The sequence below is a fragment of the Gambusia affinis genome, linkage group LG11, assembly GCF_019740435.1.
Source record: "Gambusia affinis linkage group LG11, SWU_Gaff_1.0, whole genome shotgun sequence".
NCBI lineage: Eukaryota > Metazoa > Chordata > Actinopteri > Cyprinodontiformes > Poeciliidae > Gambusia > Gambusia affinis.
This window is the reverse complement of record NC_057878.1, coordinates 23,297,393-23,369,481: the sequence shown is the minus strand read 5'-3', so window position 1 is coordinate 23,369,481 and position 72,089 is coordinate 23,297,393. Positions and strand designations below refer to the sequence as shown.

The 72,089-nt window shown below is 36.9% G+C and overlaps 3 protein-coding genes across 4 annotated transcripts; all 3 read left to right on the top strand.

Annotated features, from left to right (window-relative positions):
* The first annotated feature begins 14,235 nt into the window (after positions 1-14,235).
* fn1a (fibronectin 1a) lies at positions 14,236-47,136 on the top strand. The gene is made up of 49 exons (XM_044132593.1): positions 14,236-14,525; positions 15,267-15,392; positions 16,127-16,261; positions 16,544-16,672; positions 16,886-17,023; positions 17,960-18,118; positions 19,119-19,316; positions 19,467-19,649; positions 19,814-19,990; positions 23,846-24,001; positions 24,108-24,236; positions 24,550-24,693; positions 28,816-28,937; positions 29,057-29,225; positions 29,352-29,537; positions 29,632-29,760; positions 29,847-29,936; positions 30,883-31,077; positions 32,163-32,444; positions 32,560-32,823; positions 32,943-33,037; positions 33,593-33,761; positions 33,859-33,945; positions 34,051-34,242; positions 34,986-35,258; positions 35,943-36,057; positions 36,164-36,240; positions 36,329-36,418; positions 36,530-36,796; positions 36,875-36,991; positions 37,439-37,597; positions 37,698-37,853; positions 38,053-38,166; positions 38,252-38,521; positions 38,652-38,863; positions 39,155-39,242; positions 39,337-39,522; positions 39,618-39,707; positions 40,660-40,851; positions 40,958-41,047; positions 41,864-41,978; positions 42,094-42,313; positions 42,744-42,914; positions 42,997-43,135; positions 43,231-43,398; positions 44,049-44,174; positions 44,285-44,391; positions 45,511-45,630; positions 45,911-47,136. Exons 1-49 carry the CDS (start codon positions 14,402-14,404, stop codon positions 45,977-45,979), a joined length of 7,509 nt encoding a protein of 2,502 aa, XP_043988528.1. The 5' UTR covers positions 14,236-14,401; the 3' UTR covers positions 45,980-47,136.
* Positions 47,137-49,179: 2,043 nt separating this feature from the next.
* Positions 49,180-55,978, top strand: umps (uridine monophosphate synthetase). Of its 2 annotated transcripts, none has more exons than XM_044132591.1 (10): positions 49,180-49,408; positions 51,011-51,164; positions 51,318-51,442; positions 51,536-51,723; positions 52,363-52,460; positions 52,530-52,690; positions 52,766-52,883; positions 52,981-53,156; positions 53,240-53,354; positions 53,695-55,978. In XM_044132591.1, the coding sequence occupies exons 1-10, from the start codon at positions 49,259-49,261 to the stop codon at positions 53,889-53,891; spliced, it is 1,482 nt and encodes a 493-aa protein (XP_043988526.1). In that variant the 5' UTR covers positions 49,180-49,258; the 3' UTR covers positions 53,892-55,978. The 2 variants fall into 2 exon arrangements, with proteins under 2 accessions (XP_043988526.1, XP_043988527.1); XM_044132592.1 differs by having other exon boundaries at positions 49,182-49,408; positions 53,713-55,976.
* A 10,430-nt stretch (positions 55,979-66,408) lies between these two features.
* On the top strand, positions 66,409-69,383 carry cryba2b (crystallin, beta A2b). Its single transcript, XM_044132590.1, has 5 exons — positions 66,409-66,453; positions 67,127-67,316; positions 68,077-68,218; positions 68,541-68,683; positions 69,008-69,383. The coding sequence occupies exons 2-5, from the start codon at positions 67,159-67,161 to the stop codon at positions 69,153-69,155; spliced, it is 591 nt and encodes a 196-aa protein (XP_043988525.1). The 5' UTR covers positions 66,409-66,453; positions 67,127-67,158; the 3' UTR covers positions 69,156-69,383.
* Positions 69,384-72,089: the final 2,706 nt, after the last annotated feature.

Below are 72,089 nucleotides of genomic sequence, written 5' to 3'. Positions count from 1 at the left end.
ATTTCTTTGAGAAAATAACACTGAGAGTTATTTAAGTAGTTACAGCCAGTGGTTGCTCTTGTGAGCTGCACCTCTTTTGTTTTCTCAAAGGTTTCTGTGGCACTTGACTCTCAGACTATGAGGTTGTCTGAAACGCTTGTATGTAAAAGAAAATCCCCCAAGTAAAATCCGTAACAGCCTTATGTTATTTGCTTTCAGTTTCTTTATTACATTTATTCCAGTACTGTTTTGAAAAGCTTTTGCTGTATATTTTTTGCTGCATTTTCACACCCAAGCTGATACCAATATAACTTCTTATCTCTGGAGAAGCTTCAAAGACCCACGGCTCAGGAGGGAGAGTCAGCCATAAGGAAAACAAGTTGTCAATCACTCCACATATCTGGTCTCTAAGAATGTTTAGTAAGAACAAAGCAAATGTATAAGCACTGCACATAACCCCGAATTCACCATCACCAACAGCAGGGAGAGGGAAGCTGGTTAGAGGCAAAGATAGATTTAAGTAGTTGGAACTCTAAAGGGAAGACTAAGAATAAAGTATATTCAAGAATGTTAACCGTTAAGCCCTGTGATCTGTAGCAAGGTAAATTTGCTCTTTACATCTAATTTGATGAGGCTTGAACTGTTTTGCAATCAAGAATAAGTAACTGTTTCAGTCTCTGGATGTGCAAACATTTTAAAGGATTTGCTGCTGTAGAAGACACAAAAGGGTCTCATCAAAACCGCAAATCATGTAGTCTTATCCTTGCACTTTACAATTCAAATCCAAGCAAAATATACAAAATTTTGTTGTTGCAGTGCGACAAAATGCAAGTTCAAGTCATGGCACTGTTGTTCCTCAACTTTTCCTTTCTCACTTGAGATTATGTGACTGCACATAAAAAAGTTTTCAAATATTTAACATTTACCAGATCCAAGCCTAATGACCATTGTTGTTGGTTTTGTTTTCAATTGGTGAAATCACTTGCAAAGCCATACCTAAAAGACAAAATTAAAGAATTTTCACGTCATTTTGGACGTGTTGTTTTACAAAACAAAATGTTATGGCTGAAATGTCCGAGGCATGCACACTCTCAGCAGCAGCAGCGGCAGCAAGCCATGTCCTTCTATGGTGGGAAAAAGGTCCTGCAGTCGAGAGAATGTGAAGCAAAGTGGTGAATCACAGTTTTTTTGTTCTCCTCAGGGATAAAATAAACAACAATTTTCTTGTTCTTCTACCCAATTTGGTAGTTACCCATCTGATCCAGTTTCCCAAAAAACACTCCGGAGGCTAATAAGTTCTTTCATCTAGAATAAAGCATCAAAAATGAACTCATATGTTGTAACCAAAAGAAAACATGGAGTTACTCCAGTATTTATTCAACACAGATAATGCATTTCTTCCATTAGGAGCAGTGAGTGGGGTACATTTGTTTTTCATTAGCATATTTGTAACACATTTATCTTGTTTCATTTCTGATGTTGGGTAACCCTGACACAAAAAAGTTACAAAATGGTATTTTATTCTTCTTCCTTGCTCATATTTTGCACATACATAGCAACTTATAAAGAAAGTAAGACTAAGTGGATGTAACACAAAATGAATCATCTATTGTTGCTTAAGATGAGACTTTTCTGAGGTTCGAAAAGTACGAAACAATAATGGGAAGAGTTCTGAGACAATATAATCTTTACATCTGAACTTAGTGCAGAAACACAAATAATGATTTTTGTACCCACCAGAGTTCAAAAACATAAATGTTGATTGATATCCAAAAATGAGGTCAGTATTGGGTCAGGCTTCAATGTCAGATTGTATTGGTCCCATGCCTGCTTTTACATGGATAGTAAACACAGAAGGGGAGACTTTCAGTTTAGAGAATGTAAATGGGACTGCAATATAATACCAATATAAACCAAAGACTGTAAACTGGTGGAAAAATATTACCATCTTACCCAGCAAAATGTTGGTGAAAAGATGTGTACCAGCTAAATAATGTTGAAATGTGAGCACCACATGACTCAGTGAAGAAGGCCCACCATATGCAGAGACATGTTGCATAAAGGCCACCAGTCCCACAAAAACCTATTTTAAAGAGTCAAAATGTTTTTGAAAAGTAAAAAAAAAAAAGAAAAAAAGATGCCTACATGAAGATGTAATTTGACATCCAAATATGGTTGGTCAAATGGGATAAGCAAGCCTGGCTTTCAGCATCTTTGTTACTATACCACCCAGGTTAGGACCCATTACAGGCATTGTAATTGATTAAGCAATGGAAACCTTGATGTCCTTACATATTTTAGAGATGTTTCATAGAAATGTTTATTCTTTGGTGCAACTGAAGAAACCTTAGATGATGAAAACTTTGGCTTAAGACATCTTGTGGGAATTTTTTTTCTGTCAGATTGATGACTTGTATTTTTATAATCTACAATAAGATCTTTCTCACTTGTCATTTTGTCTGTCTTTTGGCAATAATGCATTGTTGAGGGATTAATAAAAGCCGGCAGGGGATTGGCCTACATGCCATAAGTAAAACAGTCGCTCTTCTGTTCAGAACAGATATTTTGGGGCAGTTCAATGCACAACATCAAAGGCCCTGACCTGATTTATCTGCTGCGCTTCAGTGGACAGGTTGGTCTCTTCTAATAACGCAGCTCAACTAATGACGTGAAAGAACCCTAAGTCTTTTCTTGATTTTTTTTCTTGAGCGTTTCTTCATATGTGAAGTGTTAATCCTTTTAGCTAAGTTCCAACCATACTTTGTTGAAATGAAATTTAAAAAGAACCAGAACATTATCCAGATATTACATAACTTGGATTTTCCCTTCCTTCTCTATTTGCTTCTTCCAATGTCATCTTTTCATTATTGTCTGGTCAGTGTTTTCCTTCTTACCATGGAAAGATTCTGTGACTATTAAAGTGCAAACCCAAATGTTGCTTTGGTAACCGAATAACAATGTCACTGTCATTTGTAAGTGCAAACAAAAGAGTGAAAAAGATCTTCACAAAAAAAAAAAATCTTCACAAAACAGGTATGTATTTACTCTCATTTGTGCTAAGCTAACTCTTATTGTTACACCTCCATGATCACATCATGATCTCTTTCTTCCTTGTACTCTGGTCAGTGGAACAGATGTTTTTCAAGGCTGCTGAGCTCCTGGTGCAGGTCCATATGCATTTCCCAGTCTGTTTCCAGTGTCTGGTTTCCTCTCAGACCCAGTGGAGTCACTTAGGTTATGATGTAAGAAATCACAGAGAAAAAGAACTATATTTTCATTTTGTACAATTTCACACAAAACCCCAATGTAAAAGGTGAGTATTAGAAAAATTGACATTATTATAGAAAAGTTGTACAATACTCCTGCGGTTTCACTAAATGTAGAGGTATTTTCCATGCAGTCTCGAGCTTCTGTCTCCACTCCAATAAAAATAAACAGAGGTGAGTAACAATTATTTCTGGCACTGAATTTTTCCAAATATATATTCTACTAATGCCTAAAGTAGGTTTTGACAGAAAGCACCAATCCTAGAAAAGAAAAGATTATTTATTTCTTTTTAATGATCAGCACTGATTATAATACTGATACAAACAAAAGTACTGTCAAACCCTTGCTACATCTGAGCAACCAAAAAATTAATTAAATGGAAAGTGGAAATAATCTTTGGTTTGACCCCTGATCTAAATGTTTTTATGACTCTAAAACATGTCCCTAATTTGTTTGGTTCCCTTTTCCAGGCATCTTGTGAAATAAAAAAGCAGAAATGTGATGCAAAAAAGTCAAGTTGTTCCTCTACAGTTTATCAAACAGTTCCAACCATGATGCGGGTGGCATTCCCTGCACTTAATGGTGCCCACAGAGAACAACAAATACACGGCATCCATGACACACAAGCACGCATGCTCTTCTTCCAAAACATCTGCATCTGCTGTTGTACCTCTATTTAAAACAAGTATGATTCAGATGCTTGAGGGAAGGCATCATTTCCTTAGCGCTCCTCACTTTCCATGCACTCTGTCTTGTTTTTTCTTGGCACTTTAGTGACTCAGGCAAAACATATTCAAGCAACAGTACATTGTAGTTTGTCTTCTTTTATTGTCAAGTCTTTTTGTGTTCCCATTTTTATTGCCTTTTAGCCATCTTGCTCCTTTCATTACTCAAACCCACAAAGTCAGACTCTTGCTGACGTCTGCAAACACTGCATTTCTTTTGTACAAATACATATAAAATCTATTGAGGCATGTATATACCAGCTGTGCGCAACTAAACATATCAAAATCTCAGTCAGATTGGACACAGAGGGTCTGTCAACATCTGTATTTAGATCTACACCCATGTCATCTGACCAGCTTATCTGCTCCTGGTGAGGAAAAGGATTTCCTCAGGATGATGCTGACACCACCATGCATCATAGTGAGATATTGTGTCAAAGAGGATATACAGATTTAGCTCTTTTCCCACATTTCATTTTGAATGTTGGACAAAACAATTCACTTTTGTTCCCTCTGACCAGATCACCTTTTCCACAGATTTGCTGTCACTGCTACAAAACCTGTTGCAAATTACAAAAATAATATTTTTTCTTTCAACAATAGCTCTCTTCTTTTTTTATTTAACAGGTTTAATTCATTGCATAACTAATATCTGTCTAGCCAACATCTGTCCTAGATGAGGTGTGGTCTCTGCAGAACCACCTTTACTCCTTACCACAATAGATGTGCCAGACTCTTTCCATTTTTGGATAATGGATTTACATGACAGACTGAACCATGCTGTGTGAGATGTTTAAAGCTTGGGTTGTTATTATTTCAAAACCTATTTTTAAGCTACTCTACAATCTTATCTATGCTGTGTTCCTTGGTCTTCATGGTGAAGTTTGTTCATTTATGCTGTCTTTTAAGCCTCCATAGTTTTCACAGATCAGCAGTATTTATATGAGATTACTTTTCAGACTCTATATGTTAACTAAATGCCTTTGGGAAGAGCTTCAATTATTTAGAGGTGTTAGAGAAAATGAGCCATAAGTATTTATGTAACTTTCTCTTCAGGTTTTAATTGTTAAAAAAAAACAATGTTGACAGGAGTTTCTCATTTTCCCTCCTTTTCACAAATATGCACTTCTTTGTGTTGGTCTGTCATATAAAATTCCAATAAAATACATTGCATTCTGTGCTTGCAGGATGACAAAAAAATGGAAAGGTTCAGTTTTGCAAGGCACTCCATATAGATATGCACAAAACCTGCTCTTGCATTTCTCTTTTCTGGAGTTCTGACGCTGAAATTCCTCCCCAATGTTATGAGGAAACCATGGAAACCACACTTAGATGTCTCCGTGTTCACACAGTTTCTGAAGGTTTTATTTATCAACTAAAAGTTTTTATATTGTTTTCAATTGCAAAAATACAATTCAAAAAACTTTTTTATTTTTTACATTATATTACTTCCTGTAAAATACTGACTTTTTGTTTTTCAGAAACCAGCAGGTCCGCAAATGGAAATAAGAATCTTATTTGCAGGTCAGAGAGAGGGCATTGGCCACCGAAGGTCATTTTCTGGGTAGTTCATCTTTTTTTTGTGAGTGAAAAGTGAGTCTTGTCTTTTCATTTTGTGACACCCTGCAATATTTCGTAACCTGACCAGGTCAATGTTCTGAAAATAATAAAAAATATATAAAAATAGACATCCTGTATGGAAGCTACCCAAGAAATGACTTGATTACCTGACAACATGGCTGGCCTTAAAATAACAAGGCCTTTAGATTTTTAAAGCGATGTCCTGACAACGAAATCCCCTTAACTCCATCCAAGAACATAGTTTCCCAGAGTGTTTCCCTTGTTGATAATTTTCTGAAGTTTTCAAAAGATCCTAAATGATAAAGGTGCTTGCTGCAAATAATTTTTAGGCCAAGCAGCTTGAAAGATATACTCTTGGTTCAATGGTTACAGGAGGTAATGTAACATTTTGCATTTTAAATTTCCTGGAATATGGTTCATACATTTGAGTTAGTTTTAAGGTTGTTCAGAAAGACGACTCCCACACTGACATTTTTGTTTTTACATGGATTTCCAGACCGCTGTTCCTGCGTAAGACATGTATTGATAAGATAAAAAGTGAAGTGTTTCCAGTCAGAGTAACTTCCTCACAGAAAAGTAAACCGATGTAGAAACAGAAAGTATGGAACCTATTTTGCTTTTCTTTTAAATGCTCACTGTATTACACACACTTCCTCACACATTTTCTCTTTAAATAATCACCCAATCCAAATATGACAGCAGATTCACATAAACCATGATGGTGTTTTTTGAAATTGAAGAAGAAATTTGGTTTTGTCTTACTTACTCCTGAACTGTTAGTGTAGATACCATGAGATTAATCTGCTGTACATAACATATAAACTGCTTGGAATGTTTATAACAGAACCTCGCTTTAAAACTCTCAAACGACCCTTTTAAATGGCAAGATCCATTGAACATGTTGACCTAAATATGTTGTAATTTTGCAATTAACTACATAATTGCTGTTTTTGATATGTCAGAACTCATAATACTTCAAAGAATTTATGTCTTCTGTAATATTTTTCACCTGCATTGCATGCTGGGTTGATGAAGGGATTGGCTCCATTCTGTAGAGGAGTCTACAAAATGAACACAGGAAGGCTAATTTTACCTGAGTTGTTTATCATATTGTGTTTGACTGGTGTAAAGGTAAACAATGCCACACTGTGCTGCTGTTGGTTATAATTTATTTTTAAAAATAAAGCGAGGTAAGTCTGGATTATTTCCCACAAAAAAAAAGAGTGCAATTGGAACGAGCTGAACACAACTTCCAAAGGAGCTTCATTTGTGTACTCAACATTTCTCTCCAGAAGACTACGAGTGATTTGAAAGCACAAAACTGATGAAGACTCTAACAGGTGGAGGGCTTATTTTTTGTCATATCTTTTTGTGTGAATGGCTTGTTGCTTGACCTCTGGATCACCAAATGACATGCAAATGAGAGAATCCAGCAATTTGATTCAGATTTGTTTGAGAAGGTATGTAACAAAAAGATTCAGGATAGAAGCTCTTGAGCTCACCAATAATACATATCCATCCATTCCCCTTATGTACACTGTCCAAGGTTAAGTGCAATCACAAATGTTAATCATATCACTCCACAACTCAACACATCATATGATTTAAATGTCTTCATTGTGGCTCCAGCAAAATCCAAGATGGTCATGCCAAAACGTTAAATTTCAGCCCTTACAATAGCACTTCTGAAAAACATCACAAGCTGATACTCTGGTTTGTTGCAGTAATTTTGTTCACGCTACATGGCATTTTTTTAAAAAAAGTATCAAACATGCTTGAAAACATCCCAAATTTACTGCAAATATGCATTACTTCTGAGTTAAATTTAATGCACATGAAAAATAGAAGAAGTACTGTGTTTAGTTTCTGCCAAAGGTTCTGCCTTCAGGCTAATCGCTTTCAGTCAGTTGGTCAGATTCACATTTGTCTGTGAGATGTTCAGACTGAAACAGACCTCCACCCACACACAGACCCCTGAGAGACTCTCCTAACTTCCTCCCATCCCTGTGGGGGGCCAACAGCTCGTTACATTTTGGTCTGTCACTATGAGATAAACCAAATGCTGCAGCCATGGCATCATCTGTCTGTTTGCTTGTTGGTGGGGGGATGTGGGTGTCCCCAGGGAAATAGGAAGAAAGGATAAAGACAGAGGGAGAGGCCAGAATCTGTGTGTTGAGAAACAGAATAAATGAGAAACTGCTGAAGAAAGAAAAATGATTGAAACAGGATGCATGGAAAACTTTTACCTCCCCAGTTTGCTTAAGCAATGGACTCGCTGAATAATCAAACACTTGCTGTTTGGACTTTACTGCCTGTTTGCTTTCAGAGCGCTGCGGCTTAATCTGCAAGTTTTTCAATTAAGTTCTGCCTAGATTTGTGTATTATTCCTTAAAGTGAACAAAAATGTCAGCGCTCGCTCTGGTCACATATGTAAAGGTCCGAAGAGAAATAGTTTAAGGAAAATACAACCTGCCAAAAGCAGGTGGTAAACAGACATATTTGTAATTTAATAACATTTATTGTAGTAATAAAGAATAAAAAATTTTACATTTTTCATCGAATTTCACTTTCCATTTATTAACATGATATATTGGAAGCGATCTTGATAAATTAAACACAAATCATGTGAATTTATTTACTAATGTACAATGCATCCTGCATCCTATCACAAGAGGTTGTTCTAGGAGCAAATCTAAAAACATTGCTACATAGAAAAAATACTGTTACGTTTTGCCTTCGTCTTTCATTTTTATCTTTTAATTGTAGAGCTTATAATAAAATGTGCTCAGTCACATATTTCCAACTTATTTTGTGGTAAATGAACATGACAAGAAAATGCTATGTTAAGTCGTATAATCAAAATGTGTTTTTGTTACTGAATGTTAGCCATGTTTGTTTAGCTCAGTCCAAAACAGATTACAGTTCATATAATGTGACATCCAAGCAATATGTTTGCTATATGAGAACTTATGAACAAAAACAGGGAAACATTTGACTTTATAAAAATTTTGGCTTAGAATTGTAAACTGTACTTCAAAAGTTACCCTCCAAGCAGAAAGATCTTACATGTAATTTTTTTCCAGCGGTGGAATAGTACACCAGATTTTATGACTTTAATGAAGAACATCCGAATCAAACTTTCCATGAGTAAAAAAAGGAAACACATTTCTTACTCCGATGAAAATAACTTTGGAAACAGTTGGTGACGTGTGCATGACACATCTGCAGGTTTCCTGCTTCACATTTACCACCGACCTACGTGCTAACTTGAGTTTTACAGATGTGATTCATGCTTAGTGAGTTGGCTGAAATCATGTCGCTTCCAAAGTCTCCCGGGTTTTCAGGTTTTTTCTCACAGTAAATGGCGGTGAAAGGCGACCCGGAGGTGAAAAAGTAGCATAAAAACAACTTTAATTTTATGAGGTTTTAAATTTTCTTCTGCACTCAAAGTGGAGAAAATGTACAATGACATGTGGTATAATTTAACATTTAATCAAAATCAAGAACAATAAAAAACTGGTTATAATGAAACTTGTCTCAGAAAATGAGGAAAACACAATATAGCCTACAGGCAGGGTTTAGTTTCTAACAACATGCAAGAAAAAACAGCTCTGTGCTCCTGGATAGCCAACATTTTAAGGCATAAATAAATTGCCTGGAGCAACTGATTCAACAAACACAAGGCAGTTATTTAACTTACTCAACTTTAGAGAAACATTTTAGGTCATGAGATTTGGAGATTGTAGAACTACTCAGAATACAAAAAAGTGTTGAGGCTGCTCTTCTTATCACTTCATCTTTCTTCAGACTGTGACCTTATCTCCCTGGAAGACATAAAGCGGTGACGATAGAGGTAAAAGACCCAAAGGAAAAGCCGGGAGTGAAAACAGGAGACCTTAAGAGACATTTTTTCCTTTTTGTATGAATTCTTTTTTTAAATAAGATAAGTAGGTTGTATTGTGCTTCTAGAATAAATGGTCTGGACTAGTGTAGAAACAAGATCTGTAGTTATTCAATAGGTCTGGCAAATACAGACTCAACAACATTTGAGCTTTGACAATTTCAGTCAACTTTACAAGCAAAAATATTTTATAGGTTTATGGACGACTCATCTTATTCATCTTCCTCTTTGCTCTCTGGTCTAAAAATCAGCATTCAAGGAAGAAAACAATAAATTATAGTGCTATTTTTGAAGTATCTGTTCTCAATTATTGAGGTAGTAAGATAAATAAAAAATCCCCTTAGACATGGAAGTGGCACTAAACATGGAGATCATGCCCATACAATCTTCACACAAGATTAGCAGAAAATAAAGCAAAACAACAAAAATAGTGTAGAGCTTTTTGAAGCCAATCACAATCTGCCATTGATGTTTCCCTATCTGATGCATTTGAGGTTATAGGTCAGGGTAGCGACTTTCCCTAAGACGTCAATATTTTTACAAAAAAATGCATTTTGCATACATGAGGTAAAATTTCCAAAGACCTACCTCAACTATGTGTCACCTTGTCACCTAAAATAATGGTCTAAGTCACTTTCAGGCAAAAGTGATGGTTTTTTCTAAAACATTTTTTGTAAAGAAAGAAGTGTTTTTCTTTTGTTGTTTTTTTTGCTTTTTTATGTTTTTTCTCCAACTCAAAAAATAACTCCGGGCATTATTTTAGAAATTTGACAATATTTATTTCTAAGACCAGTTTAATTGTACAAAGTAATTTACAGAAACAAGAAAAATGTGGGTATAAACTCATCACTGATCCTCAACGCTGACAATGTTTTTTGTTTGATAAAAATATTCAGCTCACAACTCGCAAGAGCACTTTAAACAACAAAATTTGAGAGAAATGCGTCAGGAATGACGCAGAACATCATGTCATGCCCAATTCCTTACATCAACTCTAACACTAGATTATCTTGAGCAATTAATGTACAAATGTACAGCATGATTTTGATAAATCAGCACTGAACTTTATTTGCTCTCCCTAAATTTCTCAATTCTCTAACTTTCCACTCCTTTCCCAAATACTTTAGCATTATTCATCTCAACCAAACAAGTTCCTCTTTTCTTCTTCTATTGCAAACAATACTTTTTCAGCTTTCTGAGAAGTTTATCAACACGTTTAAAACAGTTTCAAAATGTATAACTTATCTAGCAAAAAACTGTCTGTACCTTCTCTAAGCTTGTTGTTCTAATGTTTCCATTTTGATCATCTCTGATTCATTTTAAATGGGAAATTTCCACTTTAATTTATTCCAGTCAACAATAAGAATGCTTGTATATATATATACAAGAAGCCACATCAGGCACTTAGGTTGCACAATAACGTCTTTAAACAGGGATTAGCAGCTTCATCATCGTTGGTCACTGCTCTGCAGTAGTTGGTATGGTTAACAGAGGGAAACCACAAAAATGATTGTAGTCTGTACCACTTAAATAAGGGATAAATGATATAGTGGGGGGGATTGCCATGTTTTGTTTCCATTTTCAATGCTTTGAATGAATTAAGAAAGATAATATTTCAATATTAAAGCGTAAAGAGAACTGCAAGCAGCTACACCACAGTAAAACTTCTATTTGGATTACTAATAGCTTCCAAAAGCTGACCTCACTACAGAAAAATCACATTGCAATACAAACTATCTCATTGCAGTGTATTAACATGACATATGACTACTATTTTTTTTTTTAAATGTGCATATTGTTTTGTATTGATAAAATGTATTTTTAAATATTTGAATTCAAAGTTTTAAGTAATGGATGCTGCCATTTATTGATCAATAGTCAAGTCTTTGAGCAATGCAAAGTGAAAGAATTGTCACAAGATTTTAACAAGATAAAGAAAGAGAAATAAAAAGAGAAACTAATAGCAATCATCTGTTGTGGCACACTGAATGCAACTTCTGTAGAAAAATCTGTTGTGTGAACAGTTGAAACCATGAATGGTGGTATTGTGATGTGATGCGCTTCACTAACAGACTTCTTTCATAATTTATTTTTGTTGTAATCCCCACTTCCTTCAGCCTTTGTTTATGTCTGGATTTATTGCATCTTGCTTCTTCTGAAGCGGAATTGTGACACACCTCACATCAATGAAGTAAAAGTTGGGGAAAGAAAAAAGAAATATGACTGTTCTGAGTGCAGACACTTCAAAAACTATCAAGAGTGCAGTCCCAATGAAATTACACTCCCAGATGGGGAGAAACACACACATCTCCAAACTGCGCATCCTGGCATTTTAGATAAAAATCCGTCTAGACGTTAGAGCAGCAGTGGTCAACTTTAGCACTCAAAATCCAGTATCCTGCATGTTTCCATGGTGTCACCTACTCCAGCCTAATTAACACCTGGATTGTCTCCTCTCTATGTAATTATGTACTGCAGATGACTTCATTTGATTCAGGTGTGTTGAAACAGGGGAACATACAAGACAGAAGAACACAGCCTTGCTTTAGAGCTTCACAAGGACCAAAGTGTAAACTGTAAAAGCCACAGATTTGAGAGTTTATACTGACGTAATAAATAAAAAATGTGGTCATTATTCTGTGTTTGCTTACACAGACAAGCTGAACATTGATTAAACTGTTCTGTTTCACTGGGTTTTATGATATGCAGTGTTGCAGATTCAGAGGATTGACAAAAGCAACTGTCTAAAGCACATATTTGGACCTTCCAGCCAACTGTGATATCATCCACATCTGTCTTAAAGACACATCAGCTTTAGAAGGTAATTTCTTTATAAATTATGAACAGAAACAGCCAAACTTGAACATGTAGTATAGAAAAACAGGCAACATTTTCCTTGAATGAACAAATTTACAATAGACAGTCTGTATTCTCAGATATATAGATTTCTCTATAATCAAGTACACAAATACTGTTGTGAGGCAAGTGGTAAATAGAATGAAGTGTTAAGACAAATGTCACAAATGATTGCAGAATAAAACCTCAATAATGTTTCCACGCACTCTACGGATTTGTGTTTCCGTACTCCATAACACATAACACAGTGGTTAGAGAGTATTTTCTCACATTGTCCCTACTGATTGATTGGCTTCATGTAGCAGCTGACAGCAGATTAATCCATTTCACTGCTGTAATAGTTGAGCTCACGACATGGTAGAGGAAATGAGGAGTTTTTCATTTCTATCAAGGTTATCTCACACTATAAATGGGTTTTAAACATAAATTATATGTCAAGTGTCAATGTATGTCTTACTTCATTAGAAACAAAATAAAAAATCAATTAAACCTCAATTAATATCACTTCACATAGAATGGGTTTATTTAGGATTCTAATGGTCACAAAACATTAAATAACATTTAAGTCAAACACAATTATGTTTAACATTGATGGACTTTCATGAGTGATTGGGTTTTACTGCTATAACTGCATCATATATATCTGCAGATCACAAATATAAATAATGATTGAGTAGGAAGAGATACACACAGGATTACGAACATTTTAGGTAATTTGGTTTATCCCAGATATTTAACAGAGAAGATTTATAGTCATTTAATACATCAAATTGTAAAAGCTTAAATTACTGAAAAATCATTACAATAAAACACCTGGTCATGCATAAACTTTCCAGGCATTGAAACGTTAGACGACTGGAGAGTTTCCAGGCAGTGACGCCATGTGACCTAATTTCTGCAGACCACTGCTCCTGAGTGTGTAAAACTGACGGCCAATATGTGTGGAGAACTGCATCGATGTCTTACAGTGCAGCACAGACACCTAAATACAGTGCCTTGTAAAAGTATTCATACCACACCTTTTCCCAATGTGTAACATTGGAACCATCAACTGCAGTGTATTTTATTTGGATTTTCTGTACAACTGTATCCAGGAAGTGGACGGAAATTACACATATTTCAGATTTCTTACAAATAAAAGTACTCTCTTTATTGCTATTAATCTAAATGCATTTTGAAAAATATGTTTCTTAAATTTTTTAACATTTAGTGACTGGCCCATTCTTCTTTCCAAAGTAACTTAAGCTTGTTACTTTGTTAGTAAGCTTGTTACTACCAGTGCATTAAATGCATTGGTAGTGTATGAAAATATCAGTATTCCATTTTGATTGGACCCTTCTAATAGAAAAAAAAGGTTTCCATTTAAGTTGTGATTCTATGTTTAAGTTGTTTTTATAGCCTTGCTCGAAGGGGACCAAGTCACTATTGTTCTTTAACAAACAAGCTTTTACTAAATTGTTTATTTCGAGCCATCGAGATAAGGGAGACTGAACACAATTTGCACCACTTTAGGAAAAACGAAAAGTGTTCTTTCGCCTTCACAGTTATGCGCTATTTTGTGTTAGTCTGTTACATAAACAAGGCAAAACACAGAAAGGTTCAAGCTGTGTGTTTTATATATTAATTACACTGAGAATAAAGTTATTATTTTGAGGATTGGGGATGATTTCCATATTTTATAAACCTCTAAAACTTACCATTTTCCGGATTACATTTGTAGCGTGGACATGGTATAATACTTAGTTTTGCGTGCCAGATACAAAAGGAGCACCCAGAATTCATAAAGGAATTGAGAAAGGGGTTTGTTTGAGAAGATTTTCTGCTTCTGTTACACGCTGCGTGGGTCGTCTCTCACATTGTCGGACCTCCCTCCTCGGTCTGAACCTAAGCCATGCCCAGATAAATCACTCCCAGCACAGAGGGAACCTCCACTCAGGGGTCGCAGACAGACTGGGGAGGTTGGAGAGCTGCAGAAAGTGGAGAGGTGCTGGAAACCCCAAAGAGGTGGAGAAGTAATCACAGACTGAAAATTTCACTGGGAGCACCTGTGGCCGCGTCCTGCAGCACCCGAGTGGGTTTGATTTCAAACAAAATGTCCGGTCACAGCACCATAGCCGGGGTGCTGGTCGCTCTGTGCATCGGGAGCGCGGTGCACTCCATGCCCCAGGGGACGCTCAATAACCCGCAGTTGTATCGCGCTTCCTCGGTCTCTCCAGGTAAAACTGTTTCATCTTCTACTTTGTTTTCTAAATTGATATCCCTTTATTACTTTTGGGTACTTTTTTTCTTTTTACAGTTATCAAAATATTTTTCTTTGAATCTATTTTTCTTTGAATCTATAAAATCGCTGATTTGTTAACTCGTATGTGTTGATGCGGTTGCATTTAATGTAATCTGCCTAATGATGACATCAAACACTAATTGCCTTCATCAGGCTCTTCTTTCTAGGTCACAGGATTCACCTTTAGCTCAAGACCTACATCATCTTCGTTCATATGAAACCTGAAACTATCCAAGTTCACACAAAGTTAATAGAAGACTTTGTAAAGTGGATTAAAGGGGAAAAAGATAATTGGTTTGGATATAGGGAGCTCTGTACAAAGAATGTTCCTGGTGGGGGAGAAAAAGAGGATGACTATTCTTCTCCTCCCTGTGCAAATGATTTATGACAGTTTAGAAGTCCCTTTGAAGCCTTGTTACCACTGCTGGATTATGTTCAAAAACATAAAGGGCAGAGTTTCATTCTGGTATCTGAATGTTTAATCTGTACATCAGTTATTCTGATACAAAAAAGATTTTGGTTGGTTGTGTAATCAGAGAAAGTGATCTGTGTGTGAAACTGTGGGTAAAAAGAAAACACTGTCCAGGAATGGTATTTCTCTCAGTTCTGCTCCCTAAGACTTTACCAGTGTTTTGTACTATTTTCTTTGTCTTACCTGTTTCTCTCCTCTGCTCAGATGGCTGCATAGAGAACGGTAGGTCATATAATGTAAACGACCAGTGGGAGCGTCCTTATTTGAGTGGCACCCTGATCTGTACCTGCCAAGGAGTTGCTGGGATTAAGTGCAGAAGCAAACCAGAAGGTTAGCTTGTATGCTATTACAATACCCATATGTATGTTTTTTTTAAATTTTGTTTTATGTACAAAAGTTGGATTAGTGTGACATGCATTTGTGTTCTGCTCCCTCTCTTCTGATAGCCCTAAAGAAAATGCACTGCAACCAATTTAATTCTAAACTTTTATCTGTGTAACGTTTTATCTGTGTATAACTTAATTATAGTTCGTTCAGAACTCCATTCTCAGGGCCACTTACAAATCTAGGGGAGTAAAATTAGTGTTTTGTGCCATTCTTTGTGCTTCCATGTGGACAAAAACATTTCTGAAAATGCCCCCATGTGGGCGGGCCCTGAAAATGGGAACATAAAACTAACAAGGCATGACTGCCCACCTATGTTGACAATTGTTGGTTTTGCACTCCACAAATGTGGCTCAAAAAGAAAGTGGCTAGAAGAAAGCCTCTGATGAAAGAAACAAGATCTATTTGTAGCTTGCAAACACTATAAGAAAGAAGATGCTTTCACCAAAAGGGAACTTTTTGGCCTACATGTGAAGTCAACACATTTGGTGGAAAGGTACATTACCCTTAGCACACCATCCCAGTGGTGAAACATGGTAGTGACAGCATCATGCTGTGGGGACCAGAAAAGCTGATCAGTGCAAAATCACTGGAAGTTTGCCATTGTCTGAAATGCATATGTTTGCATCATTTTTCCAACTAACTTCAAAACTATTTTGCTTATTTTTTACCTATGGCAGAGGAAAAGTGCTACGACAAACTCGGCCAGAAGTTCTACAGCGTGGGAGAAACCTTCGAGAGCCCAAAGGATGGCATGATCTGGGACTGCACGTGCATTGGATCTGGGAAGGGCAGAATCAGTTGCACCATTGCAAGTATGTGTTGTTATTTGTGGTTCTACACACAACCTCTCCACTTGGTGGGTAGTCTTTTTTTTCCTGCCACCGTGTGCCAGACTGACTGCAGTAAACTTCTAAAACTCTGTATTCCTTATAGCTGATTAAAAAGGGCTTCCATGCAGCTGCTTGCAGTTAGCTGAAGGGTTAGATAATGGTGCAAATGTTTGAGTTATTTAATTTCCTGTGCCTCTTCTTTACCACATTTACACAGACAGGCAGACAATCTTTAAATCTACTCTTTTCTCTCTGTCTAACCAGATCGCTGTCATGATGGCGGCGCCTCCTATAAGATCGGAGACACCTGGAGGAGACCTCATGAAGGAGGCTACATGCTGGAGTGTGTCTGCCTGGGCAACGGGAAGGGAGAATGGACCTGTAAACCTGTTGGTGAGTCATTCAGATAGCTAACTGATTATTTAGTCTACAAAACTAAACTTTGAATTAGTTTGCTAGAATTCTCTGACTTTGGATTATTTATTTCTGCCAAAAAGTTGAATATTATTCACATTATTAACGCTATTTTAGGGTTATTCTGAATGTTGATACTGGGACACGAACAAGGTGAGGAAAAAAATCTAAAGATGATTTTTCATTTTGCAGCTGAGCGTTGTGTTGATCAGGCGGTTGGAACATCATACGTTGTTGGGGAGACGTGGGAGAAGCAGTACCAGGGATGGATGATAATCGACTGCACCTGCCTGGGAGAGGGAAATGGACTGATCACATGCACATCCAGAAGTAATTATTTATCTTACTTCCTCTGTGTTTTCTTTTCCGATAGCTAGCCTTAATTGTTGTAAATTAAGGTTAAAACCAGAAATGTAAAAGATAAATTTTGGTCGGAACAGTAAATGTACCATGCGGAAATGCAACTGGGTCATAATGGAAATTACACTCAGCGTGGATGCTTGTATTTAGTGAAAAAGACTTTGTTAGGTATTTCTGGTGAGCTGTTTATGAAATAGATATGTACGATAGAAATGTTTAAAAAAAGCAATCGGAATTAGCTTTTACAGGTCAGAGGATTCACAAAATCTGTGATTGGAAATCGACCTCATAATTTCTGATTGGTGCATTCTTAGTTAAAACCTTGAAATTCAAATAGGTCTCTTGAGCAAATTTCAATGAAATTAATTTGAGTTCAGTTATAATTTATTGGTGCCTTTAGTGTTTGACAGACACTAAAGACACCAGTAAATTTGGTGTCTTCTGAAGTCCAACTGTATTGAATCAAGGATGACGTTTATCTAGTCTCTCTGGCTGGGGAAAGTCGAGCTTGTAATTATTGGATGTTCTCAACAGGCTTTGGAGGAAATGTTCTACAGCTGTCTCATCATTTTAAACAGTCACATTCATCCCTAATTATGCTGTCTGATTCAACAGTTGATGATAGATTTTACAGATTATTAGCTTGTTATTACATGCAGGAATTTTGGGTGGCCATAAAGACTTTTTTATTGACTGGAGGTCATTAGTTCCTTCTTTTTGTGCACAAATGACCAGCAAAGCTTTAACATAATAACATGAAAACAACTGTTATCTATAAAGAGTAGTACTTACTAATTACAAATATTTTTACTTAGGGTTTCACAGCATTTCTTACTTCCAGACTTGCACCATATTTAGTTTTGTAGGTTTTATCACTTTCATACTAATTAAAGTTCTTTCTTCTAGATCGCTGTAATGATCAGGAAACTCGGGCCTCATACCGTGTTGGAGATAGATGGACCAAGATAGATTCTCACGGCCACCAGCTCCAGTGTGTCTGCAACGGGAATGGCCGTGGGGAGATGAAGTGTGAACGACATGCCTCACTTCACACCACCAGCCTGGGTGAGAACTGATCATGTCCATGTTTACTTTTTGTCCCTGTGCTCCCTAAACTCCATGTGGGGAAGAATTTCTACCAAAGTCAGATGTTGTAAGGAGTGAGAGATATGAGGTGCCAGCTGTCCAAGTGACGAAGTGAGAATAACGTATCTTTGAACTTAAGATCATTACCTCATGAGATGAGAAGATTGTGTGTGGGAAGAGGCGGATGTTGTGAGAAAAATACACATGGGAACGATGGGAAGAGGGATAGCTTCTCATTGAAACGATTATGGAGAGTGATGTAGCAAAATGTGGTTGTTGTGATACAATGTCGGTAAAAACCAAAAGAATGAGCAGCTATTTATCACTTTTATGTGAGATAATTGTTCATTTTTTTCTGTGAATTCTTTTAGTGTGCGTATTCTTGCCTTTCAAGTGTGGCCAAAAGACATCAAACAAGTTTTGAGCATTTTTTGCATCTTGGGGGTTAAGTAAAGAGTCCTCACCTTAATCTTCATTAGTGATTACAAAGTACGGTTAATAATTTTCTTTTTTAATTCTATCCAGACGTATCAAATTGTTCTTGCTGTGGTTTGCTCACTTTTAGATGTTAGCCAGTAAATTTAGTGTTACTATTTGCATATTTTTTACTTCACTGTTAAATTCTGAGTAGAATATATGTGAATTACTCGCCAAAGTCCAATCAGTTTGTAAAGTTTACTGATCAAAATGTAAGAAGTTCTAAATAATTTTAGAATTTCACTCCAACTGGCTAGTTTCTGTGAAATGTTGCTCTGCCTTACAAAATATTTGCCTACAAAAATTTTTGGAGAAAAATATCTAATGCAAAATTAAGGTTTATAATTCTGAACTGAAATTAGCAATGACATTTTTGTAAACTTTTGTGTAAAACAGAAACATGCCACTTATTCCATTATGCCACATCATGCAATAGTTTCTGTTGGAGCAAAGCTGATATTCTTTACACAACATCTAATTTGAGTCGCACATTGTGTTACAGGCACTGGATCTCATGTGGTAACCAACATCCAGCCTGCGGTCTACCACCCTGTCGTTGTACCGGAGGTTCTCATGGAGGGGCCCTGCAAGACTGACTCAGGACTTGCATATTTCAATGGACAGCGCTGGATCAAGAACCAGGGAAATAAAAAGATGATCTGTACCTGCATGGGAAATGGAATTAGCTGCGATCAGTGGGGTAAGAGACGATCTATTCCAGACTTTTCTTGGTAAATTTTCTTTTCGTGCCACCCAAGAGAGGCATTTTGTGAACTGAAACACATCAAAAATAATGTTCAAAAGACAAAAGTAAAGTTTGAGTAACTTTACTTTTCTTGTCGGCATCCAGATGGACCATCTCCAGTGTATGGTGGAAACTCTGGAGGTCTTCCCTGTGTGTTCCCGTTTGTCCACAAAGGGAAGATGTACCATTCCTGCACCTCTGAGGGCCGCAGTGATGGACAGCTGTGGTGTTCTACTTCTTCTGACTTTGACAAAGACCAGAAATATTCTTTCTGTACAGAGAAGAATGGTGAGGAATTTTTATTAAAGGTGGAAATTATCAGTAGGAAGGAATTCTTGTCAGATTGTTTGCATTCTGCATTCATACTCAAACTTTACAAGAATCGCATTTTTATTCAAGTGTAGGGAATAAATTCCAGGAGTTCAAATGTCTGATTTCCTTTTCTTTATCAGTGGTCTTGATGACACGAGGTGGTAATTCCAACGGGGCTCTGTGTCAGTTTCCATTCCTCTACAATGGCCGAAACTACACTGACTGTACCTCAGATGGTCGGAGGGATGGAATGAAGTGGTGTGGCACAACAACAAACTACGATGCAGACCATCGCTTTGGGTTCTGTCCAATGACTGGTAAGTAGTTTAAGCCGGATTTGTATTTTATTGGTTGGTTTTTTGAGTTTTATTATCACTAGAGAGTGCAAACCATTTCACCCATTCATCTTTTTATACTTTTGTGGTTGTGGCTATTTTGTACCTGACTTTTTGGAGTGAAAAAGAAGCTGTCTGCCAAAATGCCCACACAGCCATTTTCATCTGCCTCATGAATAGTTGTTGGGTTGATCTGGGCTCAAAATCTTGCATTAATGCCAAATGAAAGTAACAGAGTACAATTCCTTCCAGAAGGTAGCATACGTGATTAACATTGGTAATTGTCCTGTCCCTTCCATCCCCATGTGAATTTTATCATCAACCCAAGCTGAGTCGTCTTATCAGGGTGACGTTAGAGTGGAATCCTGGCTGGTATATAGTCGTTTATATTATTCTAACAACACAGCAGAATTTACATTGTTGTCACCTGTGCCTAGCTATGTGTTTACACGTCTCCAGTGATCAGATAAACCGAGTCTTGGAGTGAAACGTTTTGGGTACACTCCTCGCCTGTTCAGCTTAACATAACTTCTAATAAGGAATGCATTTGTGTTACATGAGCCCATGGTTCATCGGAGGTGGATGTCAGTTTTTCAAGTGAAGTGAAAACTCAAAGGTGAAAAGTTAATTGATTTGACGACTTGCTAAAATCATAGCGCCGTATAGTGGACTCGCATGACAGTTACAGCAGATTCAAGGTGTCTTGGTGGAACTTTTCCCCAATTAACATCCAAAAATATAGGCAATTTCCAGACAACCGTAGGTCAGTGACCTACGGTAAATCCGTATAGCAAAGATGAAATAGTTAAAATGATCCTTCTGTGCTGAAGAAATTATTTAAGCAGACCCCAAATAGGTTTAGTGGATATGTCTGGATTTTAAATCTCCACTATCCAGATGTGAAGTTCCTTTAGAAATTCTCACTAGTGGGACCACCTCTTGGCTGACACCAAGTTGTTAAAACTATCCTGTCAAGTTTTAACAACAGCTGGTGAGGGGTGTCTGTTTAAACACCTTGGCTATTGTCTGAGCTGTTTGTGTGAGGTAAATCCATTCCTCTGCTGAAAGAAGCAGGCTGTCTTCAAGTTAGAATTACCCACTTTTGAACCATTGTCAAAACAAACAGGAATTTTGAGATGCTAATGGATTGTTTGGACTTACCAGGAGTTCACGCTTTCTCCTCAAGCTTCTTTAAAGGTGGTTTGATAATCCTCTGTAATCTAGCCAGAAAGCAGTCTCCAGGTGTGTTTTTAGCATCCAGGACTCCATCCCATAATGTAAATTCAGTCATTTACATTGTATGACTCTCTGTCCCATTCTAACCACTCAGAAGAAGAACGTTATTTGATTAAATCCTCCAGCTCGTCTTATCTGCTTCTCAGGTTTCGCACTGAAATAGCAGTGTTGAATAGAAGGGGCTTTATCTTCCAGAGCCAGGAACTATGTCACCATCAGCATTAGGAGCCAGTATCAGATAACAGTTAACTAAGTCATTTAAATTAACCTAAATAGTTGCTCATGCCTTAAAATGCATATGAGCTCAACATTGTCTTCTGATTCTTCAAACAGGTTTTTGATTAAAAATGTTTTCATTGGGATGACAGTTATTTACAATGAAAAACTTTTGTGTATGGAGAACCATAAAATTTCAGACTGAAAAAAGATTATTATGTTCTTTTGTCTGAAGTAGATATGACGTAGAGTGTGGTACTATTTCCTCTAGGATATAATGAGAATGATCTCATCATAACCAGGCTCTTAAGTGGTAATGATCAGATTCTCTTAATTTCTCTTAAATTGCTATAATTTTAATCTCTAAATTATTTAATTTCAAAACATATTACACCATCGTTATTTATTAAATACAAATAAATACAAAATGAGAATTTTGTCTAAGGACAAATTAAATCTCGGGTTTAATATGTTAGGGAACTATCTTTAGCAGTGATTGTAGATGTTTTCTGTGTGACATCATCAGGTTTTCTCCTCATTGAGAAGGACTTTTGGCTCTCTTTTCTTTGTACATTATGTCATTGCTTACATAACCCAACTTCAGCCAAGCTTTAACTGTTGCACAGATGGCCTCACATTTGACTTTGCATTTTGGTTTACAGTGGAGATCATGGTTGAAATACCATGTTTGGTTTTCACTACACATTTCTACCTTTGTCCCATCTGTCTACAGGACATTGTTCCAAATATTTTTGGTTCATTCAATGCTTTTCAAACTTTGAACCTAAAACATTCTACCCTATTTGTTTTAGAAATGATAGCTCTTGTTGCTCTTTCCTTAGAACTAAACGTTTTTTGGCAATATTTTTTTTCCCTGAAATTTAACTGGCTAACTGAGACCTGCAGAGTCTGAGAAGGAGCCTTTTTTTCTTCTCTCTCTCTCTCTTTTTTTTTTTTTTTTTGCAATTTTTCTGAGTATTGCACAGTCTGCTAGGACAGACACAGTTAGGTTTAGAGTTAAATATTTTTTTAATCTTTGAAAGAACAGAACTTTTCTTCTTGTGGTTCTGGTTCTAATACATAAAACCCAACATTTGAAAGAGAGCTGTTTATACTTTTACAATGATAATGTATAAAAAACAAACCAATTAATGCTTTTGACCATCCCTCAGTCTTATGAAATGGGGTCCTTTAGACCCCACAAGGTTTTCACTCTTTGCACAGTCTGGTGAGGTTGCACTGACCTTGTGTGCGCTTTTACAATTTTTTATTTTTTATTTTTGTATGTTTTTTGTCTGACCTCCTGAGTGTCTTTCTAGTACCGTTGGAGGTTTAATAGACAAATAGCATTGAGTTTGGGTTATTATTCACGTCAGGGACAAGTGCTGCGAATTAGCTTTTGCTATTGCACTGTGACATAAACATGGAACTGCTGTTTTCTTTCAGTTTGTCTATGTCGCTTTATGTCTGTCCCTATCAAATAAACTAATAAAAAAAATATAGTGAAAAGTTATGTCATCATTCATAACACACAGAACATTAAAATACCTTTCGTGTACAAAAATATGTTTGATATATTACCAGAAACATTTTTTGTCCATATTCTATACATTTCCAAGTTAATTTATATGCTAGTGAAAAATTACTGAGGTATACCTATGTAAATAGCCAGAAGAAGTTGAAATGCTCTGAATTCTACAAACTAATTTTCTGTCAAGCACTTTTTCTGTCTTCGGAGTTTGTTTTCTTTATTATTTTTATTTACCCATCAGGGACTTCATTACTGTATGATGAGTCATCATATAGTAATGTTGACGACATTACTATAAAACACCTCTCTGCAAATTGGTCTGGGCAGGGCAAGCTCATTAATATCCTCATGTAATTTCTGTCTGCTCTTTCCCCTGCTGCAAAGAAATTAAACATGTGATCAAATATTAAGTTTCAACAATGAAAGCTTTGTTCTCCTTCAGTAATTCTTGTACATTATGCTTATGTTTTCCTTCTTTTATCTAGGACCCACAATATAACTGAAATAAAGTCAGTGTGCCTCCAACTTCATTTAATAACACATCTTTGGACTCACACACCTAAAGGCAGGTCGCTGCTTGTTGAAGCCACGCTTGAAAACGTTCTTTCTGACACTCACTCTTTTAACTAACTGAACCCATGTGGTGAACACACACAGTCATTCACATGTGATAAGACAAGACAGCTGTTTCTAACTTTTCATCAAATTTTCCTTTCTGTGCCCAAGCATTTTTATGACTGTTGTATTTACATCACTCTTTGTGATAATTATGGGGTGATATTTCCTGCGATATTTCCTGAAGATCTTTGAAGATATGGACTGATTTTATGTTTTGTTCTATTTGTGTGTTTTAGCAAATGAAGAAGTGTGCACAACAAGCGAGGGGCTGATGTACCGTGTAGGTGACCAGTGGGACAAGAGACATGATGTCCTAGGTCACATGATGCGTTGTACCTGTGTCGGCAATGGAAGAGGTGAATGGAGCTGTATCGCTTACTCCCAGCTTAAAGGTATGGGTCACTTTACCCTTCTGAATGGACATAGTTAAAAAAAAAACACATTGAAAAGTGTTTTTTTATTTGGTTCACATCGATTTTCTGCTTACCTTTGCTGCAGAGCATTGTCTTGTGGATGGTGTAACCTATGAGGTTAACCAGACTTTCACCAAAGAACATGAAGAAGGATACATGATGAACTGCACCTGCTTTGGACAGGGCCGCGGTCGCTGGAAGTGTGACGCAATTGGTGGGTTTAGTATTTTAATGATTCCAATTATCCAGTGGATGCCAATAACATTTTTAGGAAAACTTTTTATAATTTTTTTTTAGTCTGCTGCCATTTGTTAATTTATACAGATTAAATCAGAAAATGAGTAAATCAGAGTTGAGTGGAACAAAAATAAATAAATAAATCAGTGAATAAACTGAGGTAATGCAACCACAACAAAAACTGAGAAAGTACCAAGTCCATTTCAAAAGACTAGAATACAGTTTTTCTTTGTAGAACTAAAGGATATCATCAATACTTTGGTTGCTGATTGTTATTATTTTGCTCTCAGACCATTGCCAGGACCCAGAGACAAGAACTATCTACCAGGTTGGAGAGTCTTGGGACAAAGTTATCCAAGGCGTCATGTATAAATGCATTTGTTATGGCAACGGTGTTGCGGAGCATGGATGCGAGCCCCAGCTGTCATATCCCAGTAAGCTATTTCTCTCAAAGCCTTATAATTATGCTTTACACGCTTTTTCACACACACACTGTAGTTCTGTAATGTATTTCAGATGCTGTGTGGGGATGACGTGAGTGAAGACAAATGTGTGTCATGTTTGCATGGATTTTCTACTTGGTTAAACGTTAGTAGTAAGACGGTCAGATGGGAGTTACCTGTGTCGCGTAATGCTTTCATGTTTACATGCTGAGATGCTTTCGTTTGGTCTTGATGTAATGTATTCAAACAACGGGGGGTGCATGGTAATTCAAAATCAACCTGCTGCTGTTGCTCTGTGTTTCTAAGGGATGTAGTTGCTAAGCTGAGTTGACAAATAGGTGTGAAGTGGGTTAGTTTGCCACATGTCAGACTACATCATGGGGCAGCTGTCACTCTCTTGTCAGCTACATTTGTGTAGACATACACATTTGTGTATGTCTACACTGTTGTAGTTCTTTGCTCTCTCACATTTTCACCTTTTAGTTTTGTAATTGCAGTAGCACATCTGCAGGAAAGCATGCTCTGATATGAAGTACATGAAAATGTAGAAAAACATCAAATTGTTCATGCATATGCATGAAGACATGTCATTATAACAAGTGTTGCTGGAAGATAAATTTTCTTAGAAATTATTGTGACAATGTATCATATTGGTCTCAGACTATTTTCAACTAGTATATTAATAATGGCATAATAATGCAAGTTCCCCCTCTCAAAGACCTATAAACCAAAAATAGTTTTACACAGAAACTATCTTCCAGTTCCACACTGTGTTTTCCGCAATGGAACTGGAAGATATTTCAGTTTCTTCCAATAATAACCCAAATCAAATTGTTATACTGGAAGTATCCCAAATAAAACAACCAAAAACAATAAAATAGAAATAAAAACCACATGCCACTGAAACCATAAAAAAAAATGGACCATGATGTTTCTGCACATAAAATTGGCCTTCAAAAATGGTAGTCATCTTAACGGAAATGATCAAGCTCATTTAAATTTTTATGCAATTAATTTATTAATTACTTATTTCTTCTTGTCTAGATGTCATTCATGAACTGGTTTAGACAATTTTACCCAAGTCACCTTTACCATAATTCTTTTCCAGATTCGCAAACTGAACTCTAACACAGAAAAAATGTTTGTCTCGTCCACCTTGAATATGAACCCCTTGACTTTGATGTGAAGCAGACAGTTATAGGAGGGGGGTGTCATTTCCTCTTTTACAAGTACACTCCCCTACTTTGAGCTTTTGTTCCTGCCAGCATGTGGTTCAATGCTAGTGTTGTTGCCACAGCTGTACTAAAACGCCCCAGTCCATGATTCTGGATATAACCACACCACACATGGTACCCTCAAATCTTCAATATCTACACATTTGTTCAGGGATCACATAACATTGAATCTCAAGTATCACACTTCAGTATGGAGTGTCTTTTTCATGGTTTGATTTCTTACATTTCTAACATTTTTCTCAGTGTTTGGGTAGTTTTGTTCATGTTATCATACATATTTCCTCACAGTAAAAAATAATATGCATGGATTGTTTGGTTGTATAGATTGATACTTTTAGATATACAAAATTGTTTCAAAATTGTGAGTAAAATGGAAATACTACACAAAGTTGTAGAAGTCGAAGAAGAAAAATTCAAATTTAAATTATTGGGTCTTAAGTGAAAAAATATTACATGCACTTGTTTGCTGAAATAGGTTGAAGGCAAATGCAAAATGTAGGCCACTTCTCTGTCATAAGTCGCCATAATAGCAACCATCTGTAAGTTTGTGCTGTGTGTTGTTTTATTGTGTGTATTTGTGCATGTGTGTGTGGGCATATTCTTGTATGTGTGCATGTGTGTGTGTGCTACAAGGGAAAATACAGCATGGGTAGATTGAAAGGCAGCAAGATTTCCAGATTGTAAGTTGATTGCTTTAGAAAGCAAAACACTATAAAAGGTAAAAAAGAAGCCAAAGTTGTAGATTTTTTTCACTATGCAAGTTTTCACAAGCCTCTAATTGAGCAGCTTGATACAATCTTCTTTAAAATGTTCTGCTGATTGTTATCTGATCCTCTCTTCCTGCCTCTGGTGGTTTTAATCTTCAAACCATTTTTTTATTATCAGGATGACTTCCGTTAATGCGTCCTTTTACTGCCTCTTTATCATCGCACACTGTGTGTCCGCCTGAATATCAAGGGTGAATGTTTTGTCTACAAGAGGATAGGGAGGATGCAAGAGCATATCTTTGTGCACTACAAAGGTGTGCACAAACAACTCTGGGAAACTGTGCCTGAAATTTAGTATCTCAGCTGCAAGCAAGCATCTGTTTTAATGGCCGTCCTCCATGCGATTCTGCGTAACCCTTATCCTGGCCAGTGGCTTTGTGGGTCTGTAATAGGCAGTAATTGGTCCCAGATTGTTTTTGAGGTTTGTGTATTTGCTAGCAGCATCTGGTTAACCGAGCCACTTGCTCAAAAACTTTTATTACAGGTCTGCTGTTTGGAAAAATGGTTAGAAAACCCCAGTTCTTTATAGAAGCTACCAGATTGTATCTGCACAGCTTATGTCAGGAGTCTGTTGAACACATGACTTCTGCTTGCATTAAAAATAAGTTGATACCCTTTTAGTTATTCATAATGGCTGCAGTTTTGAAATTGCTTCTCATATCATGTTTAATTTCTTATATCCAAAGAGGAAACATGATATCATGGGATGTTAAGTTGACAGAGCTAAGTCAACTTAGCTGAGTCTGCCATTTGTTTTGGAAAGCAGACCACAAATCCTTCCAGAGTGCTATCAGGTGGAATAATGACCAACAATTAAAAGGTTTTCCCACAGGTTCTCGTTGGAAAAGCTGTTAAATGTTGTTTAGATCTGTTTGGCTTGAACTTGGAGACTAAATTAGGCAATAAAGACACACCAATCAGTGCTGTGGCTCAGTTCTTATCTCCAGTTCTGCAGATTTATTTTCAAAACCTGAGATTAACAGGATTGAAAACTATGTGGCAATAAATTTGAAGTAGAGTTGATATGACATTGTGAGAGAGTGGACTTTTACTAAGTTTTTGTATCTGAAAACAGATTCAGAATCACACAGTTGACATTGTAGACTGTCTTTAGGATATTGTGCAACGCTTTAGTGTGGTTAACATTAGCAATTGTTATCATCAGTCTGTGTTTTTCCTAGAGGATGTTGATCCTTATCTTAAGCCTGAAACTTAAGCTAGAAAGGACAATATACAGCACAATACAGCACATTTTACAGTTGTACATTAGGCCTTCCTGTTATCTGATAAAGTCTCTATTGTAGAAGTAGCATCCTGAATTAATTTAATAAATAGCTTTTTACATTTTTTTTGCTTCAGATGAGATTGTCCAGATCATCCTTAGATTATCAGGATTCTAAATCTCAATGATTTAAATAAAGGAATTGTACTTATACACCTTCATTTTTGAACAGCCCACAAATATTGACATGTCTTTCTGGGATAGATTTTCATCAATTCTTTGGAGAGTTAACATGCCAGTTGGACATAGATAAACTGGAAACTTCCTTCCCCAAGAACTTCTGAAATATTTATGTGTTTTAGTTCTATAAGTAATCACAGAAGTAGCTGAATAATGCTTTATTGATGAGCTTCAGAGGGTATGAGTTAAATAGTCTGATGTAAAGATATTTTGTCAAAACGAATTAAGAACAAGCTTTAAAAATACTCCTTTTTTAAAGTTTAATTTGTTAGATATAATTCTTCTCATTTGATCTGTGTTTCCAAATAGATAAAGTAGAACAAGAGGGACAGAAGTTTCTTCTCCTCCAGGAATGAAAATCTTTGCAGGAATCTCACGGGAGCCTGCTACTTTTTTTTGTTCAGGAAAACACAGCTGCACACTGGTTGACTCTGTGTTGACTGCAGTCTAGTAAAATTATTGGTGTTTGACATTAACTGATACCACTATACAGCAGATTATCTAATTTTTAATCTCTTAATATGATTTAGCTGCATTACATAAAGGTACTGTTTTTTTACCTACAGTGTGTTGCTGGTAATTCCTCTTGATTTGTATTTTAACAAGAGCAGTTCTGCTTACACCTCTCTGTACACTCCTCCTACCCCAGGTGGTCATCGTCCTGTTCAGGTAATCATTGCAGAGTCTGGAGGCCAACAAAATTCCCATCCTGTCCAGTGGAACACCCCATCATCAGCACATGTTACCCAGTACATCCTGAAATGGAGAGTGGTGAGTTTCTTCCTTCTGAGCAAAGGGAATCACAAGAAATAAACGTTCTTAATCTCATGGGCTTAATTACGTATAAATATATTTAACTTGGGGTTGTGATTAAAATATCTCTAATACAGAAAGACACAATTAACCCCTGGATGGAGGTCGCAATTCCTGGTCATCTTAACTCCTACACCATCTCTGGCCTCAAACCCGGGATTACATACGAGGGCCAGCTGATCAGTGTGCTTCGGTTTGGACACAGAGAGATTACGCGCTTTGACTTCACCACTACCTACGGATCATGTGAGTTAAAAGAGACAGATCTCAGTGATAACTGAATGTGTAAAACCCCACTGCAGTTTTTTTTCTTTAGTTGCTATTTATCGTCTGCCACAATAATGTTTAAACAAGACTTTTCTTCTGTTTTAGTGATTCCATCATATGGAGAAACCACCCCTCCTCCCCCCATAGTTGAGATCTCTGAATCAGTGACAGAAATTACCTCCAACAGCTTTGTTGTCTCCTGGGTTTCTGCCTCCGACACCGTGTCTGGTTTCAGGGTGGAGTATGAGCTGATTGAACAGGGTCAAGAAACTGGACAACCTTTTGTCCTAGGTAAGGGGAATGACAACATTTGTTTGTATTAAAACCCTTTCAAGGTAGAGTTATCCGGTTTAATTCACTGCCATATGATTTTCCCTCCCCTCAGATTTGCCCCGTTCAGCCACCTCAGTAAACATTAATGAGCTTCTGCCAGGGAGGAAATATAATGTTAATGTCTACGAGGTCACAAACGGAGAAGAGACCAACCTCATTCTTACTACTTCACAAACAACTGGTGGGTAGATTCAGGCAACATGCAAGACATCTTTTTCAGATCTTATATATATCAGGTTATCAAGGATTTGTTTTCATTACTCTCAGCACCTGATGCACCAAAGGAGCATGAAGTAGAGGAGGTGGGAGATACGTCCATTGTGGTCAGTTGGAATAGACCCCTGGCTCCCATCACTGGTATGTTATAAGACATGAGTTTCTATGAGATTCTGATAGAATTGCATGTTAAGAACATTTATATTACAATATTGACTTTCAATACAGCCATAATAATATTTAAACTGTTTTTCTGCACTTTTTTATTTTCATTCAAACATAAGCAAATGGCACATATAGGCATTTTCACAATTTAAGATCAGCCTCAGATATTCTGTACATTTGTACACACATTTCTAAATTCCCAGACATGCATCAAGAATGAGGACAGATTTTGAAATTTGACTTAATAATTTGGAGGTCTTTCAGTTCAGCTCACTGTGTGGCTGATTGTTTAACATAAACAATAAAAGATATATTTTAGCAGACCTTTATATAGTAAGTATGTCTCTAAACTAGAGGCACTCATAGCTCTGTTCAAGCTCTATTTGTGTTCATGTTCCCTTAGCGATGAAACATAAAACAGAGAAAAAATGTTATTATTGGCGTCTGCTGATCCCAGCAGTTGGCACCGAAACAATAGAGCTGGTTTTTATACTATAATGTGCTCATCTTAGGTCTGGTTTCATTTAGAGATTCAAGCTGCAGCTTTCTAGATGAATTCAGTGCATCTTAATTAAAAAAAAAGGCATTAGTCTGTGAATATCTTGAAGATCTTGATTTAATCACAAACAGTACCAAATATTTATAGAAAGCAAAACAGAAAACTGTGATCAAGAAGATAATTTAAACAAAATCTTGTATTTAAAAGACATATATATATACAGTACAGACCAAAAGTTTGGACACACAGTGGTTTCCAAACTTACGTGTATATACGTACATATACGTAAGTGTGGAAGAATGATAAATTTGCAATAGTGATGGTTTTAAACTAAATATGATTTAAGACTGCCTCGTTGAGTCTAGTACTTTTCTGTGGGTCGTTTTTCTTACCATAAATCAACTATATTATTCTTATTTGCAGGATACCGTGTTGTGTATATGCCATCAGAGGAGGGTGAAAGCACAGAGCTGACCCTTCCTGATACTGCCACGTCTGTAACTCTGAGTGACCTCCTGCCAGGAATCTCCTACAACATCAGCATCTATGCTGTGGAAGACAGTTTGGAGAGTGAACCTCTCTTTGTTCAAGTCAACACTACTGGAGAACCACTGCCAGGTTAAGAAAACACAATGTATTACCAATTTTAAACTTATTGTTTAAAAGACAGCTGGAAATCACCCTATATGTGAAAAATTAGACTGTTGTGTAATTGTGAATAAAATGGGTCAAAGACCCTCCAAATAAGCATCAATCAATTCAATTCCATTTCTGACGGTGTTAGGGATCCACCATTATAAAGATTTTGGCCAATATTAATATCATAATAATGTCTAAAGGTTGATAACTGCAACAAGATGGAAATACTAGTAATATAAGGCCAGTTTTAGTTGTGGGACTGACACTGAAGTGTTTAAAACTAACTGGCATTGGCCAATACCGATGTTAGTGCTAATTTCTCTACAAATGGTCACTGAAAGTCCTTACCACAATATTCAGTAGTTTAAATGAATTTACTATGGTAAAAATTGTTAAATTTTCTTTTTCAACACAGTAAGTAAGTGTGAAGTTTCCAAAAATGCTTAACTGTGAAGGAATGTTGTCTTTCCTGTGTATACACAGAGGGGAGTCTAAAAAACTGTAAGTGTGATTTATTGCTCTTGGATCAATCTGCAGTCCATTCTGTGGTCTGTTTAGTGTTGTTTTTTTTAAATTTATTTATTTTGTAAAGTATCCAGGTTAGGACAGAGTTTTAAAATGCAAAGGGAAGGCACTGAGTTCACAGCTGTTCCATGGTTGTTCAGCTTCAACGGATTTGTGTAAAACTTTCCAGTCTGCCAAGTTGAATATGCATTTGGACCAGATGTTGAAGAAGTTTGAAAACGCTTGTATGTGTGATGCACTGAGAATCCTTGACCTAGTTGAGAGAGTGTGATATCATGTCTGAAACAAGAATTTAAACCATTTAGCTTGTGCAAATTCACCAGTGTTGCAGCTTATTTTAGAGAAACCATTGGTGGAATTTTCTGTCCATCTATGACAAATAGTACATCTAAAGCTAAGGGTTTAGACTCACTGTGTCACTGCAGAAGTGTTTGTTGATTTGGAAAACTGCAAAGGGTTTATTTAAAGAAATAAACCAGCAGGGTTTTATGTGATTGGGCAAAGCAAAAACATTTTTTGTTTGTTTTTCTAATTCACAGTTGAAGTGGATTCCCCATCTGACTTGCAGTTCTTTGAGGTGTCTGACAAGAAAATCACTCTGACCTGGACGAGCCCAGCAACCGGAAGCGTGTCGGGTTACCGGGTTGCTGTGTCGCCTGTTGATGATTCAGGCTCTCCACAGAGTGAGATGACTTTGCCTGTGAACCAGAACACCTACATTGAAGTGACACACCTAAATCCAGGCACACTTTACCGCTTCAGTGTCTACACCATTTACAATGGAAAGGAGAGCATACCTCTAATTGGGGAACATGCCACCAGTGAGTTTGATAAATAATACTCAAAAAAGCTTTTGAAAGACATTTCAATCAGTGCTTCTAAAGCCATCCTGCCTCCAACAATGTTTACAGACGTCTCCTATTTTTCTCTTGTAAGATCCCGATGCACCCACAGACATTCACTTCAACGATATTACTGAGAAGAGAGCAGTAGTGCTGTGGTATGCACCGCGCGCCAAAATTACTGGATATCGTCTCTTCTTGACCGTCGAAGGTTCAAATCCCACACAGATCCGCCTTCCTGCCCACCGGACAGAGTACACCCTCCTTAATCTGCAACCGGACACAGAGTACAAAGTCACGCTGCATTCAGAGCAAGACAATACACTGAGTGTTGGAGAGACTGCTGTTTTCACCACTAGTAAGTACTGGAAATTTTGTATTTGTTTCATTAATGATAAGATTCTAGACATGTAAACCATTGTTGTTTCATAATATCTGAATAAAGGTTTAACAAACTTGCCTTCTGATTGTTTCTAGACTCAGCAATGGATAATGGCCCTCAGTTTAACACAGATGTCACAGATACCTCCATAGTAATCTCCTGGTCTCCAGTTCCCCGCATCGGATACAAGGTATTTGCCACGTTAATAGAAAATTCTCAGTTTACGTCTTAGTAAAATCAACTAAATGGGTGCAAGATTTAGTGGAATGACTGGAAATAGAAAGGCAGCTGTACATTATTTTCCAACATTTAGCTGAAATGTTTCCACCTCTTCTTAATTAAATAAATATTAGGGTGTCCCGATTATCCATTTTTGGATACATCCACCTTATATATGATGGACAGCACTTCATGTTTAATTAAAAGTTTTAGAAGTCTTTTGTTCCATTTATTTAGAAACAACCACAGGTTTTGGGGTTTACTTTATATCCAAAGACTTTACATTACATTTGGAAAGTGCAGTCCAGTTATCACTAGACAGCAAGCATCTTTACATCAAACAGCTTAGGATTTTTGGAGCTCAGAAATGTTGCTGATTGGTCAGAACGTGTTACGACAGAAATGAGAATGTTTATTTGGCTTCAGTTTGCTTGGGAAAACGCTGATCTCTGACCTTTACCTCTCGCATCCCCAACCTTTGGTTCTTTAACCTCTGTGTTCCTGACTCCTGTTGCATTTTTTTCAGCTGTCAGTCCGACCAAGTTTGGGAGGGGAAGCTCCCAGAGATGTCATCTCTGAATCAGGAAGTATTTATATTTCTGGTCTGACTCCTGGAGTGGAATACATCTACAGTGTCCAGACAGTTTTTGATGGTCAAGAGCAAGGCACCCCTATCACTCGACATGTTGTCACGCGTATGTATCCGTAAATTTTTACTCTTCCAATTTTTTCTTGTGTTTCTCTTCTACCACATTTTATTTTACTTAAACATATTTTTCCCTTTAAATCTAGCTCTGTCTCCTCCTACTAATCTGAACTTGGAATCCAACCCAACCAACAGTGACATTACCGTCCAGTGGAATGGACCAAACACACCAGGTACGTACACACTGAAAACCATGAAATTAAACCAACAATTGGTCAGACGAGAAACATGCTTTAAGAGCTGTTTCCAAATATGAACTTAACTTTCTTCCCGTTTAGACATCACAGGCTTCAGAGTGAAATGCACACCCACCAGTGGGCAACAAGGAAACAGCCTGGAGGAATTTGTGGAGGCTGGGCAGAATTCCTGCACCCTGGAAAACCTGAGTCCTGGGGTGGAGTATAATGTCAGTGTTGTCACAGTGAAGGATGACATGGAAAGCACTCCTGTCTCAACTGTCATTACTCCAGGTCCGTTTCTAAAAATTCCTTATGTCCTTAAAAGGTTTCTGAGAATTTAATATCTTTTCTTTTAGGTTTTTTTTTTTTTTTCATTTTCAAGATTTATTAACATACCACTTCCTTTACAGTCTAACATTTAACAAACTATAAAAGCTGCTTACTACAATCTAATGAAGTTGTTTCATTGCGTAGCATTAAAGATAAATGATGTATTCCATTTAACCTCTGAAGTTGGAATTTCTAGGAAGTGAAATGTCTATAAAGTAAAAAAAATTGGCTCGGAGACTTTGAGTTTAATTACAGTCCCCAAACTCAAGATCCAACATGGCAGCCATGCACAGAACTCTGAGAATTGCATTGCTAATGGCTTGCCTTTCTAACTGGAGTTAGCCATGAACAAAATAAATGACAACTTCTGCTGGCTTTCGGACGTATAACTGAAATATATTTTGATTGAGAGGAATTTTTTTCCTCATGATTTGAATTTGGGCTTCCGAGGGAATTGCATTGCATCATTAGTACATACGAGGAGAAGCTGACTTGCATTAGCTCTTCCATCCATTTGATTTGTTTGCTGAATCAAAATGCTGGAAGCAGAGAATATCTGATACTCACATTAACCTCCGCTTCTTGCGCTCTCTTCTTTCTCTTTTCTCAAATCTTTCCCGTTTTGTCTATGTTTGCCTGTCGTATTGTCTTGTTTTTTTGTGGCTCTCTTTTCCCTCTCCGAATTCATCTTCCCACCCACCCAGAAGTCCCAAAACTGACAGACCTCACCTTCGAAGGAGTGACTGACACAACCATCAGTCTCCGTTGGTCGCCGCTCGACACCACTGTCGTTACGGGCTACAAGATCACAGTCGTTGCAGCTGGTGAGAGCATTCCTATTTTTGAAGACATGGTCACCCCGACCACTGGCCAGTACACGGTGTATGGACTGGAGCCTGGAATCGACTACGATATTAGTGTTACCACAGTAACGGAGCACGGCGAGAGTGAACCCACCACCTTCACTCAACAAACCTGTAAGATTTCCTACTTATGTATTGATTTCTCAGATGTTTCTGCCTATTTGACAGATTTTCTCTCTAAATCCAGTGTTTGTTCTATTAACTATCTTTTTTACCAAATCTAGTCTAAATTATGCAAGACCCGTTTTGTAATATTAAATACTTGAGCTTTCATTCAAAAGCTTAGTGAACATATAATCTCTATGTTCAGAAAATAATTGACTGCACTATATTTAAACATATATATATATATTTTAAAAAGTAATATATATTCAGATTGAGATATGTTGTAGGCAGTTTAAATTTTCTGGAACTTCAAACAAAAAACCTTTTAAGTTGCTGGGGAAATTGCTTTATATGCTTTTTTTGCTGTGTTGTCAGTTTAATAAGCTTTTGTGTCTCTGTGTACGTGTGAACCATCTGGCTCCAATTAAAACGTTTTTATTACCTCGGTCTTTAAATTTAAACAGGCTGTTAAATGTCAGACTCACACATAAACCCTGTTGTTCATATGACAAAATATGACAATGTCATAGTTTCACTCTTGTGCTTGCATTTTCTTTTTGTTATTTTTTTGTTGTCACTTTTTAAAAACACAACTTTCTGACCAGTGGTAACAACAGATTCTGTGTTCACTTTGTTTTCTTTTTTTTTTTTTTTTGCTATACTCTGAATTAAGCTGACCTTTCTCTCTAATAGCTGTACCAGCCCCCATTAATTTGAATTTTGGTGAAATCGGATCAGACAGTCTTGAGGTCACATGGGTTTCTCCTCAAGTTCCAAACACCTCCGACATTAACAGTTTCATCATTAGGTATGAGAATAAACAAAACGTTGAGTATTTTTAAACAGTATTTTACCATATCTCAGGTCTTTTCTTTTGTTTTTGTTCCCTCACCACTGTACTGTTCTTTATTTAGATACCACCCCATTGATAATGAAGATGAAATTACAGAAACCAGTGTTGGAGGCGATACAAATAGAGTGGTGCTAAGAAGTAAGTTGCTTTGAGCGCAGATGATGCAAGAACATGCAAATACAGAAGTGGATGCATTTTCTAATTTTGATCTTTTTGCTATTTTTAGATTTGCTGCCTAACACAGAGTATCTGGTGAGAGTGGTGTGTGTTTACGAGCAGAGAGAGAGCTCACCTGCTGTTGGTATCAAGAAAACAGGTGACTTGAGATTCTAAAAAATAAACTCTGTGTGCTTTGTATCCTGTTTTATGCATAAGCATATTGGACATGTTTTTTTTATCATCTCTATCTGTCCTTTGTTGTATCCAGCTCTGGATTCACCATTTGGCCTGCGTTTCTCTGAAATCATGACAAACTCCTTCACCATCCACTGGCAACCTCCCCAAAGCAAAATCACTGGATACCGAGTTCGCTATCAGATGGTTAGTGGTGGAAGAACCAAGGATGAGAGGTTACCACCTTCAAGAAACCACTTTACGATGACTGGTCTCACTCCGGATACTGACTACTTGGTCAGCATCTATGCTGTGAGCGAACTAAAAGAGAGCCTCCCACTCAGCGGGACACAGAAAACAAGTATGGATTCAGGATGTATTTTATTATATTTTTAGTGGTCAACTAGATGTTAAGAGTGGTATTTTACTGTTTGTCCAGTTTCTGATGCTCCAACTGACCTGGAAGTGCTTGACTCCTCCCCGACAAGTATCACCGTTCGTTGGGCCGCACCACCAGTCACAGTGCGCTACTACAGGATTACTCACGGAGAGTCAGGTGACCATTAATTGATTAAAAAAAGATTGCATATTTTAACTAATTAAGTAGCAGAGATGCTGACTGGGATCTCACACTTGAAATAAAGTTACAAAAGCTAAGAGTTCAGACCTAACGTGGAATAAGGCTCTAAAGAGTTGTCTTTTCTCATGAACTGATGAAAGCAGGCCAGTATTTAGGCAGCAAATATGTAACCTACTTATTTTGTTGTAAAAATTGAGTTTCATTTATTACTGAGAGAAGTCTTTTAAAATAAAAGCACTTACTGGTGTTGCACATTTCTACATAATTCAAAATGTTTAAACAAATGAGAGAACATGCCTAAATTAATCAGGAAAAATTAACATCTCTGATTAGTCTTTCTTTTTTATATGCCTGACGAAAAGGCCTGAAGATAAAATTGCATATTTTTAAAAAATTGTCTGACACTTTCGCTGTTTTCCTCAGGTGGTCACACTAAGGAGTTTACTGTGCCTGGCACCAAGTCAACTGCTACAATCAGCAATTTAAGGCCTGGTACTGATTACACTATCACAGTCTATGCTGTGACAGGCAGAGGAGACAGTCCTGCTTCTAGCATTCCCATCTACCTTACACACAGGACTGGTATGCACACACATCAGACACACTAATATGAGTGGCAATTAAGCTTTTTGTGGTTGAGGCCCAATCTTTCTTTCTTTAACTCTTTCTTTTCCTTTATTAGGCGTGGACTCTCCCTCTAAAATGGAGGTGACAAATGTGAACGACAACAGCATCACAGTGAGATGGAGTCCGGCTCAGGGTCCAATCAAAGGTTACAGGGTGACCGGGGCCCCTAGAAATGGACAAGGGGTGTCATTCACTGAAGTGGTGGCTCCAGGTATTTTGTTTGAAATCACTTTTCCAGTACCTACCAAATATATTTGCAACAAGACTCTGTGTTCGCTTATTGCTTAAAAACATAACAAAATACACAAACCTGACAAATTACGGAAAACTTCCAGAAACACCTTTGCATGGTATGTGCTATTTTAGCACGAGTTGAGATTTAATTGCTACATTTTGGCTTTTTTCTTCAGATCAAACCGAGTTCACTTTCTCAGGCCTGATGCCGACTGCAGAATACATTTTTAGTGTGAATGCCCTCGGTCAAAATGGCGAGAGCTCTCCTTTAGTGGTGAACGCTATGACGAGTAAGTCTATTGGTCTAGAAGGAGGTGATAACTGAAACTCACTATGCACAAAACAGGAATAAAACCCAAAATCTGACCTTTTTAGACGTGGACCATCCCAAGGACCTTACCTTCGCAGACGTTGATTCCACTTCCTTGCGGATCACCTGGGATAGTCCAGAGGGATTTGTCACATCTTACCGTGTCTTGTACTCAAGTTCAGAGGAAGGCGAGAGAGAGTTGTATCCATCTCCAAGAGGAGATGCTGAGTCGGCCATTATCCGTGAACTACAGCCGGGAACCGAATATACAGTGAAGGTTATTGCCATGCATGATGGTGCAACCAGTACTCCTCTGATTGGTACACAAGCTACAGGTAGGACATTTTTACAACTACTTTATTCGGCATTGCAGTTCTTGTTTTATCTTTTTCTTGTAAAACTTATGGCTCATGAAACAGAGATCATTATTTCTTTCCGACTTTATTTCTTTTTAATTCCTTCTAGCCATCTCTCCTCCCACCGACCTCCAGTTCTCTGATGTTGGTTCAACGTCTTTTACCATGCGCTGGACTGCGCCCAGACAGGGAAATCTGATTACTGGTCTTCCAGGCCTCACTGGGTACCGTGTTGTAGTAAACCCGAAGAAGAAGAGTGGACCCACCAAAGAGATCAACCTGGCTCCAGATACCACTCAGGCCCACATCCCTGGACTCATGGTGAGTGTGACTGAAATCCACTAGAAGTCACTTGAAATGTATTTAGGTTCTGCCATGGATACAATGCTTAACTATAGTGAGCTAGCTGATAAAAATTTTCAATCACTTTGTTTGTACAAGACCAATGCACAACAAATATCATCTCAAAGTACTTTACAAAATAAATGTTTCTAATGTGAAGTGTTTCATCCTGTTCAACTTGCATTAGTTGTTATTGTGACAAAACAGGTCGATAAACAAAACTGTCTCTGTCTCTACTGTAATTTATTTTGTTTATTTATCTCTTATTAGATTGCAACAACCTATGAAGTCTATGTTTATGCTTTGAAGAACTCTCTCACCAGCAGACCAGTTCAAGGAGAGGTCACCACTCTGGAAAGTTAGTCTCTAATTTTGACATTTTAAAACACTGACAGTTTTTGGTATAACATTATACAAAGTAATGCTTTATTCTTTTACTCGCTCTCGTGAAGATATCAGCCCACCTCGACGTGTGCGTATATCTGAAGTTAAAGATTCCTCCATCACCCTCACTTGGAGGACAAAAGTCGACACTAACTCTGGATTCTTGATCGAAGCCACGCCCACCACCACTTCTTCAAGCAACATTCCCATTCAGAGGACGATCGGGCCTGACTCACGCACATACGTTCTCACAGGTAGACAAGTTTCTCAAATCACAAGAATGAAAAAAGCTTCCAGTTCTGGTTTTAGACTTACATAGATACACTAACTTGTTTATGTCCACTTGTAGGATTGGAGCCTGGCACCACCTACAAGGTCAATCTCTATACACTGAAGGGCAATGGACGAAGCACACCTTTTACACTTACTGCTACCACAGGTAATCAATCGCCTGTGTTCAGAAACAGATGTATTACACTAAGAAAATATTCAAAATTAGATTTTTTTATTATGACTCCACAGTGAAATTTTATTATTGCTGTAAAAAATCTGTCATTATTAAACAAATAAATGAGGAAATACCTCTCTCCCACTATCAGTTTTGTTCATTTGTTTTGGTAGAGTTGTTGAGAAACTTGGAAATCTGAAGGGAGAGAGGGAAGCATGATAGAAATCTCTAGTTTGTTTCTATGTTTACATAGAGGCTGTCAGGTTTGTTGTTTAGCGTTGGCTGCCCTGAAGACATTATTTATTTATGTACGGCTTTAAAAATAACTCTGTGTGACTTTACCTGGTAAATAAAGACAAAAACACACAACTTAACATTTGAAAATGGTGGTTTACAGGTCATTGTTTACAGGAACATTTAGGATTACGCCAAAAGCTTTTCAATTATTCTACTTGTGTTCTTACCACTCTGTCAGCAGTCTCTTTTCAACAGTACACCATGAAAGCTAAGTTAAGATAGGTGTTGAAGTTTGAATTATGCAGTTGAGGATGTCTGCAATGCAAACAGTTTGTACTCTGTAACGTTTCCAGGACTGAACTAACCAGCATTTCAGTCCTTTCATCTTCAGTCTTACTGATCTGTCAGTTGTCTATTTTGGATTATTATTCTTAGTGTCTGTATTTGTGAAACTGTGTTATTACATCTTCAGTTAGTTTTTTTTTTCACTTCCTACAAATCCTGACCTTTCAATCTAAATAATTTTTGTTTGTGACCTTAAAAGATTGTGGGTTTATAGCATAGAGAGTGTAGATATCTTAGGTGTAGTTTATGTTGTTGCAGTTGCAGGAAGATGACATGATGTCAGCTGTTTTTCAAGAAATGCTGTTCAAATTGATGAGAAAACAAGATTTCCTGAGTAATATTTTGTTTGCTTGATTTATAGCTCAACCAACAGTCATTCCTCCCACCAACATTCGCTTTACCTCACTGAATCCTACCAGCATCTCCTTCATGTGGGAGCCATCACACAGTCCGAGGATCACCGGCTATTATGTCACTTATGAGGAGGCTGGGGGTTTGCCTCGCGAGCTGACTCCTAGACCTCACGCAGGCATGAGCTTCGCCACCATCGATGGTGAGTGGGCTAATGAAAAAGGCTAAATACAAATTCTGTAAATATTTCACTAAATTTGGCAAATGTTGAAAAAAACTTTTAATTATGTGCTTTGATTTGTTCTTAGGTCTTAAACCAGGAACGGAGTATGTCATTAAGATTGTGGCACTGCAAAACTCTTTGAGAAGCACACCGCTTGTGGGCAAGGCCAGAACCCGTAAGTGCATAGCTCTACATATATATATACATATATATATATATATATATATATATATACATATATATATATATATATATATATATATACATCTATATATATATATATATATATATATATACATATATACATATATATATATATATACATATATACATATATATATATTTTTTTTTTTTTGTTTGTTTGTTTGTTTTTAGAGTTTTTTTAGATTTTGATTCTGTTGTGCGTGTAACATAATTGTTATTAGTAAATATAGATTGAAAATCATTAGAAAAAACATTATAATAGACATAACTTAATGGTGTCTTGTCATATTTATAGTTTAACCTAGTGTGTTTTTTATCTAGTTGATGTTGCCCTCTAGCGGTTTAGAATAACTGTTTAATAACTACGTTGAGTATGTTAATCTTTTTGGTGATTTCTGCCACGTAATCACACAAACAAGTGGTGTTTAAACAAATAAAATGGAATATTTTTTCCATCTTACATTTTGTATTTAAAATGTATTTAAGCAGCTAGTCAGTTCAAAAGTCAGTGAAATTCCAGATTCTCATGACCAAAATGACAACACAATACACAAGTGACTTTAGCAAAAAAAAAGAAAAAAGAAAGCTGTACTAGAATCATATGGATTGCTCAGATTGTTCTACGAAAAAGACAGAGTAACTACATCTTACATGTTTGTATTTTTTAAATGCTTAGTTCCGCTATTTTAACTGGAGCAGTTCAGGCCAGAGTTAGTTTTTAATGTTGTTCAGTTAAGTTAGTTAAAGTATTTCCTTCTTACATTTATGTGTCTCTTTGTAAAATCAGAGCCAGCTGCAGACTATTCCACTGTTCATCAGATATTGGTACCTGAACTGCCGCAACTTCCCCATCGGCCCAGCACCGACATCTTGGATGTTCCAGAGTCCTTCAACGAAAAGACGTGAGGCATATAAAAGAACCTTATGAAAATAATTTTATCATATAGCTGGGATAATTTTAAAACATCTTTCAGTACACTTTTTGTTCTCATTTGCATGTTTTTCCCCTTTTTTCAGTTTTGACTCTAACTATGTCCATCTGGCTGGCACAAGTGGTCAGAACCAACCGGGCCAGCAGGGACAGCACATTTATACAGAGTATCAGAACTTGGGCCCAAATGTTGGACTTCCTAGCCCCTATGGTGGACCCAAGGAAGGCCAGAGACCCACACTCAGAGAGCCCCTGATTTATATTCCTGTAGCTGGTCCTGATGGAAACAGAGTCCCCCTGGTCAAGGTGTGTAATATTTGTATTACTAATTTGATCCCATTATATATATTTAGTCAACCAAGCCTAAGAATCAACCTAAAAAAAAAAAAAAGTTTTAAAACACATTTTTAGATGAAACACTTAGACCTGCTGTTTTAGAAAATTCTAATGTTGTGTTACTATTTTAAATAGCCAAGTTTACATTTTAAATAGCCTTAAGCATTTTCTAACGGCAATTGGTTATCTAATCAGAACTCCCTATTCACCGGCTATTATGGTGCAAAATATTTAAGGTCAAATATGTAAAGTATAAGATTTGCTCAAGATAATGACTATTATTGTCATGTACAATCATACGTATTTTCTTTTAATATTTCAAAATGAAATGTGACTAGAACTGTTTGTCTGTTCATTAATGAGTTAACTTTGCCTTTGTGCCCTATTTTGGAACCTGTAGGTAAGCGACACCCCACTGCCTGGTCTTGCTTTCGGCTTCCCTGACAATGAAACAGAGCTACCCCAAGAAGCAAAGACAATCACAACCATTTCCTGGCAACCTGTCCCTGAAACCACTGAGTATGAGGTGTCCTGCAGCCCAATTACAGACCTGGAGGAAGGAGGCATTCTGGTATTCATACTTTCTTTATATTAATACACATGAAATTTAAAGTAGTGATCACAGCTAAGCCTCCTTCTTGTTTGACACTCAGATGCGCCTGCCAGGCACCTCCAACAGCGCCACCCTGATCGGACTGACTTCTGGATCATCCTATAATGTTGTCGTAGAGGCTGTGAAGGATGGAGACAAACAGACAGTTCTGGAGGAAGTTGTTACTGTTGGCAATGCAGGTAGAGATTTTTTTGTTTTTAATTCCATGTTAACTTCCCATCTAAATTTTTAGCAAGACTGCATGAATTCACTTTATTTTGTATTCCTCTTGAAGTTCCAGATGACATTCCTGTTACCACCAATGGAGACGTGTGCTACGACACATTCACGCACACGTACCACCAAATGGGCTCTGAGTGGGAGCGCATGTCCGAGACTGGCTTCAAACTGTGGTGCCGGTGCCTGGGGCTCGGCAGTGGTCATTTTAGGTGTGATTCATCCAGTGAGTGGCTTACTAACCCATCTCTGCAGTGCTTTGCAAACACTTAATAACTCATTGCAGCATTTTTACACAAAAGGAATTTATTAATGTAGTATTGCTCAGCCAACTGAGATTAAATGCTGGCAATAGACATGAAATACTATCCTCAGTATAAATTCCTTAGCTGTGAATAAAATGTCATAGAAGCTGACGGAGGAAAGCTCTATGTGCTGCATATATTCATGCGTGGGCACCTCGGTTTGTGTTTTGAACAGATTTTAAATGTTTGAGTGCATCTGAAGGCTGCCCATGCCAAACCCTCTGCTCTGTCTAAGCATCTGTATACATAATATAACTGTTATGTGTTGTCCATAACAGTTAACAGCTAACATGACAATACCAGGAACTGGGATCACCTGCCAATTTAAGGATCAGAATCACTGGATTATATTTGGTACTTTACTCTGGGGAAAAAAAGTTTATTCTACACATAATGAGACAACTTCACTGAGAGTTTTATATTTGTTTAATATAAATAAATGCACTCTTTAAAGAGCGTCTTCTCATGTGTATTGGACTTTTTTTTATCTGCCTCTTCACTCCAACTCTATCCTCTCCTTCTCTCTTTTCTAAATCTCTCTGCCTTTGTTTGCCATCACTCCCTTCCACAGAGTGGTGCCATGACAACGGCAATAATTACCGCATTGGACAAAAGTGGGATCGTCGTGCTGAGAACGGTCATATGATGAGCTGCACCTGTCTGGGCAATGGCAAAGGAGAGTTCAAATGCGAACCACGTAAGTACTCAGAGTTTTAACTCTGTAAATCTCAAATTATTATATACTCCCGCTTTATTATTATGAAAATTGTTTTTTGTTGATCTTTATTACTCTGCTTTATTTTCCAGATGAGTCCACTTGCTATGATGATGGAAAAATGTACCAAGTTGGGAACCAGTGGCAGAAGGAATATATGGGTGCCATCTGTACTTGTACCTGCTATGGAGGACAACAGGTGAGATGAGGCTGTAATGCCTTAGTCCTGGTGGTAATGCAAGTTTTTAGCCTTGTAATTATGCAACAGATTTATTCCAGCTCAATATTTATATTCCCCGATCATTTTGATAAAAACATGCAAGTAATGTATGGCTTTTTAGAGTTTAACAAAAAAAGACAAAAATTTTTTCAATCAGGTACTGATTGAAATATAGATTTTTTTTATCTAAAAAAAGAGTTTGGGTCAAAGATCTGCTCTCCAGAAAAGGGTGAATCATTAAAGCAACCAGTGACTCAGCATTTTCAAAGTGTCTGTCTCTTTAATTTTTTCATCATGGCTACGTTTTACACTCCCCCCTCTCATATTATTTTAATAACAGTGTAATGTCTTTGTAAAGTTTGGAAGAAATAACATAGAGATGCTATGAATGATTCTGTATTTCTTGTAAGAGAACAAAAATGTAAAAGAAAAAGTTTAGAAAACTTAATGTTTAGATAGATTCGATCAGTCATTATTTCTGCAAGGTTGAAGTTACTTTGCACAGAGTTTTTCAACAATGCTCAAAAATGTCAAATGTTCAAAAGAATGGAGAAGCTTGGCTTCCTGTTATCTGCTGAAGTGTCATTTCTTACAGGAAATAATAAATAAGAAGTGTACCTCAGAAAGTACACATTTTCAAACAAATTCTTAATGGATTTGTGCTTGCTCAAACATTGTTTTTAAAAGCCTTGCTAAGGCTGGAAATGCCTAACTAATAGATTTCTTCTCTCTGTAACAGTGTCCACACCAAAAAAGAGTATTGTTGTTAGCATCCTCTTAGCAATTACAGTGTATATTTTAATTGGAAAATTGAATTTTCAAATTTTTCACAGCACTCTGTAATCTTGCATTTCCATGTGCATAATTTAGCATTCTCTAAAAAACTCTTAAAAGAAACTGTATGAACTTTTCTTTGATTGTTTGTGTCTGCTGGACTTTGTTTGGTCTGGATGTACAAAAAGCCACCAGCTGGTCACTAATCAGGCTGGACAACCTGAAATTTGATTTCAGTTTCCATCATAACATTTATATATTTGATGGTCAGAAAGCTTTTATTTTTGTGTTGACTGTGTTGTTTAACTTTAACTCCTTGTAAAGGGCTGGCGATGTGAGAACTGCAGAAGGCCTGGAGGACAAACCAATGTGGAGGCTGAGATCTTGCAGCCTGGTGGCTTAGATGCCTTCCAGCGCTACCGGGAAAATGCTCTACGTAAACTGGTCAGTGAATGTTTTTGCTCTTAGAAAGGATATTGAGTTTATCTATAAAACTTCTGTTTTATTGTACTGAATTGAGCATCAGGAACTCCTTTTCTAATGGTTGATTAACGTTTTACATGTATGGTTTGGGAATTTCTGGTTTACCATAAATACCAAATATATATAAGCTAAAAAAGGCTAGCTAAAAAATGGTTTGCATTGTGTACCTTTTAAAAATGTATTTGTGATTCTATTCATCCCAGATAGCATTACAACCCATTTTCTTGTTGTTTTCTTTCAGAACATCCAGTGTCCAATTGAATGTTTAAATCCAGAGCTGCTAGCAGATGCTCAAAGCCCCTTAGAATAGAAAAGGAGTGGGAAGAAAGGAGGAATTGTGAAGTGAAACCCTGTAAAATGTCATCACTTCAAGAAGGAAGTTTCCTCCTGGTGCATCAAGAAACATTTCCATCACATTTGTGCCTTAAGGATTTTCACCGCAACTACATTTTGTGCCTTAAAGAACTCTGTGTCTTTTCAAAGATCTGGAGAGATTTGATTCTCTTATCTTTTTCAGCAGAAATAGAGAATGTTTAACACTTTTTTTTTTTTTTTTTACATTTTTTACACAAATCTTTCACAGCACAAATACTCCTGCAACGTCACCTTAAACACAACAAAACATACTGCGCTGCACACAGAAACAAGGGGTTTTAGAGTAAAAAAAGTTTTATTTCTCCTGCTTAAACAAAAATATATCTGAAGATAGGCAAAAATATACAAAAAACATTTTAATTTTTTTTTAGCAATTTACATATTTACATCTACATCTATTTTTGTGCCACTGGACAAATTAATTCAATATTCAAAAAACATTTTAGAAAAACTTGCATTTTTCAAATGCCGAAATGTTTCCAAATCAGAAATAGTTTTATGAAAAGAATTGCAAAGCCATACAGTATTTTATTGTTTCTTAAAATTACTTTCAGGTGTTCTGTCTTTCTGTGGTCAGTGTGCTGCTTTCTGTTGGGCAGTTTAGGAATTCATTTGCCTACTCTGCTTTTTTAATGAAAAAAAAAAAAAAAAAATCTAAACAAACCTTCCTTTTAAAAAATAAGCACTGTTACTTTTGGTGTGGTATTATGTATATTTACCAGCCGTTTTTACTGTGTACATTTTTTTTTTATTATTCATCAGATGTGGACATTATCTGTAGCGGACAATAAATATTTTCTTAAAATAAGGAAAAGATAACCTTTTTTTAAAAAAAATAAACTCAAAGCTCACTGACCAAAACTGTTGATAAATTTGCAAACAAAATCTGTTTAAATTACATGTTTGTATTTTTAAAGTCTTTACTTCTATTTATCCCTTTCTACTTAGGCATTTTGCTCAGTGCTATTTTTGGGGTGTAAACTTAATTTTTATTTACTGTATTTGGTTTTTCTTTTGTTTTGTTAATTATGTTGTTGCCAGACTCTGAACTACTGTGGACCGAACCTTTTTAATAAATCCAAAAGAAAATAATGTGGTTGTCATTTTCTCTTTAGAAAATTAGTACATGCTGCAGACTACAGATAGATACAGTGTATGTGGTGTGATTCTGCTATGTAAATGTAGTCTTAATCAGTTTTTTTAAACTATCGCATTTTTTCCAAATTTGTTATCTGAAGGATGCATTCTTTACGTGTGTTAGACTCATTACATATAAAGAAGCAAGATTTTGCATATATATTAAAATTAAGATAATTTTTTCAACCAAAATAATTACGTGATTGTATTTAGTACAATATCTAATTCCTAATTATCTAAAAAGAAATAGAAACTGATTCCGCTAATTCTACTCTATAGTTATAAGGGAAAGTAGAAAGTCTATTGAATTATAAATTGAGCAATAAAAGTAGCTATACTAGTAGCTAGCTTTTAACTCTAATAGGCTTCCATGTACTCGGAGAACTTTAAATCAAGGGTTTTAGTACATAATTCGGAGTTCTAATGTCTTTCGCTCCATTCTTGCCCTGAGCAAGATGGCGTCATTACATATAGAAGCATAGAGTTTTCATATATAAACAAGAATTAAGATAATTTTTCAACCAAAATACTTGATTACATTGTATTTTTGATTTTCATAGTATCATAATCCTGAATGTTAATAAAAAGAACCATTCCATTGTTAGTATTTATCGTATAAAATGAAAATAAAAAATCAAATCAAATTTTATTTGTATAGCTGCTATACAAATCAAATTTGATTTGATTTACTTATCCAGGACTGCACGGTGGGAAACGTCTCCCTGTGTAGCTGTGGGTTCACTCCGGGTGCTCCGGCTCATGTTCATCCATTGGAAGAGTTTTATTTCTAATTCTAAACAGAAAATAAGAAAACCACATTTTATAATTAATGGGAGATTTGGAAAAAGAAAAAGTAAAAAACAGGGAACAAAAAGAGACTTTTAGAAGTTTACACTTATACAAATTTGAAAAAATTGACAACTATTCATCTTTCTGGGCAAGATATAAATATATATATCTAAATTCATATTCATATATATATATATATATATATATATATATATATATATATATATATATATATATATATATATATATATATGAATTTATTCAATTCATATAAATATGAATTTATATGAATATTTATAAGTCAATAAATACACATCTTCATAAATATATATATATATATATATATATATATATATATATATATATATATATATATATATATATATAAAATCTATATATATATATATATATATATATATATATATATATATACATCTTTATAAATATAGATATAGATATTTATATATATATATATATATATATATATATATATATATATATATATATATATATATATATATATATAATATAGATATTTAGATTTTTTTGTCTAGATATCTGTATTATTACTGGATTAAGATAAGATTATTATCTCATCTTAATCCAGTCCAAAGCAGGCAGTGGATCCAGCAGTCCCAGGTTTTGGGTTGAAACCTGGAGGTCCAATCCAGGCCTGCGGTGTTCTGCAGCTGGACAACGTTCCAAGTTGAATGTGGTTCTAAAGAAACCAACCTGCAAATATAAATAACTTAATTAACTATTAAAGTCCAAAAGTAGGCCTATGCAGGAGTAATAAATCAAAAAATAATATTCAACTAATAGCAAGCTTGCAAAAAAATATATAGCTGTATGCAAACCATTCGAAGTTTATACATAACAAAAATGCAATACAGTGAAAATCATTCTAATATTCCAATGTTACACATTTCTCTGATTGGTTTTATTGCATTTTATTTTCTTGTCGGAACATACAAGCAGTAATGCCTGTGAGTCCGTTAGATGCTGAATGCTGCTTCTCCTCGTTTGGTTTTGGTTCTGGGGATGCAGAGCAGACCAGGACGACACAACCGAAGGTTTTGTAAAAATAGGACGAAAAATACTTTCAAAAAAATTACTTTAGTCACGCAACATAATTTCTTTTGTAATGTATCCACTTACTGCTCAGTGTCGAATATTCTTGTCACTTATTCTGAAAGGATGACACGGAAGTTGTTTTTTAGCCGTTTCCTAGGGGAGGACCCGTGTTTCACCTTAAGTTTTGAGAGAAGAATTTCCTTAGCACCCAACAATGGCGGATGTTTCTATTGACAGTTTAATCCTGAAGCTGCACGATGTGAACGCAGTAAAGTTCGGAGAATACAAGCTAAAAAGCGGCCTGCTGACACCGATTTATATCGACCTGAGGGTTCTGGTTTCCCATCCTGCTCTGATGAACCAGGTAAGCACGTGTAGAGTCCTTCCCGCTAAACAGCGCATGCTTGATTTGAAACTATTTAAATATGGCATAAACTCCAGAAAACTTCGCCTGGCTTTTGTTTCCAGGGTAAAAACTTACAAAATAATCTAAATTAATCTTTGCTGGTATTGGTTTGTCTACACGAGTGCGACAAAGTCCTCTTAAAGGATTGGTTTCCGGTAAATCACTGGCTTTATCGAAATTTTTGCAGACTTTAAGGATTTGTGAAACTGCTCATCAGTGGTGCCGTGACCCTGTTTGTATTGATCTAGTTCAGAAACAGAGAGCAATGTTATCTATGCAAATGCATGAAATATACTCAAGAGTTCAGCTTAAACTTTTACTGAATTTTTTAAAAAAGGAATATTTTTTGAAAGCTGTTCTTTGTAAACTACATTGCATCAACGTTTTAATTGATCTGATAGGCTCAACATGATACATTTTCTCTGTAAGGGCAATAAACATGGAGAAATGTTAAAAGGTAGGTGGAACTATGTTTAAAATATACATTTTGAATTAGTGATGCATTTGAACTGCTTGAATAAAATATTGAATTACAGAAGAAGCTGCAGTAATTGTACTAAAGATCCTCTATGGAATGGTATTTGTTTGAAATAAAGTATGTAAATAAAGAAAAAGCTGCAGTAATTGGCAGATGCAATACTTTCCTGCTCTGCATAGTTTTTCCCAGTCAGACATAACATTATGACCACCTGCCCAACACCCCATTTGCTACCAGTGTACATGTGACCCATCAGGCACCGATTCTAGTAGACTCTTGAAAGTGTGCTGTGGTTTCTGGCACAAAGATGTTAGCAGCTGTTTAAAGGATCTTCTGCTCCAGAAGATGCAATATGATGCAACCACCAGGATATGTACAGTTTCAGATCTAAGTCCAGATCCTTTTGTGGAACAAGATTCCCGTCATGGAGCAGCTAAAAAAAATCTGCAGCAACCACAAAATTAGCTTCTGATACCTTATTGGATCTATATTTAGAAGACTGAAAGCAAGTGGGGATCTAACCAGTACTGGTATTGTGTACCGATTAAGTTGTCTGAGTTTATGCTTTATAGTTAATCTAGTCCTGATTCCTTAATTTTGTCATGGCAACTGTTTTGCAGGGATAACAAAACCTATTCGGCGCTGGAAAGAGGTGCAGTTAATTAAACTCCCAGGTGATCCATAGTACCAAGGTTCAAAGGCCATGAGCACTACCGTTTAGTCTCAAAAAAGATTGTAAACTCGCTATCCTTGTAAACAAAGGGCAGATCAAAGAGGGGACAAGGTTATAATTAGAAGAAAAACAGACTCTAAACATTTATATCTGCAGTTAAAACGTTCCAGTTTCCCTGGTTTTTGCAGGGACTTGTGTAAATGACCTGAAGGCGTGAGAGGGGACTGGTGTTACACCTATGACTTCACCTTTTCCACATAGCTTGTCTTGTATTTGTGGAGGAAGGAACTTAAAGCTACATTTCAGCAATTGTTATAATGATGTGGGACCTTTCTATGCAGATCAGAGAACTGAGGATGCAGCTTTAGTGAAGGCCACCAAACACCTTTCGTTTTGCTTTTCTTCACAGGTTTCGAGCGCCATCTACCAACGAGCGCAGGAAGAGAACCTTCAGTTTAACTCGGTGTGTGGGGTTCCGTACACGGCCCTGCCTCTGGCCACAATTATCTGCTCAAGAAATGAACTGCCCATGCTCATCAGGCGGAAAGAGGCCAAGGACTATGGTGAGCCTATCTCAATTTATCAAGCTCTCAAAACACAGAGTCAGGCTAGTATCTAATCAGAAATACACTATTTTGGTTAGTTTTCTTAAATAGCAAATCCCAGCCGGTGGTCAGTTTGTCCCCTACTTTTTTTCTTATGTAATCTACCTGTAGGAACTAAGAAGATGGTGGAGGGGTCATTTTGTAAGGGAGATACGTGTTTAATCATTGAGGACACAGTGACCAGTGGCAGCAGCATCCTGGAGACGGCAGACGTTCTCCATAAAGAGGGGCTGAAGGTGAACAATCACTGACGTTTAGACACTGCAACACAAAGGTTTTTCAAATAAATTCTTCTAAACGGTGTTATGTTTATATTCTACATGTTCAAGGTGACAGATGCCATTGTGTTGATGGACAGAGAGCAAGGCGGGGTGGAGATGTTAGCATCTCGGGGAATTCGGCTCCTGCCCATCATCTCCATGTTTAAGCTGCTTGATGTGCTGCTTGCAGCTGAACGCATCGACGCCCCAACAGCCCAGAGTGTCCGCAAGTTCATCCTGGACAACAACACTTTCAGGTACTGAAAAAGAGGTTATTTTTTTGGTTTTCTGCTAGGTGGCTGGCAGAACTGAGAAAGTCATACCTCAGCATCAAGTATCTTCTGTGATTTGTTGTTCTGACTTTATTTTGGGTTTGTCGCTCTTATGCACTGTTTTTAGTAGTTCTATGGTTGCATTGTAGTGCTGTGTTTGGTGGGAAAATAGTTCAAAATGGATTAAAAAGCTGACAAAGGTTGGTAAAAAAATATGCCTTTTGCTTTTGCCTTAAAGGTACAAAAAGCTGCTGAGATGGACCTATTTCGTCTTTCATCAGTTAAACTCAAAATATCCTCTTTATACAATTTACTACTAGTTTTTTTGCTATAGGAAAGCATAGTAAATATATATATATATATATTATTCTTGAGACAAGCATATAGTCTTGTCTCAATTAGAATTTTTAATAGATGACATAAAACAATATATTTCTTTTGCAAAAACTTTTGAAAATATTGCAATTTTTTTTCTTTCACTTTGCTCTACTTTGTGTTGGTCTATTGCATAAAATCCCCCCAAAATACAATGAAGCTAGTGGTTGCCTTATTGCAAGATATAAAAATCTAAATACTTCTGCAAGTCACACTGAGTTAGCTTCATGTTTATTGTGTGTCTTTCAGGCCTAAGAAGACAAACGGCAGTGATTCTCCAGCTCCCAAGAAGCCATGTGTGGAACCAAAGCGAACTTTGAGCTATGCAGACAGAGCAGAGCTGCCAAGTATGTAATATCTAACTATTAAATCAAATTGCGTGCTCATTTGGGATGCTAACATCAGTTGGTTTGCAGAAATGCACCCCTTGGCATCTAAACTGCTCAAGATCATGGAGGAGAAGGAGTCCAATCTTTGCGTCTCCGCAGACATGACGAGCAACAAGGAGCTGCTCCAGCTGGCCGAGTCTCTCGGTTCAAAGATCTGCATGTTGAAGACTCACTGTGACATCCTGAAGGTAGAAGAGAAGCACTTTTTTGCTTAAAGAACATGGTTGAATCACTTAAACTCATGTTTTTTTGTGTTCCATCAGGATTTCTCAGAAGAGTTCAGCCAGAAACTCCAAGCTGTGGCTGAACGACACAACTTTCTCATCTTTGAAGACCGCAAGTTTGCTGACATTGGAAATACAGTCAAGCATCAGTATGAAGGTGAGATCATGTTAGACTGTTCTTCCTTTTGCGAAAGAGCAACCAGATGTATAAAATATCTTCACAGTTGAGCTGGATTAGTGTTTGTTCTCTCCAGGCGGTGTGTTCCGGATCTCGTCTTGGTCCCACATCGTCAACGCCCACGCTGTGCCGGGGCCCGGGGTCGTGAAGGGCTTGCGCGCTGTGGGGAAGCCTTTGGGCCGAGGCTGTTTGCTCATTGCACAGATGAGCTCCCAAGGCTCTCTGGCTACTGGTGAATACACACAAGCTGTGGTAAGCACCTTTCTGCTGAGGTCTTCTTATCACAATACATGATGCTTCAGGGTTTACTGCAGCTTTGTTTCTTCTCTCTCCAGGTGAAGATGGCAGAGGAAAACCCAGACTTTGTAATTGGGTTCATTTGTGGCTCCAAGATGACTGAAAAACCAGAATTTCTCCACATGACTCCTGGTGTGCAGATAAAGGCTGGAGGTAAACTTCACTTCTTGTCTGTCTGTTGTTTCTTTGTCGTGGGAAACTGCCAGTATCTGAATTTCTTTGTTCAACAGGTACCATGATTTAGGTATAGAGATGTATGACGGGTAGCATTGTTTTACACACTTTTAATAGTTTATGTAATTATATAATCATAAAACCTTAATTGCTGGTAATTTAAAATGTTTTTTTAGTCTTTTATTTTTAAATTGCAAAGATTTAATGATAGATTTAATGATACTTTCTCCAACACAAGGTGGTGCTGTTGCTTTAGAAATTATTTGTTGACCCTCTCATTCGTCTCTCTTTCTTATTCACAACTTTCCTGATCTCCCAGTGTTTTCTTGTCACCCAGGGGATTTGATGGGCCAACAGTACACAACCCCAGAGGACGTGATCTACAACAAAGGCTCAGACGTCATCATTGTGGGACGAGGCATTTTGGAGGCATCTGATAGGCTCGAGGCTGCCGAGTCGTATAGAAAGTCGGGCTGGGATGCCTACAAGAGGAGATTGGGTCAGAGTGACCAGTAAGATCTCAGGAGCTTCATCATTGTGTTGAACTACAACTGTCTGTATAGGTGGGCAGCAGGGGACATTTCAACCAACACGTACTGCTAACACATGGTTACATCTCATATTTTGTATGAAACATGCTTATCTAAAGAAAGTGTTGATTTTTTTTAATCAAAGTGATTTCATATAAGTGGTGTGAAGTATCACCCTTCAATTTTCAGTTTTGTGAAAAATCCTGAAGGCTTTGCTTCTAAAGCAAGAATGCAAAAGTGTAGAGATCACAGATCAGGCTTTTCCTGGCCAATATCGATTTTCATTTTTAATGTGCTGTAACCTTACAGGGTTATTATTGTCCTATGGGCTTTTCTTGATAAAATGTTATTTTTACAGTACTAGTGTTAGATATTTGTATTTCATTGAAACAAGATTTGATACATACAGGAAATGTATGCAATTTGCTTTATGTGCTTTCCAAAACTAGGAAACTATTGAAAACAAACTGTATTACAAAATAAATAAATGTTGATTTCCACAAATAACCACAGTAGCTTTTGACAGTCTGTTCTTTTTTTAAATTATCTTAAAACCTAGAAAGACAAATTTCTGTCTCTCTAGCTTTTTGTACTTTAAACTAGCCTGTACTTCAAACTACATTTTTTTTAAGGCCATGATTACAAGAATATGTAGCCACAATTGGTATGTGTAGTCTGTAGTTTGTTGTCCTATTCAAAAGTTTTAAGTAGTAATTTAATTGTAATTAGATGCATTTCCTGATTTTAGTTATGTACATTGATTATTTAGGTTAGAAGGTTTAAACCCTGTGAAAAATGTTTTTTATGTCGTTTTAAATGTAATGTGCGAAAAAGGTTGTCGATGTTAAAATATTGTGATTTCTGCGTGCTTTAGTTTGCTTTAGATCAGCAAAATCTAAATTGAGTTGGAAGACAAATATATGAAAAGTTAAAAAACTTTCTAAACTGTAGATTTTATTTGTACATTTTAAATGACTGATTTGCTGCAGATTATAAGTAGATTCAGTCTTTCATAGCATCTTAACATCTTTTCTTTTGCATTTCACATTTGTATATAATAAGCCTTGTGGAAATACTTATGCATTTTAGAGTACTAAATCATGTTCAGATATTGATGTTTATCTACTTTTTCATGTCTGCAATCAAAAATGGATTAATTGCAGTTAACTACTACCCTTTTTTTTTACTCTTCTGCTAATCTAATGTGCTCTTTTAGAAGAGAGATGGGAAATTGAAAGATTGTTAGGAATTACTGAATGGAAAAGGGGTATGATTATATAAGTTAAATTTCATCATACTCCTTTTCAGACTCAGTCACCAAACAAATGGTGTATTTACATGTATATTTGGTAGCAAGGCATTGTATTTACACTTAGAAATATAAAAGTCTTTGTTAATATGTTTTGTTGGTGAAATGTCTGAATTAAAAAATTATCATCATCAACATAAGAATATATGCATATATGTATTTATTCTCATGATGTTGTCCTCATATAGTTTTTTCCCCCCAATATCTGTTCCTGTAATTTAAACTGCAAATTACCCATTAGTAGAAAATCTAATTTTAAAAATACCCTGGGGGTATGTTTGCTCTAATTCAATGCATTTTTCTTACTATGTACAACCCATTAACCCGTACTTTAGAGGAGTGACCTGCCAATTTGCAGCAGACATGCAGATCTCTTATTGACTAGCAGTCTGGTATGTGTGCTGTGTGATCTGTTGTGGAAGAATTATCTGTAGCCAATCGTACATTTTGACATCAGTGATATGGCCCCCTGCTCTGGGTCCCCTTCTGTCTTGGGGTGTAAAAAAGAGAAGATTTTTAAGTTGCATCTTGACTGAGTAGACTGGTAAAAACCATCACCTTGTTCAGTGCTTTCTCTCACAGAGTCTGGACCCTTGTCTATTGAGAGCGATTGCTTGCTGGAGATGTAGATTCTATTGAAGTTTTAAGCTGATTTTACCCAAATGCTGTTGTAGGCCGTGATGGATGTAATGCGCCAGCTTGATGAAACTGTGACTATAAACATGCCCTTGTGGATAAGGCCAACAAGATCTTTGCATGCAATAAAATGTTTTCTACATTCCTCTTTTTCCAACTTTAATTGATCAATATTTGGAATTGTGACCAACACAGATTGAATGGTTTAATTTACTTCCTCTGCTGCCATTGCCAAAACTGTAACCATAGACAAACTACAATTCTAAAACACTGCAAAAACTCAGAATGTCAATTGTTCAGAACTTATTTTTCTATTCAATGATTGACACATTTGAATTTCAACTGGAGAAATCAAGCTCAATGGGAGACATCCCAGACACAGCGCTGAGAACAACTGCTTAGGAAGGCAATGGCCATGACTGAGTTTTTTGTTGTTTATTTGCTTGTCCAGTCCAGTAAGCCAGGGACTGAACACCACCATCCTTTAAGATCATTAAATGGTTTTATATTTGGTCTTTCTACTTTCTATGATCAGAAGGTTCAGACCTTGGAACTGTAAGTCTTGCCAAGTCTCTTTCTTACTGAAGAATTCTGAACTCTTAACAGCGCAAAGTGTAGCCCCATGTGGTTAAGACATTCTGGCTCTATTTATGATCTCGTGGATAAGTTGTTGAACTCTTGGATAATTTCTTGTAGGCCAGCCACTTTGGTGAATGTTCATATTTTCTTCATTTATGGATAATGGCTATCAGTGTGAGTTGCCAGCCAAAGATCCTAAAACTTTAGAAATGTCTTTACAAAGGTTTTCAGTCTGTTAGTTGATAATTAATTTGTGATGTTTAGCTTTAAATCATAATATGTGTTAACTGTTAGCTTTCTTCATGTCAAACAGGTTCTGCTTAATTAACTTTTTTTTATCGTCCAGCAGTAAAGAGGATAGCACAGGAAGTGAAACTGACAAAAGAAATGTTCTTAAACACCGTTTATGTATGATTTAACAAGGTGAGCAATTTTATTTTTCACGTGTTGCCAGGATTTTTCAAACTCGCTGCATTAAATAAAAACTTTGTACCTTTGGTTGGATTTCTGAATTTGTGACCCATGTGAACTAAAATCCATCCCTCTCTACACAACCATAAATGAACCTTCCTTCAAAAAGTTGTGGAACAAAGTGAAGCGTCAGCTCCACGCTGGTATTTGCAAGGCAAAGTGTATGAAAATAATCCCAGAACAGAAGCTGTATAGCACGGCTTGAGCTTGTCGTCAGGTAGCTACGTTACAATGAGGCTTTTTACAGTTCAGTGTAGGCGCAGAGGTCACACATGTCGTTGCCTGGCACACTGGAGCAGGAAGAGGAGGAGGGCGCGCACTTTGGAATAATTCATTTTGGTCGCGCGTGTTTTACGCACACACAGGCGTGCCCCTCCCTCTTTATGTCAATATTGGATCAGAGCAACGCACCGTGCGGCAGGTGTCTGCGCCCAGAGGATCCACTAACAGGGGAGGAGAAAGGAGGACGGATGGGTGAGGGGGGAGCGTGGGGAAGTATAAAAGGTGTATACCTGTCACAAAACGCACACATTCAATGCGTGGGAAAGGCGGGGACCAAGCTTGCACAATTCCCTTCCTTTATTGCTTTTCTTCTTCTAAAGGTAGGCCGTAAGTTCATGCAGAGCATCAATTCTTTCACTAGTTTCTATATTTTTCTAATTTATTTAACTTTTTAAAACCTTTCCCCCTTTCAGAGAGTGGAGAAGAGAAACGCCTGCTGCTATGTTCCAGAACAGCATCACGCCACACCATTTGTGACTTTTCCTCACTTTTCTCTGTATTTGCTTCACGTTGAGCCTCACGTACAATACCTGAAGATGAAGTTTTGTTCGTTCGGCTCGCGTTACGCAGGTACGGGTGGGCATCTGGAAAAGGCACGAAGTTTGACTTTTGGACTTGGACTGCGCAAATGAGATGAATGCTGCGCCAAGCTCTTTTTCCAGTCATTTTATTTAATATCATTGCACTAAAATTGATAAGAAACACCAGTATGACTCATAAATTTATATAAAAACCGAAAAAAAATGCATAAAGAGTAAAGTTAGAGCCAGTATTTCATCTGAGATCTCCATGATGTTAATTCTTTTAGTAACTGCCACCAGGTGTGTTGCAGCCTTTATTTCACTGAGCAGGTACATTGTCTTATTTGCATACAGCTGGCAGCAGTTACTGCTCTAAAGGAAGCAGCTCAGACTAACTCATTGTTTCCACAGTTTTTAGACAAAAGAAAGCAGCTAAGACTAATGTTGTTTCCAAAGTTTGAAGAGTATAGTTTTTTTCCAGTAAAATGTTTGTAGGTTCCATCAGAGCAACTTTTATCCAACATTTGCTTTGTAGTCTCATATGAAGAAGTAAAAGATGCAAATGTGTGATTGTAAACCTGTCTCGTATATGTACATTGAATTCTATTTGAACTGTAAACAAGTACAAAAACCCCCAAAACAAAACAGACCACCGATCAGTCCCACCTGTGCTGAAGAGGCTGACATTTACCAGGACCTGGGGGTGATAATCTCTTGATCTCCCTCCTTTGGCGTGCTTTTGATAATCATTTTTCCATTGGCAAATTTATGGAGCATGTTTTTTTTTTGTTTTTTTTTTTTTTTCCACTGTGGGGATCTACTCATCACTAATCATTTTCTGCGTAACAAAGCGAGACTTCAGACGGTCCTGAGAGGTGGCCTTAATAGGAGGTTATATTAATCATTAACTAAACATTAACTGCACTGATACACATGCACACACACACGCACACACAGATCTGGTACAAGCCATCTGTCATCAGGATGCTATGCTGAAGTATTCAACCATTGCCGTTCCTATGCCATTCATTAATATGTTTTTCTATTTTCAGCATAATGCAAACAGTTTTAATTGTTTGACAATAAATGAATAATTTTTTCTTAACATAATGTTTTGTACACAATAGCTACCTATAACTGTAGATGATACTAAATATTTACTACACAAATCCATCTAAGAATATTTGAAACAATGTATTGCTCGAAAGTGACCTTAGGGTTTGTCTAAAAACTGACATCAAATCTTGTCTACCAGTTTGTCTTCTTCTATGTTATACATATTATCACCTTAATATTGTCTTCATGTCTCCTTTAAATCCCCATCATCATTTATTGTTGCAGAAAACACCGATAGCCTCATCTTGCCATTAGAAAGCCTGACCTCACCTGCATGTCAGGCTTTACATGAGAGCCTCTTTGCCTCTGCTTGATTCTCCAGTCAATATTTGCTTAAAGCAACTGGAAGGTGGATGGCTTACACTCCTTAGTATCCTGGTTACTTTCCTTCCATTTTAAAACGGCTGTCCCAACTGGTCCTTGCTTTTGCTACACCTGTCCTTCCAGCTTCCAGTTGTTTTATTAGCCTGCAGAAGTAATTTGTTTAAGACTTAAGGTGAAGACTGACCAACTGTAAATACTGCTGTTTTCCAAAATAGACTATTTTTTTGTATTAAAGTTGTATAATGTTTATTTAGTGCCATACAAACGTAACTAAAGTGTTCTCCGTCAATAGTTTTCATATTTTTCACTTTGTAACCACAAACTTAAGTGTGTTTTATTTAAATTTATATGACAGAATATCACAGTGTAAAACATAATTGTGGCATAGAAAGAAAACAAAATCCTGGTTTCAGAAGCCTTGAAAAATACAAACCTGAAAAGTGCGGCATGCATTTCTTTCCAGCCATGGTGAGAAGGTCCTTTCACTGTAGTTGCAGCTGCTGCTCTTTTACACTTCCAGATTTTCACATCCATTAGCTAATATTTTTGTCCAATCTTCTTTGCAAAATAAGTCAAGATCGGAAGGAGAACAAGATTTTGTAAAAACCCCTTAAATAATGACCTTCCTGGTCAGATTTGTAGCATGCACAACAATTATCTGTTCAACAATTATTTGGGAGAACAACTCCCACTTGAGTTGTTCTCTCAGGTGGGAGATCCACAGCTCCAGAGCTGTGGATCTCTCCAGATCCTCCAAAGATACAATACGACTCTTTGCTACTTTTCTAATGAATGATCCCCTTGTTTGGCATGTCATCTAAAATGACTATGTTTTGACCATCTATGCTACACATTTGATGTTGGCTTGAATAATGCTCATTGAGATACTTATAGCTTTGAATAGTGATTTATAAGCCCAACTGTAAAACTTTCTGCAATTTTGTATCTGAATTATCAGATGTGTTTCTTATAATGCTTTTTCATTAATCTTTTCTAACAAACCAGTGAGATCTTCAGAAATAGTGGTAGTTACATTAAAATAAATTACACACAAGTAGACTATTTACTATGTAGGTGACTTTGGAAGGCAAATCGTTACACTGAATTTTACTTAGGGATAACAGAATAAAGGAAGTGGAGTACATATATACATCAGACTTTACAGATTCTTATTTATTTATAGTCTATCACATAAAATAACGATAAAATACACTAACATTTTTAACTGTAATGTGGCAAAAAATGAAAAGTAAGAGTTTGGATTTCATTACAAGGCTCATTGTTAGAAAAATACATTATGTTTACCGTTACCCATTTTATATTATTGTTTTATGTTATTGCATCTTTCTGTTTGATATTTTCTACAACTACCAAAACCTTTTTTTTTTTTGCTTTTAGTTTCTGTTACTCTTCAGAAGGTCTCCCTTTCTTTTAACACTGGAATTACCCAATAAACTGGCAATTTACAAAATTCAGCTAACACATGTCTGCCCCTGACAGTTGAATTGTTTCATTTCATTACGTCTACTACTGTCTTCAGTGACCCTTTAAACTCTGCTCTGCTGGGCCACACTGAGACATTAGCAGCACTTGTTGTATCTCTGCAGCATCAACATGATTGCATTTGTGGTGCCTGTCCAACTCTGTTGTACTATCTGTTTATGGTGGAGTAAGTGCTACCCAGAGGCTGTGAGAGTTCATTTGTTTGTGTGTGTGTGTACTGCCTGTTGGCTGTTTCCTCTGACAGTTACTGATAATGAAGAGTCATGCAAATGCCAAAGGGCTGCTCTGTCTCCCAGGAGGGGCCTCATTTTGCTCTCCGATGCTGTAACACTGAATGAGCAATGATCAAAGAGGATTTGGTCTTGGAAAAGTTTACTTTTAGATCTTAAGAGAGTGTGTTTTAGCACTAACATCTGGTCTTACACTATACTGCTAAATGTTCTCCATTACAAAATAAACTGAGAGTGCAGACAGCCTTGTGTGGGTGCCTGTCGTTACCCTTTAATACAGACAGCGTTTCTGTTTTCCCATTTCCAACACCAACGGTGACTCATGGAGGCTATCATAGGAAATGTTCAAACCTATCGAATATTCTCTCAGTGTTTTTCTGTCCAGCTGCTTAGGTGTCCAGCAAGTAGAGGTGACATGAGCAGATGTCCTGCTCACATCATCCTTACCTGGATTAGTCCCCATGGTAACGTTCCAGCTGGAGGAGGGCATTTGCTCAGGGCAATCTACATGTCGGAGTGCTTGTGTGTGTGGATATACAAAGAGTTTTGTATGTGTGCGTGTGTGTGTGTGGGTACAAAGAAGCAAATGGGAGTAATTAAGTCTAAGATCCCAAAATAAATGTTGATATAACAATTCAAATAATCAGGAAAATTTTGTCATCTTTGTGTAAAACTTGTGCAGTACCTTCTGTGCAAACAAAAAGAAAATGAAAACCCGCCATACAGAATTCCTGGAAATGGAGACAACAATTGGCGACATGTAAGAGGTAAAGGGTAAAAAAAATTATTTGCCCAAGAAATTGAATTCATTTTAGTTTAGTTAGTTTATTTATATAGTACCAATTCCCAACAACTGACATCTTGAGGCACTTTACAAAAAGTAATTTCACTTCAATCACAAACACATTCCAGTTTATTAAACCCAGTTAATTATTCATAGTAAAAAGTGAAAAAGTTTCTAAGGAAATTCAGCAGACTGCATCAAGTTAATCAGCTTGCGGCATTCAATCCATTTGGCCTCCATGTTGGGACAGTAGGCAATTGCTTGCATTGTATTGTTGACTTTACAGCAATTCCTTATGCTGAATATTTGTAGTGACAGTGATGAGGCAAACCTCACTATTATCAGGCAGAAAACTCTAACAGAACCAGAACCTGGCTCAGTAAAACCTTCAATTGTGGTAGAGGCCACACAAGACCTGTCATTCCAGAGATTAAAACAGGATGGATGCAACCTACTAAAGGCCTTCTTTAAGCATGTTATGTTCTCCTTCAAACAGGCCTAAACTTTTAACCTAGAGACTATATATATATATATATATATATATATATATATATATATATATATATATATGAGTGATGCAGTAACTGGTAGATGAGATGAGTCATTTGACCAGTTTAAACATGAATGGACTTGTTATGCAGCCAGATAAGGATTCAAAGTAGAACCACACAGTGCTAGCTCTGTACCGGACTCCACTGACCCCCCACACATGCAAATGCCCCCCTCCCAGCTGTATTTCACAGGGAAATGAGTTGTTGAGGTGTGTTACTTCTGGGTTACATTTTTCAGAATAGAACCAGAGGTTCAGAAAAAGCCTAATTTTCAAAGTCATGGGTAGAGTTAGGGGGACAGATTGGAGTCAGAAGTAAAACATTTAATTATTGTTATTTCTTGTGTAGGCTGTGTGAGTAACGAAGTAGGGATGATTCATTTAATCAAACCTGATAGATGAAAAAGGAAAGTCCCAACCCCCAAGACAAACACACAGAGTCCTGATTGTTCAGGCAATACACATTCTGTTTTAATTATTTTCTGGGGATGCAACATCAAAATTTAATAACTGTAATGTAACAGAAACTTGCCATCATGTTTCCTTGTTTTTTGTCTTTAAAGCACGACAGGTTGAGACAACCTGACAAGGTAAACAGAGTTGTACCTCACACCATGAGTAATGTAAGCACACACAAACACATGCACACGCGGGCACACAACATCTGTGTCTATATCAGCCTTTCACCTGCTCATCACCTGCTCTGGGTGCAAGCAGGCTGACACACACTAATGGACACACATGTAGAGAGAAGGACAATGAATAGACTAACATCAGACAAAGAGAAAGCTGTTCATACAAGTAAACAGCCTACATACCCTACAGGTGAAAACCCTTGCTCCACAGATGACCAAAGTTACTAAGAACTCCATCAAATACAATATTCAGGGAGAGAAGAAGGATTTTAAAAACTGAATTTATGGATGCATGAAGTCCAGGAAACCAGCAGATGTCTAAAAGTTTAATCAGCAGCAAATCAACATATTAATTCTGCAGAATGTCACCATCAGTTTGAAAAAAAAAAGTAGTTTCTTTGATGAAATCACTTCACTTTAAGGAGAAATCCATACAAAATTAAGTAGATAACAAAAGGAAAAGCGAATGTTTCAATCATTTGCAATATGAAGGGTTTTGTACTCTTTCCCCACCAGAATGTCATGCAGATAATTGCCACTAGATGTCACTGATGCTAAAGAAAACACATGTTCAAACTCAAAAATGCATCTCAATGCTTGGGATTTAATATCCATTATTTTCACTGTTTAAAAAATAAACTATTGCAGTTAAATCTTGCAATAAATATATGTTGATTTTTATATGGAAAAAGCAAAATGAAATAGCAGCACAAAACAATGCTATAATGCTTTTAGAATGATCTAATCCATGACATAAACATCCCAGGGTGATTATTAAAATAAAGAGCTTACCATTACAGCCATGCATTTATTTAAAAGTACACTAAATATATACTTCTGTTGCACATCACTTATCCATCTAAGTATCTTTAAAAAATGCCATTAGTAAGGCTTCAAATTTAACAACATTCAAAATGAAATAATAAGAAAAACATGAGGAAAATACTGTGGTTACAGGTTATTTTATATTAGACTACAAGACACAGTTGTTGCCACCCGTTTGAAAGATAAGTAACCATCTAAAGCTAAGAATATTATAAGAGGGCACCATATTTTTAAGAAATAATTTCCAACAATATCACTATTTATTTACTCTGCTATAATTTGTACAAGGGTGTCTAGCCATTCTGACATCATAATCTTCTAATTTGCACAATATAATCTGGAATAATCTACATTCCTGTATCTTCTTGTTATATTCACATCTCGTCAGATCACCTCGCAGATTTCCAATGGGATTTAGGCCTCATGACTGATATGTCATAAAACAGGACAGGTCTTGAGTACTGAATCATTCCTGTGTTGATCTAGATACATGTTTTATTTCCATGTTGCTTGTATGTCTGTTAAGTACTTTACTGACCAATTTTAATGTACCAATAGATCTCTTGACCATAATATGTTGAGACATGATCTTACTAAAAGACCATGTGACAACTCACTTTTCAGTTTTCTAGCAGAGATTTCTGTTGATAAAGGTCAGAGTTGAGGTTAGGCTTAAGATACCACACCTTCAAGGCCGTGAAAAATAGACATGAAGGTCATCACATATTGGCCACCCTATTAAACTATTGGCACAAAGTTTATTTTTTACATTTGGCTCCTTTGTTTCACACCAAAACGACCTTGAGAGTTTAATGCCAAAAAGATTAATCTTAATTTTATCCAATAAAGAGCTCAGTTGTGGTGGAAATACGGTTTGAAAAACTCCACATGTTTGCATTTGTAATGGTCAGGTAAAAAAAAACAACAACATTTTTTTCTAGAGTGACTTCCATGCAACCAGTTGACATGTATGATATGGTTCACATCAAGCCCAGTGGCCACTGGCTATGTTATTTCATATTTATACCTTGGTGATAGAGGAAGACACAAATTAAAAGTTGGTAAAAAACAAAACAAAAAAAAAACAATCAATTATAAAAATGCAAGGTACAAATAAAGAAAATTTCTCATGTCCGTTTATTTTAAAGTTGCACAATGATTGTCAATCATTGTGCAACTGACAACAATTTTAAAAATATTTTTTGTAAAACACATTTTTACATGATTGAATAAATATAATTGGAGTCATGCTCAATAAATTAGAATATGCATTTGAATTACACTTATTTGTCATATTAAATGTACATTTTGAATGCTCTTAATTTAGTGAAATAAATTACTGAAATAAATGAACTTTATTAATTGAATACAACTGTAAATTACAGGTTTGTTTTCATCTAAATCTCCGTGGGAGATTTTACTGTTATGCTACAATAAAAGACGCATCATGTTTTGTTGTTGGAATGAACCCAAATGCATTCAAGAGGAAGGTACAATCCTGATTAAAATATTTTAATAAGAAAACCAGTTGAACAAACTTACAAATAACTATGTTCAAATTTAATTTAAAATCAAAAAGGCTTTTTTGATCACAAAGGGAAATTAAATCACACACAAATTTGAAGCATAAAGGACAGATATGTCATACATTAAGGATTCAACGGGGCAACCTCAGGAAACATGATGGACAACAACAGGAGAATCCAGCAAGCTGTGTTTAAAAACACAGAGCGTACAGGAGTAATGAGGAACAGGTGAGTGAAATTAACTGAATGCAATGCAACTGAGAAGTGTGAACTGGGGAAATGAGGACAACAATTAAACAGCAATGTGAAATGCTGGAAACTAGCAAGCCTCAATAAAAACAGAGCACATAATAATACTCAATGTAATACTCAAAACAAAGGAAACACAGTGACGTAGCAGGCCAGCAAACAGAAGAAAATAACATGATAGTACAATAAAATAGCAAAGCTAAACATCAAGGTGGCTGAAAAACTTTAAGTCCTAAAATTAGGTTGTAATATTTTTTTCCATATTTTTACATCTTTACTTGCAGTGCTAATTCCAGTGACTGAACTTGTGCTAATAACACTTGAAGTATCTTCAAATTATATTTGGTTTAGTTCTAAATTCGCATCTCCATTCTCCATGTATCACCAGGTCATTATGTCTTATTGTCATGAGTGTAGTAATTGTCTCAGCTCTGTGTGAAAAGGGAGGTAAAAGATGCAAATAACCCAAATTCTCCTGGGCAGAGCCAGTGAAACCTTCACTGCAATAGTGCATCACTTCCTCCAGCTGACCAGCATACCCTGGTACAGAAGGAAACAGACTCCGTAAATGAAATCAACACACACCCAAGTACTCACTGTGTGGGATGCCTAAACCCCTTTCCCCACCTAGAGTTTAGGATTCAGTTTACCTACAGCAGAGAGAGTGGGGATCAGCTCCCAGAATGTCTCTATTATCCCGCTACACCAATCAAACTGTCGTGTCAGTGCGTTGCCATTGTATAGTCCCAGGTCAGGTTGCCAACAGCCATGGCTGCCGTATTGATGACTAAGTCAGTTTGGGGCTCTGAGGACAATGGTGCTCTGGAGCCTCCACAAAGCACGAGGCTAATGCTGCCCTTTCAGGCGTCCTGCTCAGCTGCTGAGTGTGCAAGGCTGCTGGGTAAATGGAGCGACGCAGGTCCAGGGGGCCCAGCCCTATAAAAACACAGGCGAGGGTCTCCTCCCCGACATTGATTATACTGGATCTGTCCCACCTCAGTACTGTCTGTAAGTATGCCCACATGTTGCCTCAAACTTAGCTACAAGAAAGCAGATACAGTGGTGGGGAGACGGGTGTGAGTGATTGGGGTGGAGCCCAACAGGAAGCAAGATGCTGACATATATTTTGCATCACATAGGTCACTGATGGATGTACTTTATGATCTTTTGTTTTCAGAGATAAGCCTGGGTAGATATGGATATACAATTAATATTATTATCTATTGTTTATGTATCTGTCTAATATCTTAGAGAATATGTAACAAGAATGCTTTGAGGGTTTTTAGTGAGCTTATGTTTGTTTTTTTAAGCTAGCAATATACAATTTTTCTTACACCAGTGATTATTTATTGATAAAGCGGCTGTCTGTAGAAAAATAATGGATATGCAAATATTTTTTTAAATAAAATATATTATTTATTTCTATTTGGTTTTGCTACTCATTTTAGTTTTGGATTGTTGTATTTTTGAAACAAGAAGGGACTCTTGAATTTTTGAAAGACTTGTCTTGTTTTATTTGATTTTTCTATTAATTTAAGCTTTAAGCTCATCATGTATATAATGTGGGTATATAGTATCTGCTTTAACACACAAAGAAAACTTGATCTTTCTTGGATGCAACTCAGAACTGATGGACACTTTTTGCTGTGAATAAAATGTATGTTTTCACCCCATTCTGCAGAGAAACACCCCTCAAAGGGAGAAGCAGCAGCCATGAACCCTCAACAGATGGAGCAGATGGGCCAGTTCAGGATCACAGTCTGGGAGGAGGAGAACTTCCAGGGCAAGCGCTGTGAGTTCATGCTGGAGTGCCAGAACATCATGGAGAGGGGCTTCAACAAGATCCGCTCCATTAAGGTTGAGAACGGACCGTAAGTTAGCTCTCCGATGAATTCCTGTTGCTCAGATACGCTTGTCTATAACTCCTGGTGTTCACAATTCACTATTTTTCTTTTTTTGTGTGAATTATCTTCCAGCTCAGCTAACAATAAAGGTTACCTTTACCAATACAGATTTGCACCACATTAATGCTAGACATTAGCCATGCCTTTATTAACAATGCAGCTGTCAAAAAGTATGGCAGTTTCAGAATTCTTCTTAAATATTTAAAAATATATGCATTGGGATTTTCTGAGCTAAAACAAAATACATTTCTTTTGATTTGGTTTAAAAAGTCTGATATGAGGAGATATTGTCCAAACAAAGATCTAATAACAAAAAAAATGTACATACACATGGAAAATGCAACCTGTGTTTTTATTACCCTTATATTTGGTATGCATCATGTGTGTGTATACGCATCCAAGTGTGACCCTGTTTTTGATAAGAGCTGGCTGTGAGCAGCTGCTGGCTGCTAGCCAGAACGGCTGCCTGGCTGACTGACTGACTGCTGATCAGATAAGGCGCCCTGGGTGCAGCAGCACTGCACTGCTTAATGTTTGCTTTGTGTGAGACGGTGACAAAAGAAGCTGCATTCTGTTTTTATGCGAGACCAAATTGTGGGTGTTGGGCTCTACCTATCACAGGCGGACAGTTTTAGAGTCATTTGTTATCTGAACCAAGTTTTCTGGAGTGTTTTTGTAGCATTTTGTTTTTCAGTTCCTCTGATCCTTACTTCTCTCTGCTGTTCAGGTGGGTGGGCTACGAGTACCCAGAGTTTCAGGGACAGCAGTTTATCCTGGAGAAGGGAGATTATCCTCGCTATGAGGCCTGGAGTGGAAACAGCAGCTACAGAACCGAGCACATGCTTTCCTTCAGACCCATTAAGTGTGCCGTGAGTTGTCCCTCACTCACTTCTCTTTTCCATCTGTTTTTATAAAAATACCCCTCCTCATTCCTTTGACTACTCTGCATGTGTTGAAATAATTTCATTTTGGTTTTAGTCTTGTGCATCAAATCATAGCAAGCAGCCATATATTCCAAACATAATGAAATCTGCAGACATGCTTAGTCTAATTTATTTAGTATTGCTTGAAAGAAAAAGGATTCAAGGTTGGATGGTGTTTTTTTCTTTCAGTATCAACAAAGGAATATTAGTAGCTATTTTGATGTCTCTTCGCAAAAGCCTTAAATATGTTTAAACGTGTTCTCTGCAGAACCACAGTGACAGCAAGGTGACCCTGTATGAGTGTGAGGACTTCCAGGGCCGTAAGTTTGAGATGTGCGATGACTACCCCTCCCTACAGGCCATGGGTTGGTGCAGCAAGGAGGTGCCCTCCATGAAAGTCAACTCAGGAGCGTAAGTCTCTCTTCATCCCATCTCCTAATTTCTTTTTGTCTTTGCCTCTGTTTGTCCTTGTTGCAGGCCTAATTTTTTCAGTCAGTGTAATTTTTCTCTTATGTTTCTATGATTGTGTCATTTTCTATAGACTTAGATATTTCCTGGTGTAAATTAGTGGGAATTTAGGATGCTAACTCCTTCCAAAACACCACCATTTATGACTTTGTTAACCTGAAAATATATACAATCAATAAAATCTTTTAAAGTTGCCACTTTGTTCCTTGAATTCTTCTGAATCTTCAAGCTTTCACTTCACTTTGCTTGTTCTGTTCCTTTATGCAGCTGGGTGGCCTATCAGTTCCCTGGTTACCGTGGCTACCAGTACATCCTGGAGAGAGACAGACACCAAGGCGAGTACAGAAACTACAACGAGTTCAGCACCCAGGCTCACACCAACCAGGTGCAGTCCATTCGTAGGATCCAGCACTAGATCTTCACACTGCCTGCCTGAACCAACTTAAAAAAAAAAAGAAAAAGAAAAAAAAAAAACTTCCTTTCTAATTGCTTCCTCACCTCGAACCCTGGACAGACCTCTGTCACAGAACAGTAGACTAACTCTTTCTATCACTCTGTGGCTCTGGATGTATGGATATACACTTCTACTACCATGCTGAAGCATGTTCTTGAAATAGGAAATAAAGGTTTTTCTTCCAAAATAGAGGCTGTTTGTTGGTATTTATTTTTTTCATCTCCAATAATTTTTTTTCATCTTAATTTGGTCAATTCATTCCATGGCAACGTCAGAGCCCATTTAGCTTTGTGAGCAAAGCTGCTATCAAAGTTAGACATTGATTTGTATTTATCAAGGACATATCTAGCCTTTCATGGAGAGATTTGATTCTGTTAGGCTTTAGGATGTGTAGTGTTGTTCTTGTCATACTGTATTCTTATTTCCAATAAACGAGAGCATGAGATTACTTTTGTTTCTATTATTTGTTTTACAACTGTTACAATTTGCATACATTAAAAAAAAATAAATAAATAACATTGATATGTAGTAGTTGGCAACTTTATAAACTGAGCCCATCCATTCTTTATAGATGTATCTGGCACCGATATGTGGAAGAAAACTTTTTGCTTTTGCATTATCAACACAAACTAACTTAAAAGGTCCAAAATAAAGAAATATAACAGTGAACAGAGGAGAATTGAGTTTCTTACTATGCATTATAGTGTTGCAACATACAGAGAAAAGGAACTTTGATTATTTTATTCTAGATCATCCAGATTACCATTTAGTTTAACTCACCCTTAATGTTTTGTAGGACTTTGGTCTAGGCAGTGAAGTCTTTGCAATGTTGTTGATTTGGGAAACCCCCTTTTCAGTGCCCCTGCAGCATCGCACACCCACCCACTCACAAACAAAACCTCCTCTTTTAAAAATCTTAACTTTTTAACATTTTATTATTTAGAAATGTTGAAAAGTGAAAGAGAAAACATTTTTGCCTTATAGAGAAGGAGAGTGGATTCAAAATATTTTTATTTTGAATCACAAACTGCATTAAGAGGAATCAATGATCAATGTTGAACTACCAAGCGGGACATTACATACATGTGTAATGTGTTTTATTGTCTACTTGGTGATGGGAGTACAGGGGCTGGTTTGAGGAAATTAATTCCCTCTTTGGGACAATAAAGACTAAAGTCTACTCAAACTCTGGCCAGTCTACATATTGTGTTCTCACAAATTAGGTGCCAACATTAGCCAACTACTGTGCTCAGTAACACATCCACAGACTTCAGAATAAGCAAAAGAAAACCTGTTTGAAAACAAACACCTTGTCTAGTGGACTTAGATTTGCATAAGAGAAGGTTGAGTGTGTCTCCTGAACTATCTTCCATAGATATGACCATATGCTTTTGATAAGTGTCTTTCTAAAAAAACCAACACTGATTGATTTTCAGTTTTTGCCAGATTTTGTATTTCAACAAGTAAATGCACTCTATGCACTGTAACAAGGTTCCCAGGACCTATTGGAAATGAGACAGGCCCACAGCATCACAGATCACAGTTATTTCTGGAAGTGAAATAATGAAACATTTATTCAAATTAAAGTTGGAGTCTTCGTAAAGCAACAAGCGCTCCAACAGTTGGGGACAAAATGGGGAAGTTGTTTCATTTTGTACTTGCACATGTTCTCAGTTCTAAGAACATTGTATGCTAGAAGAGTGTGAAAAAGACAGTCTACATCCTTTAACAGTCGAGCAGCTTAGTTTTTGTTTGCCCATCCTAATATGACACTGTTGTGTTTATCCTTGACGTCTGCCAGGATCCTGGTGTGTGTTTACTTCCATTTGTTGGTCCAGGACGTTGGATTCCGCATTACACCCCAACTGGCCTTACTGTCCCACGCCCAGAAACAACAGGATCTTTGATAAATGTGTAACTTTGCACACACACCTTTCTCAAATATACATTCCTCTACAACCCGATTAAAGGAGCTGCTGCGTGGCTGACACAGAAAGGACACTTGAGTAGTGCAGGGAGCTGCAAGAAGTTCTTTGCACAAAGGTAAGTCAAGACTCACTGGCAAAAGGAGGTCTGCTTTTATTCATCGTGATAAGTTTGCTAACTGCAGGATTGACTGCTGTATTTTCTAGCTGGTTTAGCTAACAAATAACTAATGTCGACAATGTATATTCAAACTTTCTAATCGTTTGAGCGTAAGGAATATGTCAGACATATGTTCTGCTCTTTCGCCCAGATCCGAGATTGACTTGTTTTCAAAGCAGAAACAAACATCTGTATTTTTTTATTTTTATTTTTTTTGATTCTTTAGTGAGTCTCTGGTGGATTTCTATGAATTTCTGTCTTCCCGGTTGAAAGATCGCCTGCATATTTTCCCTCTATTGCAACCACGGATTAAGTCTAGCTTCCAAGGCTTGTTTTAAGTTGCCTGCGACTTGTACTTGGACACAGGCAGCTAAAGCAAGTCTGGGACGCTGGAGATATGTCAGCGAGAACATCTGACGACAGAAGCCAGAACATAAAAATTATATATATGTGTATATATTTATATATATTTCCCAGAATGCATCGTGACAGTTTATTGAAAAAGTGTTATATTTCACCATAAATCTTAAAAATGATTGCTGTTTTATGTAGCTTTATTGTATTTTCCATTTTTTATATGATTTCCTTTCTGTGTGCATGGCAGAACTCATATGGAGGCATTAATAATCAGCTAACTATATTCACACAAAAATATATGCTTATGATATAAGATGCTAATAGTTTTGTACTTTGAGTTCCCCTTAGATTCACTCTATGTTTTCTAATTGAAAAATACAAGTTTGTAAGCTTAAAATAAGAATTAATTGCCTAGACACTGAAGATAGTAGAAATAATAACTATTTTATATCA

Coding starts and splice junctions, on each gene's coding strand:
- cryba2b (XM_044132590.1), top strand. CDS start 67,159: ATGAACCCTCAACAGATGGAGCAGATGGGCCAGTTCAGGATCACAGTC. Junction 67,317..68,076: donor ATTAAGGTTGAGAACGGACC/GTAAGTTAGCTC, acceptor TCTGCTGTTCAG/GTGGGTGGGCTACGAGTACC. Junction 68,219..68,540: donor TCAGACCCATTAAGTGTGCC/GTGAGTTGTCCC, acceptor TGTTCTCTGCAG/AACCACAGTGACAGCAAGGT.
- fn1a (XM_044132593.1), top strand. CDS start 14,402: ATGTCCGGTCACAGCACCATAGCCGGGGTGCTGGTCGCTCTGTGCATC. Junction 14,526..15,266: donor CGCTTCCTCGGTCTCTCCAG/GTAAAACTGTTT, acceptor TCCTCTGCTCAG/ATGGCTGCATAGAGAACGGT. Junction 39,708..40,659: donor TACACTTACTGCTACCACAG/GTAATCAATCGC, acceptor CTTGATTTATAG/CTCAACCAACAGTCATTCCT.
- umps (XM_044132591.1), top strand. CDS start 49,259: ATGGCGGATGTTTCTATTGACAGTTTAATCCTGAAGCTGCACGATGTG. Junction 52,461..52,529: donor AGACAGAGCAGAGCTGCCAA/GTATGTAATATC, acceptor GTTGGTTTGCAG/AAATGCACCCCTTGGCATCT. Junction 53,157..53,239: donor GTGAATACACACAAGCTGTG/GTAAGCACCTTT, acceptor TTCTCTCTCCAG/GTGAAGATGGCAGAGGAAAA.